Below are 72,089 nucleotides of genomic sequence, written 5' to 3' on the forward strand. Positions count from 1 at the left end.
GCATAAAACGTCTTGCAAAAATTATTCATAGGTCTACATTTTTATTTGTCAAGCACATAATATTGCTACTGTCATCTAGAACACTTTATATAGCCAATAGCAAAATAAAATAATGATCACCCCTACTCCCCTTGAATTTTTCATTTCTAATTTTTAGCGTTTTTGTCCAAACTTTGACGAATACTTTCTATAAGAAAACATTGAGAACCATGGATCAATTTTGCATGGTAGACTTGTCATATCTTAGTGAATATGTAAAAAAAAATTCAGTGCAAATTTTCACTGGGGTCATGGGTAACCGGGGTATTAAAAGGACCCCACTTTTTGCTTTTTTTCATTTCGACCCATGTTTCACATTAAATACCTCAAAACCCCTTTAATATTTTGTACTGAAATTTTCTCAGTTCATGGAGAATCCTGTAAACAACATTTCTACTAAATTTCAGCCAAAACCAATTAAAAATAGGGTCTTGGCAAGGTTTTCAAATTTTGGAAAATTTTAGCCGAGAGCTGGAAACGGCCAACTTTGGATGTCTATAACCTTTAACCTTTTAGAGTGACAATGTGAACAATGTTGTTTTTTTAATATTTGGCAGAAGTACTATCACATGTAAAAAATTTGGGTTCTTACCTAATTTAATTTAGCAGTAATAAGGCCTCAAACATGGCCAAAAATAAAAAAAAATGTGCCCCCTCGGCAGACCCCCCCAAACTAAATGCTTCATAACTCTCGTGTTTCTCAATAAATTTCACTCAAATTTTGCAGGTGTTCATCATATAGGATAGCGAAAAGGTATGTAAAATTTAAGAAAAATCGAAGAGGTTGATTTTCTTGACTGTGTGAATTGACACGGAATGGCTCTTCAGGAAATGTCAAAAGCTTTGTTTTTATTCTGGTTTTATTGAGGACACATAATGGAAAAGCGGCAACAAAACGAAAAACAACAGTAACTGCCCAGGAGAGCAATTCTTTGTTAATTGTTACAGTGAAGAATGTTTAAAGCTTCTAAATGCTCGCCAGCTATCTGAGCCGTAATCGCAGTTTTGATGCTGTTAATCCCGCACTCGCGAAGGATCTTTCTGAGGATGCAGAAGTGGCAGGAGTGGCTAAATACTTCCTCTCAAGATCAAACAACAGCGGGAACTTTTCTTAATTTTTGTTCCACCATTCAATTGCATCTCTGTTTTTCACTTTTGCCTAAAGATACGATCGAATTTCTTCGGCAGCTGAAAGCTGTTCGTTGTCGTCATTACTTGATGCTGAAGTATTTGTCACCTCACCGGAGCTCCATAGATCAATCTATATTGGATTGCTACATTGTTGTGGAACTTCCGACGCTAGGTGTAGCGGTAGCCTCACCCAGAGTTGAATGCGTTTCATGTTTAGTACGATGAAAATAGATGCAAATCCACAGCACAACGGTCTTCCGACGTCCACAAACCGCACTGGTTATGGGAGCTGGCTAGCCGTTTTCGCTAGAGCGAATAGCTATCGCTGAGCCGAAAGTAATTGATCGGCAAAAAATCGATAAAAAATTTTGGTAGTTGGAAAAGGGGATAGTTTCATTTCGGTTTGGAAAATTCGATTCGAAATGTGATTTCAATTCGAATAATTAAGATATTCGGATTGCAACTATTCGAAATTCTATATTGCCCATCCCTAGCTGCAGTACAGTATTACAAAATCATTAATTAGCCTACATAAGTAAGTTAAGCATACATTAAGTAGTCAGGCTGCACAGGCATAATGTTTAAGCACTGATATTATTTGCATAAAAAAATTGATAATTGTTGACTATATTTATCCATCCACACCATACTTTGCTGAGGTAAAATATTCATGTTTTTCTGCGTAAATTTATCAGTGATGGGAGAAACTATTATTTATTATCTGTGGAATAGAATTGTAGTCTAAACATTATTACAGAAGGAGATTAAGCTGGCAGAAAAAGCATCTTGGTCTGTTGACATTCAGATTGACTTTCTTTGCTTAGTGTTGACTGCATTAAAACACTTGTCATATGTATACAGAGTAACAGATTCAATGATGGGGTAGGCTATAGTTTAGGCTTCCTGTCAGTTGTAAAACTGGTCTGCCAATACCAGGGATCACAAAACTGTGGCGATGGCCCAGATCTAGTTCATGAGGTTTGTCCACCCGACCCATAAAACTGTGCAAAGAATATGATAAATACATGCCAACGTGAAGGCCTGACTGGAGGCCTTTGTAACTTCCATTTTCAACTCAAGGCTAGATGTACTTTATACCTCTTTGAAATGGTATGGTAGTTTAAAAAATCCAAATTGGCAAAGTGTCTATTGTTTATATGTATAGCAAAATTAACACAAAAGTAGTCAAAAAGCACACAAGCTCTATATTTATATTTAAACTATCAACGTAGCAATTCTGACTGCAAGCATGTGCAGCACAAAGGCCTTCAGTCAAATCTGAAGCTTGCACATTGACATGGCCTGCATACGCCGTACGGTAACTATGGGTTACACATATAATATGTATTTTTCTGTTGTAATTATCAGTGTGTTGATATTTACCTAATGGACAAAAATAAATTTTATTACTTATATATGTATACAGTTAAAAATGCATAAAACGATCTTCATTCAGAAAACAACGTAGAATGACATACGGTAATAATGGTTTTAGTTGTTGCTCATTGTGACAACAGCTAGAAGGCCACAATTAAAAACGAAGTGCAAAAGATAGCTGAAAGTGATGAAAAATCATCACTGAATCAGGTTTGTAAAAAGCATTTATGATACAAGCTGTGTCAAACCAAGATCTTGTTGAAACTCACATGCACACATTACAAATGGACCATGTAATTGTAAGTTGAAATAGAAGACTATGCGTTATGAGGCTTTTAAAGGCAATCTTTCTTCTATGTTAAAGAGTAAATGAAAGAAGAAATCTACTCATAATTAGTCCAAATGGAAACTAATATGTACAAGTTACAACTAACTTATTATATATATTCTATTCTGGTCCTGTACACATGGTACTACAGAGAAAACATTCGAAGTATTAGTCTACAGAGAAAACACCGAAGTATTAGTCTTGTTTGTGTTTTCTTTTTTGATTGTAACTAATTTGGTTAAATTGTTGATTAGTTTCATAATTCAAATTATTCTTTCCAGGGTGGCAACTGACTAGTTGACCGTATGGTCGTTTCGTTGTCTCCCTATCAATAACAAAACCTAAACATTGTATGTATTATTGTTTTATGTCACTTTTGTGTTTTGTTTTTTGATAAATAAACGATTGATTGATTGAACATTAACATATTTGCAAATAACAATTGATATGAAAAGAAAACAAAAATCACAAGGGGCAGAGAAGATAAGACACCACTGTTGCCACTCTCTTGTCATGGAAAAGTACTAGATTTGACTAAAAAAACACTAGCATCATCAATACACGACCATTTACATGCATAATGTACAAAAATGACAGCCAATGGCGTTAGTGAGTGTTAAAAGTCCTTAAAATTTCAAAGTAGAACTGAATTTCCTTGAAAGTGAGAGCCCTGAAGTCATAGCCGTAGTAGAGTAAAACATTTTGGAGGGCAAACAAAACTTTCCTCAAATTTAGCCTTTGCAAATATATTGTCAACAATGCAATTTTACTCACAATCATCTCTTGAGGTAGTGTAGTCTAAGAACTCCACACTCATCAAATGTAAGCGACGAAATGTAAGCCTTCGGTACCATATGGTAGGCTACGCTACCTACTTTAGTCTACTTTGAACACTTTTCACAGTCATTTGTGTGTATTTTTTAAAGTATTTATGCTCAATATCTCAAATTAGGTCATCATTGGGTGTAACTAGACAAAAAACTCGAGTCCACTTTGAAAAGCACTACAAACACATTGATGCAACCAAACAAAAATAGATGGGGCTACTTTGAACACTGTCCAAACTTATGCACACCAACATAGCGGTAAATCGCTAAAAAAACACTAGATAGCAAAAAAAAACACTAGATGCAACCCAAAAACACTAGGAGTGGCACCAGCACCACTGTAAGACACAATCATAAATAGTTCTCATTATGTCCCTTAAATTTTATTAAATGTTTTGTTGATTCACTTTAAAAACTTTCTACTACAGTAGGCTATTCAGCACTGCACTTTGTGTTTTCATAATAAATAAAACTATGCGATACTATATAGTATATCATACATCAATTTTGATTAATAAAATCACCCAATTAAAAAATCCACCTTCGTACTTGGGCCCTTTTCAAAATACAAACTTCTCTGCGGTGGAAGACAATGAAAGTTATAGGCTACTGTACTTGTATTAGCGTCTATCCAACTCTGTAAGACATTTGAACAACAGTGAAACAGAAAAACTGCTTTCTTTTGAGATTAGTTCAGTCACTTTTCAAGCAGTGGATGCAACTTTTCAGTTTTCAAACAGTGGATGCATTTAGTCATGTGTGTACTGTGACTGCGGTGACTGCGCATTGTTAATATGTCAATGTCATGCACTCATGCAAGTCGCAAGATTGCAAGCATGAGCAGGTAAAAACTTTAACATGAACATAGATTTAACAAAAAGATAATAAGCGGTAAAGAAAAAAAGAGTGTGGTTTACAAAAATGAGAGAATAAATAGCGAGACTAAAATTTAATAAAGCGGTTTTCTTATTCTTTCCTTTTCGTAAACTACACTCGTTTTTTTCTTCATGTTTATGCTTCGTTTCTTAAATCTATGACCATGTTAAAGTTTTTACTACATGATGTGTTGTGTTGCAATAAAGTGTTGCCAGACTGTTTAGTTCAGTTCAGTTTATTTTTGTTTTGTTGGCGAAAAAGAAAGACACAAAAAGCAAAAACACAATAAACACAAATAATTCGCACAACAAGGATGGCAGCGAAAGACCAAAAAGTCACCAAAGTCAGCTGCCACCCAAACATTTAAACAAAAGACCCAGTTTACAAAAGACCCATTCATAAAAGGAAACAAACAATCAATCAATCATTTTATTTTTCGTCATTAACGCGTCCGGGACGAAAAAGATACTAACTACAAAAATCGATATAAACCTACCAGCACGTTAACGAACGGGAAAAGGTGGCAAAACCTTGAAAGGTTTAAAACGTGCCTGAATGAAAAATTATGTAGTAGGCTATATATCAGTAGTTAGCACGGCTCACGAATGTCTGTGTAGGCTAAGTAACAGTAGGCTAGAAGCTGGGGCTAGTCAAAACGAACTTTCTGCAAGCAAAACCTTCACAATTTCGGAAATATATTTGTGTTGAACGCCCTCATTCCTTCACATAGTGAATCTTTCAAGAAAATTAACCAAGATGAAGCTTTCTAATTGTTAACAATATTACACTTTCTAGGCAACTTATTGTTACCACTGCTCTCCTTTGACAACCCGTTCTTGCTGTTACAGCCTTTGTTCCAGATTATGTTTATTTTCTGTGTTCCTTAATACATGATGACCTAGGCTATATTTTAAATTTCCTCAAAATTTTAGGTAGCACTAACTTAGCAGCCTAAACTTTCAGCAACGGGGATAATGATTGAAAAAATTCTGATTCAACAAAATATTCTTGTTGCTTGCCATTCAAGAGTCAATCGCCAAGACGTATTTTTTCTGGCTTTTAAATTAGCCAAAGCAAAAAGGCAGTTTTTCTATGGTGACTTTTTCAAGCAGCAGCCTATAGTCTACATTTTCAATAACGGATTTAGGGGGGGGGGGCACTTTGTCACGTGCTATCCATTAGGGTGGGCCAAAAAAACCGACTTTGGAATTTTGCCATTTTCAATATAATTAGCGATGGTAAAAAAATTTTTAAGGGTCCCGCAAACGCCTCAAAGTGCTCCAGTTTTGTCAAATTTCGCAAAAAAACGACATAAAATGCCAATAAGACCTTCTAAATTACCACCAATCTTCTTCATATTTGATACGCGTATGAAGCAACTGGATGCGCAGCATATTAAAAAAATTTGATGAACATGGCTCAAATACCTTGTGAGATATTCATGTGGAGAAGATGTTTGAATATTGAAAATTTTAACCACATGGTGGCGCTGTAGTTTTATATTTACTTTAGTAACTGGCGACACACTGAAGCTAGCGACACATTCAAGGTATCAATGGAAAGGTAATTAGCAAGGCTAAGCGATCATGTATTAAACTTGGCCAAACTAATATTGATGACGTCACTATGACGTCATACTATTTAAAATTGCCTTTCTGCAATTAATCTCATCATAGTTGTTCCCTCAAGTCGCTAGCCAGAACTTAATTAAGTGTGATTTCTATGTGCATGGTTCAATGATTATTGTAGAACATTCTAGAAGAATCACACCACACCATGACGTCTGATAACGTCACAATGCTAGTTTTTATCGTTGACCCTTTTTAACACGAGTTAGTTTTTTCGGTGCTCGATTAGCATGCTGATCGGACGTATTTGAAGCCTTGGTTAGCAATGGTTTTTGATTCCTATTGACTAAAGATTTCACGGCTCGCCTCGATTAGATAGTCTGGTAAAAGACTAGTCTATTTCTCTGTGCTGTTGCTCCTACGACGTTGGGTGACCTTTCTATTTTCTTTGTGCTGACAATCTGCGTCGAGCTGACGTTTTGAATAAAGTACTGGGACGGTATCCAAGTCGGTTTTAATTTGAGAGTGCGTGAAAGAAACTGCAGGGAAGCGCAGGATTGGCTGCAAGGGAAGCGCAGGCAAGGGAAGCGCAGGATTGGCTGGTTTAATGTGTGGTGTTCCCGGTTATCATTCTGTATATTTCCTTCTGAAATATTCCTCATGGACGTAGTTATCTTCATATTACCTTAAGTTATTGAGAGGATGAGATAGGATAAGGCTCAGCCAACCAAGCTAAAATCCTACAAATGATTAAGAATAAAAAGTATTTTGCAGATACATATGGATATATTAGGCCACTTTTTAGGATCATCAACCTTATGATTTGAAAAGCTATTTTATGAAAAACATAATATGTCTCGATCAACTACAAAACTATGGCTAATTGACGAATCACATTTGCTAAATCTCAACGCTGGTGTCCATAGACTTGGATTTATTGGAAAGTATCCTCCATGTGGGAAAGAAGTCTTGCTTCACTTCCATGGTTATCACACAGTTAAGCAAGAAGAATCTAAAGGTACTTCCCCGAAACGAGAAGCAATAATTTTAGTTGTTGAAGATATTAAACAATGGTGGAAGAAAACAGGAATCTGTCTTAAAACCACAGATGCTATAACTTACATGGTCAAGAAGTTGACAGACGGGTATGAAAATTTGAAAAAATGCAAACACAGAGAAGGAAAACAAAGAGAATACCGTACAGAAAATTTTTTTTAGATGATCTGCAAGATACGCTATGGGTTGTTAAGAAAAACGTAGAAGACGATTTGAGAACGTCTACCAACCCTAACAAAATGGAGGACTGGAATTATCTTGAAGCAATCCGGGGTAAAAATCGAAAAGCCACTTTGGGTTCTTTAGATATTCAAGAGCAAATAAAAATGAAAAGAAAGAAAACGAGACAAGATCAAGGTATAAAACGTAAACTTAAAGATGCTTTAGATACACCACTTCCGCAAGATTTGTTGCAATCCAGTACTTCTTCAGAAGAAAGTGGAGAAGATCTGGATCAAACCTATGTGGGGGATTTGTCGGCAAAAACAAGCAAGACAACGGAAACCAAGAAAAAGCAAGTTCTTACACCCCAAGTTTGCAGTCTGGCAGCCAAATATTCTTTGTCGAACAGGCAAGTGTTTGAAATGGTAGGTGCCGCGACAGCAAAAAATAGTCTTAATAACAAAATTCTCTCTGTAAATACTATACGCCGAAAGCGGATGAAATTTTCTACTGAAGCAGAAAAAAATCTCTTAGCTAATGAACTTGCTGCAGCTACTGATTTTTTGACACTTCACTGGGACGCGAAAATATTCAAAGCTCTCACTCACTGTACTGACAAGGAGGAACGAGTGGCCGTGCTACTAACCATTTCTGAGGGAGACGAGATATTACTCGGAATAATACCTGTGAAAAATGGATCAGCAGCTGAAGAGCACTGCAAAATTCTTAATCTGCTAATAGAAAAGGGCATAGAACTAAACAAAATAATCGCATGCGTATTTGACACTACCGCAGTTAATACTGGTGTAAAATTTGGCATTGTGAAACGCTTGGAAACTTCCTTATCCCATGCACTGTTGGAATTAGCCTGCCGGGATCATGTTTACGAATTGCTTTGTGGTGCAGCAAGTGAATCCGACCTCGGAAAATTGTCTACAACTGGAGATAAGAAGAAGACCACAGCACCTTATGAACCACTTTTTAAGAAGCTGTGTTCTACTTGGAATGATATTAATACAGATACACAAAATCTCGAACTCTTGGATAAGAAGAAACTTTCATGCACTTTATTCCGCCACATTGAAGAAGCTAAACAATTTTTGAAAAGTTGGTTGGAAAATGATACAGTGTTAAGGCATGATTATTTAGAAATGGTCCAACTTTGCTACGTGTATCTTGGTGGTATTCTTCCACGAAAATATATGCCATTCAAGCTGCGGGCACCGTCTGCCTACCATCATGCAAGATGGATGTCTAAAGTTCTCTACGTTATGAAGTTAGTAATGCTTAAGCCATATTTTGCCCATGACATAGACTCCGAAGTTTGACAACATTCTACAGCGTTTACTATGCCAAAGCGTGGCTAACATGCATGTTTGCTTCCAAAGCTCCCTCAAATGACTTGGCTTTCATCAAAGCACTAGAGGAAATCTGCAGCGCTAAAGGAATATTGCCCTATGAGTTTTTAAAGATTGTCCAACCTGCTCTAGATAAGATTCAAGATCACACTTGGTACTTGAGTGAACGGCTGGTAGGTCTTGCTCTTTTTCATCCATCAGTGGATAACTCAACCAAAGAAGCAATGCGCTCAGCTTTGTTGAAATACAAAGGAAAACCTCTTCAAAAAGGTCAGGAGATGCCACAATGCTCTTCATTTTCCAATAAGCAATTGAAAGATTTTGTTGGGGCCGACACATATAGACTTTTTGATTTTCTACATTTCAATGAAGAGTTGCTAAAACTGTCAACGTTTAAATGGCCTGAATCACCAGACTATCAATATACCGTATCTGTTGTCAAGAATCTATCAGTGGTAAATGATTGTGCCGAAAGAGCACTTGGCATGGCAACATCTCTTCATGGTCATACAAAGCCAAAATATGAAAAGCAGCTACAAGCAACATATAAAGTGATTGATGCAGTTAGAAAATTCCAACGATCTGCAGCTACTGCATCTGAACCAGTAACCAAAAAAACTTTGGCTGATTTCTTGACTTATAGTGTTGTGCATTAGTATCAATTACTGTCTGTATAAGTGTATAATTATAAATTACTTCTTATTACTTATTAATTACTTCCGATTACCTGCATCCAAAAGAAAATTTTACTTTAAACTGGGAAGAAAATATCACTAATTAAAAGTTGTACTTTAATAATTCGGTATACCGTTACTGTAAAAGGCAAATGAATCGTTCATATGAACTCAATTTCCAATATATTACGTCATAATGACGTCATCAAACATTATCATGACCAAATTCAATGCACAATCGCTTAGCCGTGCTAATTACCTTTCCATTGATACCTTGTATGTGTCGGTGGCGTCAGTGTGTCACCAGTTATTAAAGGAAATATAAAATTATAGCGCCACCATGTGATTAAAATTTTTAAAACTTTGAACATGAATATCTCACTAAGTATTTGAGCCATGTTAATCAATTTTTTTTTACATGTTGTGTATCAAGTTGCTCCATATATTTGTCAAGCATAAGAACGATTGGCGATAATTTAGATGGTATAATTGGCGTTTTAAGTCGTTTTTTTGAAAAATTTAACAAAATTGGAGCACTTTGGGGCGTTTGCGGGACCCTAAAAACTTTCGTATTCAAAAAAATTTTTGCCATCGTTAACCATATAGAAAATGGCAACTTTTACCAATTTATTGAAGCGATTGAAAGATAAATTTGAAAAAAGCCCAGTTTTGGCCCACCCTACTATCCATCCAAAAAAACGTATTTCATTATCGTTAATTGAGTTGGACCTAACCTAACTGGTAACATAGAGCTCGTCGCATACGTATTTTCAGAGGTGGGCAGTAGCGCGATACTTTTTTGGTAAAAGTAGCGGCAGCGGGAAAGGCGCTACTTTTTTTCATTCGCTACTTTTTTTCAGTCGCACAAATTGAAAAAAATACTTGTTTTTTTGCAATACTGGCGTGGTCAAGCAGCTATATAATCGGTTTGGTTGCAAAGTTTCGGTTTTTTCTAGCTGACGTCAACTTCTTCGGCGAATATCTCCGTGTGATGAAGCCTATCTGCTAGGCCTTAGATATTCTCCAGGGCGAGCCCAAGGCGTATTACGGAGTTTTGCTTTCAACCATCACAATTTGCGGGAAGAAGTTGACCGAGATCAGTGATCTTGTGACCTGTGAGGAGTTGAAAAGGAAAGTCCTTGAAGGGGTGAAGAAACGATTCAACGAGTGCTTCAACGACATGAAATGCGTGATGGCATCATGTCTTCATCCCTCCTTCAAGACGTCGTGGCAACAATTTCTGCGCTACGTTTCCACGGATGATGCTGAAGCACTGCGAGAAAAAGTCAAGACAGATATAATTCGACTGTTGTGGGAGACATCAAGCCAGGTTGATACCGAGAAGAGTGACACCAACACCAGTCATGACTCCGAGGATGTACTGTATTTTTTGGAGTGTTTGCGCCATCCCGTGAAACGTCGGTGCAGAAGGAAGCAGCAATTGTGGACGCCCTTTTTTCGACAAGAGCAAGTCCTTGAGCTTTTCGAATACCGAGTTAAAACATCTGTTCATTAAATACAACACCCCCATTCCTTCCAGCGCTGCGGTGGAGAAACTTTTCTCTGCTGGAAAAGATGTGCTTAAGCGAAAGTGGGAAGGACTTAGTGACTCTCATTTTGAAATGCTCGTGCTTTTAAAAGATGCGTAGGCTAACAATAAATTTTCCTCAGAATGTGTTTTCTATAAGGACGTTAAAATGACAATGTAAACGAATGATAACATTCGTTTTCAAGGTAATTTTTGCGTCACTAGGGACTTGAGTGTTTCCCAGTGTCATTTTAGACAAAAGTAGCCGTAGCGCGCGCTACTTTGGCCCAAGTAGCGCGCTACTTTAAAAGTAGCGGATGCCTACCTCTGCGTATTTTACATCAGAAGCGGTTTTAAGGAGTAGCCTAAGAATTAGGTTAGCCCAGTGGTTCTCAAACTTTTTTTTGTTGCGACGCCTCTGGAAAAGTTTTCTGGACTTGCGACGCACCAGTAAATAAAAGTAAATGAAGAAACTTATGATTAAAGTTTTGTTTATTGATACAACAACAAAAAGCGATGCATATTATTTAATGTGACGTGTGGGCTTGTTTGTTTTCACAAAGTTCATTGAATCTTGGGAAAAATTTTCAAATTGCAACCCGCATTTTTCTTTCACTGTTTATTCGTGATCGATATTTGGTTTTATCACAGCCAAGGCAGAAAATTTTGCTTCACATAAATACGACGTAGCGAATGGAATAATAATTCGTAGTGCTTTCTTCACCAAACCTGGATAATCGTCATTCATTGAATCCAAAAATTTGCCGGATTTGCTACTATGAAAGGATCACGAATCCATTCGTAGTTTGAAAAATTTTCCGGGAAGTATTTTGCAAATTTCGACTCGAGCTTGGACAAATGTAAATAAATATGCTTTGCAAACTTGAAGGGAAAAAACGCACTTGTAACCTCAACTCTTCACTGTCTTCAAACTGAAATAACACCAAGAAAAATGATTCAGAGTTTCCAATTTTTTTTTGGAAGGATAAACATCCAATACTAGGTATTAGGGGGTTAGCAGTGGGGGTATTAGCAGTGGCAAATTTTTTAGTTAATTGCGGTGTAATCGGTTAAGTGCATGGGACACATGTGGTCCAATCCTAGCGGTCCTCAAAGGGTTAACCTCATTTTTATAATCTTAAACTGAGTTCAGCCGAGAAACGGAACTATTCTGCGACACCCTTGGAAAAGTGAAACGACGCACCAGGGCGTCGCGACGCACAGTTTGAGAAGTACTGGGTTAGCCTATTGGCTTAACCAAAAGTGAGAAAAAATGCAAAAGGTTTATTGAAAACAATTTTTTGTTGTATTCGGGGTTCGCCTACGCGCCCTGGTTTGACATCGCTCAAGAATATGTGGCGGCATCTTTGGCAAGACACTCAAAAGCATGCTGTCGATTGCGGAGTGGCGCCCTTGATTACTTGTAAACCTCTTGATTATGAACAGTAGGTAGGCTACACTGCTCTGGAGATAGAAATGCCCACGACCGTTTTATGGCTATGGCCTGCTGAACTGAATATACCGACACTGAGGATTTAGACCCAAAATCTTTTCTTGACAACTGAGGTACGCAACTGTATTTAAATGATTTATTTTTGACAGTTTTAAACAACTCAACCTTCTTTAAATAGAGAAAGGCGGTGACAGTTTACACAAAGACTTTAAAGATTTCTATTCTGTTGGTTTGGTTGGTTTTTGAATCTTTATCCTCGGACTGACAAAGCCTTGATAGGTTATTCCTGGTACTTGTTCGCATACTTGTAGAGGCTCTTGACGCAGGGCCGGTTACCGAGATTGGCAGAGTGAAGTTTTCCGATTGTTGAAGTGTTGTTGCCGAGAAATTATTCCATTCACTAGGTGCCGCTGAATGGAGAGCAGTCCTGAAATGCGTTGCTCAAGCGCACACCCCGAGAGTCGAACCAGCGCCGCGTGATCTTGAGCCCGACGCGTAACCACTGAGCTAACGGGGCGGGGGCTGTTCTTGGGGGGAAGGGGCACGAGACCAAGCGCCCACCTGGATCCGCTACTGACTTAGGCTACTTTATTGTCCATTTTGGACACGTCACCGTCATTGTTCATTTTGGACACGTCACCGACGATAAAATAGGCTTTGACAGAAACAAAAGCGGAGGCTCTTGTGGTAGTGCGGTTAAGCTGGCGTTTGAATATTCAACCATCACTGCAAAGTTAAAATAGTAATCTGGTCACTGGCCTACAGCTTTCAGGCTAATAACTTTTGAAAGTACGTAAGTGTAAACTACCTGTATCAACAAACAGTTGCAACTCTTGCACACATTTCTCTATGAAACTGATTAAAATACGTTGCAAACAAGAGTGAAGCTTATTTTCCGTTAAAAGTGATAAAATAACTCTCTTTAAAAAGTTTCAATTAGTAGCAACAACTTACACCTCGATTGAAATGACATGCTTTGGCTTGACGTTAGAATAGGGAAGAATACAGGGACGACATGGGGTTGGTGCAAAGTCGGGCGAGTTTAAAAAACTGAACGAATGTGGCGATAACGACTGGTCGTCAACAAACGATCGAACGTCAACAGAATCACATGAAATGCCGTCACTGTCTACAATGCGATTGTGAACGCCTTTATGGGTCGTGTCCACAGCTAACCTGCTGTCGATTATATTATATTGCTCACTGATGAGATCTAAAGGTCCTAAGAAATAAGTGCAGATTCTGCAAAAGTTCATCAACATCATGGTTGGAAAGTAGCGTTCAACTAAGTTGTGCTTCAACCTGGAAACCCACTCAAACGATTTGTCAGTGGTTGATAGTTTGACGTCATCCGTCAAGCCTTGTGTCTTCCAGGTACGAGTTGTCTTAAGAATGGCGCGTTGAGACGGAATGGTTCGAACACTCAAATGAACAGAGCCTCCCTCCTCACGGAGACGGTCTTTGGCTGAAAAAAAGACAGAGCAAGGTGAACGCGAATGGCTGCTTGAAGAATGCGATTGACAAATTTACAGCTGTTTAAACAGGACTGCTAATCAGCAAAAATTCGTCTGAACAGATGTCTTTCTTTTCTAAAACGAGCATAATTCGTAATTCTACTGCACTCACAAAAAAAACAAAAAACGGTATAATTGCAAAAACTTTTCAAAAAGGCTACAAGATTATAAATATAGTTAATCTGCCGACGATATTGTTAACTTTTTTATACTATAATAGGCTATTGCATAAAAATATTTCTTTCGAGGACGCAAATATCTAATATTTCACTGGCAATTTTAAGATTCAGCTTGTGAGTACAAACTGCCAGCGTCAAGCATTCACAGCACTCATTGGTCAGGTTAGTGCAAGAAACATCCAAACTCTCTAACGGTTGCAAGTCGAAGCTACGAAAGCAACCAAGACATTCTCTCACCTTCTTTTTCAAGCATTCTTAGCTTGGATAGTTTTTGACGCTTCAAATATCCGATCCACGCCTTTTGCAAAACGCACACCGCCTTTCTGCGTTCCATGATTTTCTCCTTGCGTAGTTTCGTGCATTTCCTGCTCGGAAATAAATTAGTCAGTTTGTTATCGCAAAACAACAACGATCACGTTCGGCGATAAGCTTGCTAAAAAAATACCACTATTTATAAGAAACGTATAAACAAACACATACACAACTGATACATACGACCAAGCCAAAAAAATGCCGTATTTTTATCGTTTCAACGCCGCCATACGTTGAAACAATGAAAAAATGGCAACTTTTTCCGGCTGAAGAGCGTTGTTGTCAATTTTCGGCTGACCTAAGATATAATTTAGTTCTCCATGATCTTTGCAGCAACGTTGCTGCACCATGGCGCTCTGCCACTATTTTCTTAAGCAGCTGAATGCATCGTTTCTTATGGCAATGCGAAAGCCAAACTAATTGAATCTTTGTGGCGCTTCTTGTCATTTCCTTGGATCGTTCCTTCTCTAAAAGCTCGAACTGAAACAAAACAAAATAGTTTTAGGCTCTTCAAGGTGATAATTAAACTTTGTGTAGTTTTTTTTTATTTTTTATCAGCATTCCGATAACGAAACATAAACACATATTTTTCAAATATCTATCGTTTTGCAATACAAACGATCAATTTCCAGCAGAGTCAGTTTAGCAATACGTTGCAAAAAAAATTACCCTCTATAAAATCACGTTCAGCAATTTAAAAGCAAACAACAGATATCGATACCACAAACGCAAAAACTAAAATGATGTAGTGTTCTGTTTAACGACCACATGTGATCAATCATAAAAAGCAAAGTAAAAACAGACAAGAGATTCATTCTGAGATGCAATATCTTCACATTAACAAATAGTTCAATAATAATAATAATCGTGTTTTTATTTGCGCGCCCATTGCGATAACATACAGTACACTGCGATCACAGATGCGATACAACAGACGACAGAAAGCAGCGAAGTGACATATAGTCTTCGAGTCAGCTGCTCCCCTTACTTAGGCTTTCCATCAAGTGTCTTTGTTGAGACACCGCCGCGTGCTCTGGAGCGATGTGGAGCCCACGTCCTTTCGAACGTCGCGCAGACATTCTTACCACTCGGCTGCGCAGCCGACAAATATTTAATATTAATTTATCAATAGTTCGACATTATTTAACTCTTTACAAACGTACCAACACAGAAGAAAGAAAAACAAAAGTTTTTCCAAACTTCCACGACTTTTCTCCATCTAACTGCGGGTTGTCTAATAAAAATAGACTCAAAATTCTATTGCAGGTTTGTTGTGCATGGTCGTAGTTCTTGAAGAGAGTGCTACGCGATTGCCCTGGAAAATATTTTAGGCCATTTTTAAACGTCCACAGAGTAAAGGAAACTTAAATGTCCATTTCGAATTTTTTCTAGAAAAACGAAAAATGCTTTTGTTGATATCTTTTTGACGAGGTTAAGATATCACGAATGTGAATGGGGACAGTATCACTTGTTTTTTTCTTGCAAGAAAATGACTCTTAGTCTTACAATAAACATTGAAATTGCAAACGTTCTGCAAGTCTACAACTCGGTACACAACACAAGTGTTCATACAGAAAGGTTCACGGTCACCACATGAAGCCAAACTATTCACGGTCACCACATGAAGCCAAACTATCCTGAAAACGATCAAGCTTAAGAAAAACGAGAAGCTTTAACTTACTATGGACGTTATGCCTTTGACGAAGAACAAACTTGAAATGAGATATGAATTGACCGTAAGCCATCCTGTGTGGATGGAGGCGGCCGCATATCTGCACAGTCTCCACGATGCCGCTGGAACGTAGTTGATCAACGACCTGTTGAAACATGAACCGACGACTCAGACTTTACACCACAGTGTTGTTTGAATATAACTGAGGTTGTTCGCAGGTGCAAACTACAATGCCGCACAATGAAAGCCGGCGTATCAACAGTGAAACTACCCAGAAAACAATATATCATTTCCCATGTTTGCTACAGCAGCAATTCATAGGCACAATGGCACATGCTTGTTAAAGCATCTCCGTTATTTTAATGAGTGTGTACCAGACGACTGCTACTAAAAGATACCTAAATCAGCGCTTAATTTCTCCGTTAATTCATTACTTTCATGTGCAATTGTGCATACACAACATGTACAATTATACATTTAAGCCAAATGTTTACCCGGTGGAAACAAGAAAGCAAATAAACATTAACTAACGTGGAATGAATCAAACATCGACGGCTTGGAGTGACGGTTCGGTTTGATGCAGCGGATGTAATGACAGTTTGTGGACGACAACGTGTTCAATAGATCATCCAAAGATTTCTGAACATAGGCACATTGCACAGGTTAGTGCTGTGTAAAGTTGAGACAAAGTGTGATCATTCATTCACGTCTACTACAGCACGCACTAACCTGCCTTCCTAGTTATGGATTTTATCATTATAAGGGTTCTCTTAATGGTAAAATCAAATTGATGAAATATGGATTATTATTTATTGAATTTTCACATGTTGTAATCTCTCAAGTGTCGGGCAAATCTTCTAATTCACCTTGAACTCAGTGAGCACAGTTTCATGGCATTTTCCTCGAGCTCCAGCGTGGTGCATCATTAGGTTTCGCACTTTGTCGGAGATGAGCTGCCGAACGAACTCACTCTTGCTCTCCACCAGAAGATGCGCTACTTCTAGGGGAAGCTCATCCTGTTAACAAAATTATTTCAACAAATATCAACAGTAGTTTTATCAAGCCATTGCTTATCCCAGACAGCAAAGCAATCGATTTTTACATTGATTCAACGTCTACAGACGTTAAATCAATAAAAAAAAGATTGATTTGCTGTCTGGGATGTCATTCAGCGTAGAGGCTTGAATAATGAAACAAAGACGTTGCAAAAATATACTGTGATAATCCGATTTCGCTACAAACCTGGCCGTTTCCATTGCTACACTTTCGAAAAGATCTTACCTTGTTCTTCGCGATGAGAGAATCGGTTTCGTACAAGACAGAACCAGCGTAGTGGACAACGGCAAAGCAGGGCACATCAGAGGAAATGCGAGGTGGGGAAATGCAAGAATTCTCCGAAAATTTTTCTGCGATGCGATCTTTCAATTGCGAAGGGTTGCTGCTGCGATTCAACCTGCATTCCTTCGATAACAGTGCGCAACGTGAAATTAAAGCATTCAATCGATCTTAAGATATTTTTAGAGCAATGCAGTGACAAAATATTTGAAATATTAAGAAAGTATTCGCTGGAAAGCCAAAAAAAAAAAAAATTAAACACGCTATGCATTTGACAACAACAAAACATTACAAGCAAGGCAATTAAAACAACTGAAGCATTTTGAGTAAGTCTACACGACCTACAAGCTGGGTTTCGGAAACAGAGGAGGCATTTTACTTTACACTTAGTGTCGGGAAAAACACCAGCAGCGGACTTGTATCAATGATCGGATAAAAAATACATGTACAATTGTACAATGTACATATGCATTAGAGTAGGCCAAAAAAACCGACTTTGGAATTTCGTTCCAATAAATTGGAAAAAGTTGCCATTTTCTATATGTTTAGCGATGGTAAAAACATTTTTTTGATTAAAAAACTTTTAAGGGTCCCGCAAACGCCCCAAAGTGTCCCAATTTTGTCAAATTTCGCAAAAAAAAAACGACATAAAACGCCAATAAGACCTTTTAAATTACCACCAATCTTTCTCATATTTGATACGCGTATGAAGCAACTGGATGCGCAGCATATTAAAAAAATTTGATGAATATGGCTCAAGTACCTTGTGAGATATTCATGTGAAGAAAATGTTTGAATATTGAAAATTTTAACCACATGGTGGCGCTGTAGTTTTATATTTACTTTAGTAACTGGCGACACACTGAAGCTAGCGACACATTCAAGGTATCTATGGAAAGGTAATTAGCAAGGCTAAGCGATCATGTATTAAACTTGGCCAAACCAATATTTGATGACGTCACTATGACGTCATACTATTTAAAATTGCCTTTCTGCAATTAATCAAATAAAATGTAGGCTATTCAAAAAAAACTATGGCTAATTGACGAATCACCTTTGCTAAATCTCAACGCTGGTGTCCATAGACTTGGATTTATTGGAAAGTATCATCCATGTGGGAAAGAAGTCTTGCTTCAGTTCCATGGTTATCACACAATTAAGCAAGAAGAATCTAAAGGTACTTCCCCGAAACGAGAAGCAATAATTCTAGTTGTCGAAGATATTAAACAATGACGGAAGAAAACAGGAATCGGTCTTAAAACCACAGATGCTATAACTTACATGGTCAAAAAGTTGACAGACGGGTATGAAAATTTGAAAAAATGCAAACACAGAGAAGGAAAACAAAGAGAAACAGAAAGAAATTTTTAGATGATCTGCAAGATACGCTATGGGTTGTTAAGAAAACGTAGAAGACGATTTGAAAACGTCTACCAACCCTAACAAAATGGAGGACTGGAATTATCTTAAAGCAATTCGGGGTTAAAATCGAAAAGCCACTTTGGGTTCTTTAGATATTCAAGAGCAAATAAAAATGAAAAGAAAGAAAACGAGACAAGATCAAGGTATAAAACGTAAACTTAAAGATGCTTTAGATACACCACTTCCGCAAGATTTGTTGCAATCCAGTACTTCTTCAGAAGAAAGTGGAGAAGATCTGGATCAAACCTATGTGGGGGATTTGTCGGCAAAACAAGCAAGACAACGGAAACCAAGAAAAAGAAAGTTCTTACACCCCAAGTTTGCAGCCTGGCAGCCAAATATTCCTTGTCGAACAGGCAAGTGTTTGAAATGGTAGGTGCCGTGACTACAGAAAATAGTCTTAATAACAAAATTCTCTCTGTAAATACTGTAGGCCTACGCCGAAAGCGGATAAAATTTTCTATTGAAGCAGAAAGAAATCTTTTAGCTAATGAACTTGCTGCAGCTACTGATTTTTTCACACTTCACTGGGACGGGAAAATATTCAAAGCTCTCACTCACTGTGCTGACAAGGAGGAGCGAGTGGCCGAGCTACCAACCATTTCTGAGGGAGACGAGATATTACTCGGAATAATACCTGTGAAAAATGGATCTGCAGCTGAAGAGCACTCCAAATTCCTAATCTGCTAATAGAAAAGGGCATAGAACTAAACAAAATAATCGCATGCGTAAGTTATTTGACACTACCGCAGTTAATACTGGTGTAAAATTTGGCATTGTGAAACGCTTGGAAACTTCCTTATCCCATCCCATGCACTGTTGGAATTGGTAAGCACTTTAACAGCAAAGTTTCAGTAACTGTCAAGAAACCTCGAGCCAATCAGAAGCTACGGTTTAAGTGACGTAAAAAATGGTGAAAAGAAGATGATAGAAAGCAAATTAAGTGATGAATTTTTTGTCAGCTGGTTGGCTTAGGGGTTAGGGTTAGGGCTAGAAAGTAGTCATTTCATTCACGCGGGTTCGATTCCCACCACTGCTATTGATCTTTTTCTTCTGTAATTACCAAATAAAGTTCAAAACAAGCATGAACTCTCTGGATGAGTGCTAGCAATTGGACGGTAGACTCTTATAATATGTTCTGATTGGTTGGCGGTTCACGGACAACGTAGCTTCTGATTGGCTCGAGGTTTCTTGACAGTTACTGAAACTTTGCTGTTAAAGTGCTTACCGTTGGAATTAGCTGCCGGCATCATGTTTACGAATTGCTTTGTGGTACAGCAAGTGAATCCGACCTCGGAAAATTGTCTACAACTGGAAATAAGAAGAAGACCACAGCACCTTATGAACCACTTTTTAAGAAGCTGTGTTCTGCTTGGAATGATATTAATACAGATACACAAAATCTCGAACTCTTGAATAAGAAGAAACTTTCACGCACTTTATTCCGCCACATTGAAGAAGCTAAACAATTTTTGAATAGTTGGTTGGAAAATGATACAGTGTTAAGGCATAATTATTCAGAAATGGCCCAACTTTGCTACGTGTATCTTGGTGGTATTCTTCCACGAAAATATATGCCATTTAAGCTGCGGGCACCGTCTGCCTACGGTACCATCATGCAAGATGAATGTCTAAAGTTCTCTACGTTATGAAGTTAGCAATGCTTAAGCCATATTTTGCCCATGACATAGACTCCGAAGTTTGACAACATTCTACAGCGTTTACTATGCCAAAGCGTGGCTAACATGCATGTTTGCTTCCAAAGCTCCCTCAAATGACTTGGCTTTCATCAAAGCACTAGAGGAAATCTGCAGTGCTAAAGGAATATTGCCCTATGAGTTTTTAAAGATTGTCCAACCTGCTCTAGATAAGATTTAAGATCACACTAATTGGTACTTGAGTGAACGGCTGGTAGGTCTTGCTCTTTTCGATACATCAGTGGATAACTCAACCAAAGAAGCAATGCGCTCAGCTTTGTTGAAATACAAAGGAAAACCTCTTCAAAAAAGTCAGGAGATGCCACAATGCTCTTCATTTTCCAATAAGCAATTGAAAGATTTTGTTGGGGCCGACACATTAAGACTTTTTGATCTTCTACATTTCAATGAAGAGTTGCTAAAACTGTCAGCGTTTAAATGGCCTGAATCACCAGACTATCAATATACCATATCTGTTGTCAAGAATCTGTCAGTGGTAAATGATTGTGCCGAAAGAGCACTTGGCATGGCAACATCTCTTCATGGTCATAAAAAGCCAAAAAATGAAAAGCAGCTACAAGCAATATATAAAGTGATTGATGCAGTTAGAAAATTCCAACGATCTGCAGCTACTGCATCTGAACCAGTAACCAAAAAAACTTTGGCTGATTTCTTGACTTATAGTGTTGTGCATTAGTATCACTTACTGTCTGTATAAGTGTATAATTACAAACCACGTACTTCCGATTACCTGTATCCAAAAGAAAATGTTACTTTAAACTAAAGTGAGAGTTGGATCAAGAACAAAAGTGAGAGTTGGATCAAGAACAAAAGTGAGAGTTGGATCAAATCATTCAAACGAGTTTTCTGTGAAGGTTGGTGTACACCAAGGATCAGTTTTGTCACCTCTGATATTTGCTATTGTGGTTGACGTTGTAACTGAAAGAGTGAGGGAGGGCTTATTGAGTGAAATTTTGTATGCAGACGACCTGGTCTTGACAAGTAATAGTATGGAGGGACTGGAGAGAAAGTTTGAGAAATGGAAAGAAGCATTTGAAACCAAGGGTATGAAGGTGGATCTTGAAAAAACAAAAGTGATTGTGAGTGGAGCAGAAGGAACAGTTGTTGAGAACAAAGTAGATCCCTGTGGAATATGTGGCAAGAGAGTGATGAGAAATTCAATGCAATGCAAGGAATGTGGAAAGTGGGTACATGCAAGATGTGCTAATGTCAAGAGAGCCGCAACAAGATTGGCGAAGTGTTTTGTTTGTGGGAAATGCAGTAAAGGAAGGAATGAAGTGGAAGGCCATGATGATGAGTTCTGCCATGGCATCGAAACAGTGACAGACTTCTGTTATCTGGGTGATCGGATAGATGGAAGTGGTGGATGTGAAGCAGCGGTGACAGCAAGGGCAAGATTGGGCTGGGCAAAGTTCAGGGAATGTGGGGAAATGTTGTATGGCAGAAAATTTTCACTAAGGATGAAAGGAAAAGTATATCGGAGCTGTGTGCGGCCTGCAATGCTATATGGTAGCGAGACATGGGTATTGAGAGAGAGTGAACTGGCAATCCTGAGAAGAACGGAAAGGTCAATGGTGAGAGCAATGTGTGGGGTGAAAACAAGAAGGGAAAAAAGGACTGAAGAATTGTTGGATATGCTAGAGATGAGAGAGACCATAGACCAACTGGCAAGGGCAAATGGAGTAAGATGGTATGGACAATTGGACATGTGATAAGGAGGGAGGAAGGAAGTTTTCTTAGAAAGGCACTAGATCTAAAGGTGGATGGGAAGAGGAAACGCAGTCGTCCAAGAAGAACGTGGAAACAACAAGTGAAGGATGAATTTAAAAAAGTCGGACTGAAGGAGGAAGATGCAAGGGACAGGGTGAAATGGAGAAAAGGGATTAAAACAATTGCTGCGCGGAAACAATCGGCCACCCCCACTAGTGGGGAACAAACCGACGATGGATTATGATGATGAAACTGGGAAGAAAATATCACTAATTAAAAGTTGTACTTGCACTAATTCGATATACTGTAAAAGGCAAATGAATCGTTCATATGAACTCAATTTCCAATATATTACGTCATGATGACGTCATCAAACATTATTATGACCAAGTTCAATACACAATCGTTAGCCGCGCTAATTACCTTTCCATTGACACCTTGTATATGTCGGTGACTTCAGTGTGTCACCAGTTATCAAAGGAAATATAAAATTATAGCGCCACCATGTGGCTGAAAATTTAAAAACTTTAAACATGAATATCTCACTAAGTATTTGAGCCATGTTAATCAATTTTTTTTACATGTTGTATATCAAGTTGCTCCATATATTTGTAAAGTATAAGAACGATTGGCGATAATTTAGATGGTATAATTGGCGTTTTAAGTCGTTTTTTTTTTTGCAAAATTTAACAAAATTATAGCACTTTGGGGCGTTTGCGGGACCCTAAAAACTTTTGTATTCAAAAAAAAAATTTTTGCCATTGTTAACCATATAGAAAATGGCAACTTTTACCTATTTATTGAAGCGATTAAAAGATAAATTTGAAAAACGCTCAATTTTGGCCCACCCTAATATGCATTGATTAAGAACTTCATCTATAAAACAGACACATACAATTGTGTATTTAGAAAAAAAATGACTTTACAATTCTTAAAGATCTTACTTCGTTCAATAATGCAAATAGACTGCTATGAGAAGATTCCAGAACATCTAAGCATCCTGCTTTGTCACTCATTTCCAAACCCTCCCACATCACACCATCCATAGCTAGTTCCTCCTGAACATTGTAATGTTGCGATAAATCGAACGTTTAATGATTATATTTTCTTCGAGTTACAAGCAATGTGTAAACAACTAAACATGCTGACCATTCATAGATCATACATCTTACAATTTATACATAATTTATTAATTACATATACTGTATACTATAGTGTATACAATGAAAGCCGTATAACGTAAAAAAAAGAAACAGAGACAAGAAAGAGATTCAATTCCAAGCATTTCAAACCTCACAAAAATGTAAAACTTTTTAGAGCAGGCTTGTAAAGATTCCTAGGTTTACGTGCATCAACGGTAGATTATTCACTGATCACCGTATTGATTCGACTCTAAGACGCAGAGTTTTGTCCCAAATGTTTACTCACAAAATCGAGAGGCGAGTTATAGCCGAATAATTTCAAATTGCGAGTTACCATTTTAACAGGCCTGAAAAGTATATAGCAAGCAAAAATAAGTATATTCAACAAACCACTCTTTTTCTTCATGGACCACCCGTAATCTATTATTAAAATCCCCGATTACTGAAACACCGATGAACTTCAAACAATTTGATTCCCGATTAACTAATGAGACAGTTGGTTTAATCGGTCTCAAAAGATTCACTGTTAGTGCATCCACCCCTTAGGCTTAGCGGAATAACAAAAAATCAATACTTTTGTCAATGAAACGCACAACTCTCAAGAAAATACAATGTAGTCACAGACCTAAAACTTTCTTTTATGTGATATCTATTCGACTGGTAAAGTTTAGGGTAACACTAACACGAAAGGTAAGCGCTAAGATAGTTGTTTGATAAACAACAGTTTACATATGTGATTTCGTTGTCCAAATGTTACTTAAGGTTAATACTTGCTGTAACTTGAGAAAGTTGTTGACATAATATTGCTGAAGCTTTTCGTTCGCGTAATTGATGCAGAGCTGTTCCAATCCATTGTGTTGGAAACTTTCAAACCCGTAAACGTCCAATAGTCCTATAGAGAAACAAGTGTCTCAAAACTTCTTCGGATAAGCAAAAAAAATAGTTCGGCCTTTAAAAACTGTCACTAATATGCGAAACGGCAGCCAACGAATAGAAGAAGCGTTTTTAGCTTCTGTTAACAAAAACAATCAACCAGACCAATAGAACGAGGTTGAGCGAAGTTCAACGCAATTCGGTGACTTTACAAAACCGCTTTGCACTCCAGCCAGGCCCAATGTTGCTGTGAAGCTTAACAGATGTCAAGAGTAATGAGTGCCAATGCAAGTGTATGTATAGATTTATTGCTTGCTGCAAGACTTGTTTTTTCGCAGCCTGCACTGGCAAAAATATATGCATAGCGAATAGCGCAGTAAGTTAAAGCTTCACATTTTTCTTCAGTCCGGTCGTTTGCTCACATACCTATAGTACTGAACGAACAGAGGAGCTATTGTTTCATTTATTATTTAGCCCGGGGGGGTAACCATTGAATGTTGATGCAACTGTTACAGTGCGTGAAAGATAAAAGGCTGCTCAATGATGTTAGTTTCACATGCAGAAAATAAATCTGCTTTAGCTCAGCAAAAGATGCATTGAGTACTCCACAGGAAACACACACTTATCACTACGACATGGACAAAAATATATCTCTTACCAATAAAACTACAAGCTTGATCAGGCATAACGGAAAGGTCGTTTCCAATGCGGTCGACAAGCCAAAGAAATGTTTGCTCGTACAAATATTTCATCAAAGCGTCTCGTCTTGAGGAGCACTCGTCTCGGGTGCACGACCGTTTGAAGACGCTGCGTCTGCGGTCAGATGATCGTCCTGCTTGTATCTCGCGCACTGTTACAGCCTGGGAATGTAGGAAAGTATTGAGTTGTGAGTTAGCCTGCCATTAAGGGAGCGCGGTCTTTAAATGCAAACGGCACAGACTGCCCTTAAAGTTAAGTGAATTGTTATTCCTTAACAAAGCCTGGCTTTGTTAAAGTCATTTGGATTAGTGAACTGCTATCGAGTCAGACAAAGCAAAATCGCTGACAATATATTCTTCATGCATTACGCGTAAGCTCAACCTAGCACATACTATCGATACAAACTCTGATTAATTGTCGATGACATTGAACAACGTACAAACCTGGACGAGGTGGTTGATCGGTACTGACAGCAAAATCGAAGCATTGTTCGCGTTTGAGTGGCACGACGCGGCCAATGTACAAGGTGTGCTTAAATCATCGGCTCCTTCAAATGACATCTGTAATACAATACATGGGCATTGGGCAGATGGAAAATTTAAACTATAAAGTAAGTCCAACCAGCTGTGTCTCTATAATTGTGCATTTTTGATTCGTACAAAGCAGAACAGGTTGTTTTCTCAGTCCGAGGATAATGCCTCATTGCCTCCAATAGTGAATCGATCAAACCAAATCACCTTTTCTAAATTTAAAATAGCAGAAAGAATCTCGAATATTTTCGTTTGCAAGCTAGTTGAAATTCCAACGCTCAACATCGCTCTGCAAGTCTTCCGAAACGCGTCGGCATTGTCCATAACATCGCCACTCGTTTCATCTTTGAAGTCACCAGAACCTTCTTCATCAAGCCACTCATCATCACTTGTTAGAGATGAGTTCAAGTTGTTGTTCATATTTGAGTTGGTTTCTGATTGTCCTGCGTAAAACAAACATGACACTATCTATAATAAACAAGGGAAACTTCTACACTACTTTTCTGCAGCGTGATAAACAATGTTGGAAATGTTCCTGAATGAAGCTTGAAAGAAAAACAACAAATGTACACTGTACAGCGGCAGCTTCAGGCCAACCTCGCCACAAGCTTACATCTTGGGAAAAAATAAAACATTCGATTTCAACTCATTTAATAACTTTACGACGTATTAAAAACAGAGAGAGACTGTTCACCAGGCATTTGATAATAAAAGTAATTTGCGTTCTTCTGGTGACTATTTACTAGGTTACCTCCTGACTGTTAAAGATGATAACTAGCTTTTGTATTTCCGACGTTTCGTCAGTCAGCACGACTGACTTTATCAAGGTGGCTAAAACAGGTTGTGTTAACCTGTTTTAGCCACCTTGATAAAGTCAGTCGTGCTGACTGACAAAACGTCGGAAATACAAAAGCTAGTTATCATCTTTAACATCAGGAGGTAACCTAGGAAATAGTCACCAGAAGAACGCAAATTACTTTTATTTGCGACGTATTGCAATGTAATGCCTATGGCATAGCTTATTAATGAAACATACTATGTAGCATGTAACCAAAGCTTTGGAGCTGAAGACGGAGATGTATATAAAATTCAAGTGGAGCTGGAACCAGTTGTTTGATCGACAGCTCCAGCTCCAACTAATTTCACCAGATACTATTGGCTGATTTCACATACTTTAACAGTAATCAATCACAAAGTTGGTAATTGTTGGCTGGTATTTTTAATTGTTGGATAATTGCCGTGCGTATGCTATTTCGTAAGACTTTAAATTTGGGGTGATTACTGATCGAGGGCGACTGTTATTGAAGTCGTGTATTATTCGAGAAAATACGGTGATGGTGCTGGAGCAGTGGTATGAAAGAGCTCAGGGCTGGAGTAGTTTTACTTTTATGCCGGCTCCAAAGGCCTAGATGTAACCACACTACCTGAAAGTGGTAAAGTCTCCATCTATACTGAATTAGTTAAGTTTTTATTGAGTCATTGAACAAATGACTTTTACTGAACAGAAAACTCTATGCATTCAAAAGCAAAATGTGTAAACCTTCGGGTTGAGATTGAGCGTTATCAGGCAACAGCCACTGCTTCTTTTGGTCGGATGAACTTCCATGAAGCATTTGTGGGAAAATGTGATATGGTCTTTCGTTGTTTCCGTGATTTGTGACTCTCGTCTTTTCGAGAAGATAAACTTGAAGAAGAGCTCCAACGATGTTGCCGCACCTACAGATATGAAGGTGAATGCTATTTGCGCCGTCTTAAACAAATGCTCGTTCCATCATATTGGCTCATATGATGATCAGTTTTCATACAAGATTTAGTTTTTATCTGATGATGCCAATGTGAAAAGCCGGACACAAGTCACACAATTAAAACCCGGATAGCCCAGCATGTAGAAATTACGTCACATACTTTCCGTGAGAGTTGTTGAAAAGATTTTTATTGCGAACAAAAGTGGTTTAAAATGAGTGATTGAACTCAAAGTGCGTGCGATGGTGTTTCAAAACAAAAAAAGTAAAACAAAATTAACACGAACAACGATTATACGATTGTAATCTCATGAAGAAACTTCATGTAGGATCTGCGGTGCAAGATGAAGTCAACTATTACAAAAAGTGATTACAAATGTCCGAACATAGATTAACATTATCAATACGACAAAAAAATGAACAAGCTCAAATACCCAAAATAAATTCCACAACGCTTATGCCAGTAGGCGCAATATAAAAATCGAATGGAAGGCATATGAATCGCTCCTGATGCTTTATAAAGAGTAAAATCTAATTAAAATCAATTTTTTTTGTCTTTTTAACAGCATTCATCCCTGAATGGAAACTTAATATACTTTCCAAGACAAATATACTTTCCACTGGTTATCAAGCTCATACATACAGTATTCGGCATTTTCAGCATTTTTACATAAAAGTTCAAGTAACTCTGTATGGTAATCTGGAGATGAAGTGACACTGAAAAAAAAACACCTCAGCATTGAAAAACATAAAAGTGCTCCTCTATGAACATATGAGTAAAACTGAATGCGATCAATCAATCGTGAATAGTTACCGATCATACTGCAGTTGAATGTATTTCCCAAATCGACTGCTGTTATGATTGCGCGGTGTGGCCGCGTTACCAAATGCTTCAAGAATGGGATTGGAACTTAAGATTCGGTGCTCAATTTGATCACCAACTAAAGAATCAGATAGTTGCATGCCGATGCCTTGCACCGAGTCACCTGATTCCAATTGGTTTGCTGTCGTTTCCATTCCGACAAGAGCCAAATAACGCATCAGACAACGAACAGTCCAAGTCTGAAACGGAGGTAAATTTAAAGACACAACCAGGGCGTGAATACTTGAAAAGTGAAGAACTTATGTATCTGCTGCATGAAGATGGGAGTTGACTTTCATTTATTCAAATCTACAAGGCTTCATCAGTGCGTCACGTGACTTAATAGTCAACCATGAATACTACTCTATTGTTGCTTTTGCGTAAAAAACAAAAAAACGTTTTGAAGAATATCACTGTTATTCATATTGCTTGAAACTCGTAAAAGTATAGCATCTGGAACCATACTCCATAACAAAAACCATAGCATTATACCTAGATCATGTTCTTACAAAATGCAGTCCATGTTCGGTTGGATAATGCTCTTACAGCGGTAGCAACCGCAGTACTGGTTACAGTTATGTTTAAATGGAAAGAAGAACAAATTTATCAGTGGCAATGCCAATTATGTGCATTACCAACGTGCAGCCGTGCACGCCCAAATGACTAAATTTCTTGATGATTGTTACTGCTACAGAAAGACCGAAGTCACCAGACAATCAAAACCTTTCATAGCAAAAATAGCAAATATACTTTTCCTGCTCCGCTTTCTCCGCTGATAATTATAGATTGCGGGTAGCGTTCCATGTTATCATTCATGTGACGAAGAGCTCTTTCCGCAACCGAAAATACATGAGCAGGCATGGCTGAAAGATCAGCAAATGATGCCAAATGGTACTGGTGAACCATCTGCAGAAATATACAATATATTTAACGCTTATCAATGCTATTTTGGAAAGGGTTAATGGTCATACCTTGCCTATAAATACAATCTTACGTCAAACTTTATTTAAAACAAATAAAGTGACACCAGTCTAAAACGTTCATATTTTTCAGTTTATCAACAGATACAGATCTAACAGCTCATAAGCCGTACTACAGCACAAAAAAACACACAAGCTAAAGGCAAGAAAATATCACAAGAAAAAAGCTTTACAAGCATGCATTTTGCAGATACGGCTTCAAATGTATTTAGTACCATACCGTACATTAGTCGTGGTACATAAATTTGAATAGATTTATTATATTATTATAACAAATCAAATAGGCCTTTCAAAGCCAAAAGACTCAGAAACATTGCTGTGATGCAGTCTTGTTTAACACTACGATAACGTATATACTCGACATTTTCACCTCAAAACGTCACCACTCAACAATGGTTAAGCACTTAAGCAGGTTACTGTTAAACGTTGTTGTTTACATGTTACTGGTGTATCTCGAAACAAAACAATTCGTTCTGTTGAATCATAATTGATCTCACAGCGAAAGACTTCATTCGTGAATTGGAGATATTATTTATCTGGTTTATTTTTTATTGCAATAAATAGTAGTTGGCGACTATTTATCGGCAGCCAATGGTGATATTACTGTTTTGTGCTTGTGGTTCATCGGCTGTTAGTAACACTGTGTTGGTTGGGGCAACGTGAATTGCTCTACTTTGAAATTTCCTCACTATTGTTAATGCCAATACTTACATCAACCACCGAATGGCAGTGCCAGGAATAAGCTAGTCGACTTTTAAACGAGAGAATAAAAAGGTCACCAATTTTCAGGAAAAAGTAGGGGTTGACCTATATATGAGATCGGCCTATACTCGAGTATATACGTTAGAAAAAAAGAAGAAATTCTTAGTAAAAGAATTGTTGGTAGAAAACCTTTAATCACGAAACAAACACTAAGCTACAAACTTTATCAGCAAAAAGTCCATCCACACTTTGAAAAGGATTTACAGCTAGAATGGTTCCCGCACCTAATGTGCTGTAATAGTTTCCATTACCATATGCATCTCGCAAACAATGGAGAACTGTAACACAATATTAGCATTAAAATGGACATAACACTTACACAAAACCTTAGCAGACCTTTAGGGGCTGTACGTAAAAAACCTCATAAAATTAAAAAAAATGACCCCAAGTTTCATGTTTAGTGTTTTCTTCCACCCTTCTTGCCTTGGATTTCAAAATTTCCTCATCACATTTTCTTGCACCAAACGCCAACGAGCTAGAAGTTTTCCCAATTAGTCACAGAATACTATATCTTAAATTATTTCAAGTCCAAGTCCGCAAAATTTCCGCAGTGTCATAGAAAAATCCACAAATTTCAACCCCCTGACTGCAAACATCTTTTAAGGAAAGCTCATTAGCATGGTTTAGTAGTTTATTATTCTTCTACATTTTACTTTTTTTTAAATGCAGACGTAAAAGCACTTTGTTTTACAGTATTCTTGTTTAAACAGAAAACATATTTGAAAATTACTTAAATACTGCACACACCTGATTCGGTTGACAAGGAACTCATTTTGGACAAATCTTTGCATATAGCCGCATTCTGCATATCTTCACTAAAGCTTCCAATTGATAAAATGGACCAAGATTTCTTCAAAAGTGATATATAATTAAAATGAATAAGTGTTTTTTGTTTGTTGTATCCAGGCTTTCACCCGGTGGTTGAAGGTTTAGATTAAGTGGACGGGAAGGCAAGGAAGCCAATCTTCGTGTCCACCTTCAGGCATGCCTTTAAGTGTCCTGCCACAGACACAGCCGCATGCTCTTGAGCGGTGTCGAACCGGCGCCCTCTCGATTGCCGTTCCAGTGTTCTCACCACTCGGCTATGCAGCCGACGAATAAGTGATTAATGGCAACAAAACTTTTACACACATTTTACCATTCAAGCAACAACAAAGCATATAAAACATTGAACCAATGAACCTGATAAACACATGGTGAATTCGCCAAGCTTTCCGTGTGATTAAGTAATATATATATACATTATGTATCCAACAAGTTGATTTATGTATGCTATATATATGATTAACCGATTCCAACAGTATTTACTCAAATCCAGATTACCTTCTTAGGAATATCAGTTGTGTTTCCTGACAAAAAAGCAACTGTTAAAGTGTTTTTAGAAACTTTAACAATTCTTGCAGGCCTCCAAACATCATCCGAATGATCTGCCCAAATCCACATATCCTGCCAACCCAAAATAAATGCAAAGTTGAAAAATAATTGCAAAATTTTACACACAAAAGTATTACAACACTTTACTATTAAGTATTATGTAGTATTATGATTAACAAAAATACTATCACTTGGTAAAAAAACTGAAATTCCAACTTGATAAACACATGAAAAACTGAATAATTCAAAACTCATGAAAACTTTGGCTTATTATTATAACTATTCCAACAAAATACAAATAATTCTAAAATATTAAGATTTAGGATTTCAGAAACTTTTATACACATCTGTAACTATATATAACGTCACCTACAAACTTAGTAGATTAGTTGTTTATGCACAATGAAAAATTATTGCAATACAAACAAATTCATGATACTCACAACAACTGTACCAACCTCTTCATATATCACCATGATTCACTGCTTAGACTTAGATACAACAATTACAAAATAACAAAAACACAAGCTTCAGCGTCAAAACATTGAATCAAAATATCCACTGGTTCAGTTCAGTTCAGTTGTTTTTTTATTTCTGACCATCATATCAAAACAATACACGTCAACATAGCAAAGGTCGAGAAAAAGGTAGAAGCGACAAAACGCGAACGTTAAAAACGTGCTTGTGACCGAAGTAAGTTATTGAGTTGAGAAAAAATTTGGCACGGTCGCAACACCTTCAGAAAAATTTAAGATATACAAAGAAAATAAAAAAAAAAGAAAATGTTAAAAAAACAAAAACAAATAAATTTAGGCTATAGCTTTATTAGCCCACATGGCTTTAGCTGATATATTTAAGATCAGTATGGACAGTTGCTATGAAGATCGGCCATGGTGCGTTATCAAGAGTGCTGATGGTCTTAAGGGGAACACGTCTTGATGCGTTTAGCTCATAGCAAGAAGAGCAAGGCAGGCAAAGAAAACCCCACAAAGAAATCCTACCACGGGCAAAGCCATTTCAAGCGCAACGCACCATAGGCCTTGCACGACTCACAAAATAGATAGGCTATAACTTGACGACACTGAAAACAATGACAAAAACAAATAAAACAAACTAGCAAAAACAACATCATCATCTTGCGGAAATTCAATTTTACCCAAGGAAGTTATGTCTTGCAGATATCAAGCGTGCTTTGATAAAAGTTGCGTTGATAAAGCGATAATTTTAAACCCCAGTCAGCTAAACTCGTCACTTCCACACTGATCCAACGTTAGCAAACGTTGAATTAATGCAAAAACGTCAGGGATCGCCAGCTGGGATGTAGTAGTGGCATGTCACAGTAATATGATAAATTTGGGTTACCGTGTATATGTTTTACACGTTAAACCATAACAAAAGTGATAAAGAAATCCAATTTGGCATGTTAGAAAAATAGATAAATAATCAGACAATAGCATGACGATCCAGTCCAAGATATTGATATATATAAAAGCAACTGGTTGGAGCACATGGCCACCGCTTCACCGAAAGATGGCGATTGGTCGAAGAGGATGGAAAAACTTCTGAAGACTCTGTAGAACTTCTGTGGACAAAAAACACAAGAACCAGAAGGCCAGTAGGAGTACTTACAACCATACTATTTTGCTAATGAATCTACACACATTGGCCTATCATTTCTGGGCAAAAAAAAATATTAGTATGTTTGGTGCAAGTAATACTTAGATAGGATCATTTTAAGAAAGATTTAACTTGTTCATTTTTGATTTAAAGCCTTTTACAGTTTTACATTCATTTCTTATAGTGGGGGGAAGCTTGTTCCAAACTGTTGGCCCCATGTACCGTATTGATTGTTTGCAAGTGTTAATTCTACAATATATCGGAATATAAGGAGAATTACTTCTTGTTGTTAGGCTACTTGATTGTTTACACATAAGTATATCATTGAATGTTGTGGGAAGTAGCCTTTTTGAATATTTAAACATGAAAGTTGCAATCTCTGTAGTTTTCATGTGGTTAATTGATTTTAAATTATTGAGTTCCATCACACCTTTTACGCTTTCTCTGCGGTCAATGTTAAATACAGTACGAAGAAAGTTATTGCATGTACGTTGTAGCTTTTGCAATGTAGTTTTGTTTTCATGACACCATGTTGAGATACAATATAATATCTGGCTCTCAACTAAGGAATGGTAAATGGAGAGAAGTGCTTGTTTGTTTAGGAAAGGCTTAATTTTTTTTGTCACGCAGAGTGTTGATCTTATTTTTTGAAGCAAGATTTCCATATGAGATTTCCATGACAAATGCTCGTTTACAATTATTCCCAGAAACTTTATTGAGGCAACTTGTTCTATGTTGTTTTTTCGAATATTTAAGGGTGGGTTGTTTGATAGTGTCTTGCTTCCTTGACTTGAAAATAATATATGTTTGGTTTTGGTGACATTTAGAGACAATCGATTTGTTGATAGCCATTGATCTATGGATACAAGCTCTTGATTTGCAATATCATATACAGCAGAAACGGTTTTATTTTTATATATAATGGTGGTGTCATCTGCAAACATAATTGCAGTTCCGTGTTGAAGGCAGTTAGGGAAGTCATTTACATAAATCAGGAATAGAAGAGGGCCTAAGATAGACCCTTGTGGGACACCCAAAGATATGTTGTTAACGTTAGAAGATAGTGTGCCATTGAAAACAACTCTTTGTTTTCTATTACTCAGGTAACTCATGAACCAATCATAGGCCACGCCTCTTATTCCGAAATGATATAATTTAGCTAGCAATATTTTATGGTCGATGGTGTCAAATGCTTTAGATAAATCAAGAAATAGTCAATAAAGATCACTATGTTGTGATAATATACAATCACACTACTTACAATACAATTGTGCTAAAAACAATGGCAGACAGATATCAGTAAAAAACTTTTAAACAGTACTAGGTATAACAGCAGTAAGTTATGTTGATATTTGCACAAATAGGTCAAGAAAGGATCAGTGAATTCCAGGGAGCAAGTCTTTTAGGCGCAGACAGTTAGGCGCCGGTCAAATAGGTGCGCACACTGTGGCGTCTGGATATTTAGGTGCGGAGCACTGTGGCGCCCGTTCATTTAGGTGCTATTCCTAGTAAAGTCTGCAGATTGTATCAGCTTGGCAGGTAGGGCAATGCTTTTCACACAAAATGTTATATTGAATAGAAAAATATGTTACGGCTTCCGTGCATGAAGCTGCTTAAACCGGCAATGCTTTTCACACAAAATGTTATATTTAACACAAAAATATATTGTATTTTAATGCGTGTGTTCGGCATTTATTTGTTGTCCAATTTATTTGTCAATAAATTATTCAAGTTTTCGAACATGACTGAGTTCACTTTTAGTGTGTCAAATAATAACTACACTAAACATCAGTAAAAATATACCATAGCCTATATTCAAGCAGGTGGTAGGCTTGAGTGAAGAGTACGGCAACTTAGTTTTCCGTCAAAACCCTGACTACGTTTAATAACGAGCACAGTTGCACCATTATGCTTGCAACTTGTAGCCAGGGTTCATATGCCCTATAGAAATGTATTCATGTGTAGTATAGCGTTGTCTCATACAAACTCGCCGCACGACCAATCCATTCCGAGTAGAAGTAATTGCGAAAGATAACAGATTTCCATCTGGCTGCAACCTGTGTTCAGGATGCATAGCAAATGTCCTGTGGAGATGCGCTAATATCAAGAGTAGTAGAGCGTTGTCTCGCACCTCATCTCCACACGCGCATTAACAAAACATCATATTTTTTGTTCAATATAACATTTTGTGTGAATAGCATTGCCCTACCTGCCAAGCTGATACAATCTGCAGACTTTACTAGGAATGGCACCTAAATGAACAGGCGCCACAGTGCTCCGCACCTAAATATCCAGACGCCACAGTGTGCGCGCCTATTTGACTTGCGCCTAAAAGACACGGACCCAAATTCCATTTGTAATTTTATCAAATAAGTCGAGATTATGAACTGGCATCTATTTCTATTCTACACGACTAGTACTACATGCTAACATTTGAAGCTTTGCTGGGGGACCATGACTCTTCTAATCGCTGCATCTTTACCATTGTTGCTAACTGTGGTGCACTATGCTAAAAGGTTATTACATTACATAATGAATTTCATGCTGTTTCTATATTGCTCCAACTTTCATGCTCGGCGTTTTCCTCCGCCCTTCTTGCCCGGTGTGGTGCCGTGATGGTCGAGAGTCAAGACTAGAGACTCTAGAACTAGAAGTTATCGGGTCCAAGAGTTACCAGCGTTGCTAAGCCTTTTTTAAATGATTAAATTTTTAACCCATCAAAAAGTCACAGTGACAATTTTAAGCATTGTTTAATCTCAACTAATTTCAACAACTACGCATCAGTATGAGACCAACAAGTAAATTAAATTTAGTTTCAAAATTTTCACTTTTGGATCGCTTGTGGGCACACCTGGCAGCATTTGCTACTTCTGGTTCTGGCACTAACTTCTGGACTGCAACCATGCGGCAGCAGCAGGAAGTAGGAGTGCTGAAGGGGCTGCAGCCCCCCCCCCCCTAGAGCAAATTTATCCCGCCCTGGAATCTTCTATAATTGCTTCAGTTCCCCCTAGAAAATTCTAACAATTAAAGGTAGGCCTACATAACATATTTTCAGACATTTCTTCGAACAATAATTGCTACGATCATAGCTACGATGAACCGAGTTTCTATTATTGATTGATTGATTGAATCTTTATCTTCGGACTGGGAAAGCTGCTTGCAGAACTTAATCCTGGCAGTTTCGCATACTTGTAGAGGCTTTGAATCACTGACGCAGGCCCGGTCACCGAGATTGACAGAGTGAAGTTTCCGATTGTTGAAGTCTTGTTGCTTGGGAACTATTCCATCCATTAGATGCCGCTGAATGGAGAGAAGTCATTAACGTGCGTTGCTTAAGCGCACATCCCGAGAGTACGTGTGGTCGCGCTCATCATTTGCAATAATGAGTCATCAATCACAGGCAGCTATATCTCGCACTCGCAGTAGCGATAGGCTACTAGCCACCCCAGGCCCGTAACTAGCTTGGAGCAGCAGGGGGGGCAAAAAGTATTCTAGAGGGGGCCCAACTTTTACCTTCAGTATCATGTACGAAAACGACGTTTGTACACAATGTGGGTATATATACGCAAGAACATTAATCGTAGGCCTAATACAACGTTTACATTAGGCTAGTTTATCATAGAAACAGTCAGTGGCGTAGCTAGGAATTTTGAAAGGGGGTGGGGGTTGACGGCCGACGGGCAAAGACCGACGGCGTCTTCGCCAAAGGCGACACCCAGCAGCGGGGGGTCTGGGGGGCCTCCCCCAGACAATTTTGAAAAATTGCTTTAAATTTGGTGCATTCTGAAAGCATTTTCAACAAACATGTGGGTATAAATATTCCTGTAAAATGATGCTGTCCGGTGGCATAGCAAAAGGATAAGATCATGTTTTCTAGGGCATTTTTCGGTAATAAAGCTAAGTCTCTATGTTTTCTTGTTGCTAATTCCTGGCTGAGATATTTGAATGCTTGGTATTGGCAAAACTCGCTCTTTTAATGCAGTTTCGTTTAAAATTAGGCAAACTTTGTTTTAGAGACAACATTCTACCACACCCTTAAACACACAATGTTTACAATTAAATAACACAAGAAAATTGAGTATAAAACTGAAAAGTCAGCGAACAGAGCTAATTAACATAATTTTGTCCAGGGGGTGCCAACATTTTTGCAGGGGGGGCTTCGCCCCCCCTGCATCCCCCCTAGTTACGGGCCTGAGCCACCCTCCCTACTTACACGGCGGTCCAAGATCGTTTATTGGACATCATTCTGCAATATTTACATTTCATGCGTATCTTACTGAACATTACAATAATATAGGCCTATGATATTGCTTTGTCCTGTGTGACTGACATGATAGAAGACAGTGCAATGAGAGGAGATGCACGTGCAATTCCAAACATATTCGACTTGGTAAAACAAGCACGCATGATGCGGCTTTATTTTGCGATTATCTGCAGCGGTGAAGTTTTTCAGCATGCAGAAGCCATCGCAAGACAGCTCCAAAACAAGGAAACCTTTGCTTATTCAGCTTTGAAATCAATCACCATTCTCCTCGAACATACCAAAAATCTCAGAAAAGATGAATCCGTTTTAAGCTTGTGGAAGCAGCGAACGTCTTTGCGTCTGTCAATAACCTAAATACGCCCAAGGATCCCCGAGTGAGCAAAACTCCAGCAAGATTTCGAAACACAGAGAAATCGGATGCTTTTTTGTCTGCGGGAGAAGGAGCGTGGAAACGGCAATACAGCAAAGCCCTTGATTTAGTTCAAGCTGAGCTTGATCGAAGATTCGACCAGGTGGATCTGCTTACAGCAGCCAACAGGCAACAGAGAGAAGGCCCTTCTGAGCTGTGCAAATGGTGAGAAAAGATCTGATACTGAGATCAGCTTCCCCGATGCTATCAGAAAAGATCGCCTAAAAACGGAACTTACTTTGCTCAGCAATGTTGTAAGTGCGCAGTGCCGGTCTTTGGGGTGTGCAAACCGTGCGATCGCACAGGGCCCGCAAATTAGGGGGCCCGTAATTTACTCAGAAAATGCAGTAATTTTGTCATTTTCAATAGAAAAATTCAACAAGTGAATTCAACAAAAGAATTAGCAACAAGAAAACATGGAGACTCAACGGGTGCAACCTATTTCGTCCCCTGAAAATATCAAGAAAAAACAACAACAAAGCCGAAGTCACTGATCGGAGTTGCCGCAAACATTTCATACTTTCTCTCGATCTTTTAAGGGGACGAAATAGGTCGAAATTTGATTTTGTTACTCCGATTTCAGGGTACGAAATCGGAGTACGAATTTTTTAGGGGACAAAATAGGTTGCATCCAGACTAAGACATAGCTTTATTTCCGAAAAATGCCAAACAAAGCATGATCCTATCTTTTTGCTATGCCACCGGACAGCACCATTTTACAGTAACATTCATACCCAAATTTTTGTTGAACATGCTCTCAGAATGCCCCAAATTTAAAGTAATTTTTCAACATTTTCTGGGGAGGCCCCCAGACCCCACGTCGCTGGGTCGGCGTCACACGCCGTCAGGCTTCGCCCGCCGACTGTCAAACCATCCCCCTCCCCTTTCAAAATACGCTACTACGCTACGCTAAAAAATAGTTCCCGCGCCACTGGGTAGCAGTCCAGAAGTTACTGCTATTGTAATAGGAAAATGGTTTGAGAAAACTAGCAAATAGGTAGGCAATTATACAGTTAAAACTTCTTTTGCACATTTTAGAATTACAACTAAACCGTAAGTATAGGCTAAACTGCTGACTTTGGTGACATTTTGGTCTTTCGCTGCTATCCTTACTGTGCAAATTATTTTTGTTTATGGTGTTGTGTATATATTTGTTTACTCACCAGCATATAAAATAAGTGAATTGAACTGAAACTATGCAGATGCGTATTCTCCATGCATGCACTGCATGCCTTACAATTCTGATGAAATCAGAAATCTTTCAGGAACAACGAATTTATGCGTAGAAATAGAAAATGTTAATAGCAGAAACCTCCTCGCTCTCTTAACTTCAATATTGGAAACAACTGTTCGTTTTCAAACTTTAGCAACTTTGCTGAACCTGGCAACCCTGCATGCTGAGGAGAGCTCAGCATGCGCTGATATAATAATTAATACACTACACTACACTACTAATTAATAATTAATGCTGGGAGATTGAATGGCTAAGTACATTCCTGGGATGCTAGGAGGGATTTTGATATTCACCAGTGCTACTGCAAAGTTTCACTGAAAAGTATCTTAGTTGCAAAATATAATTAATTATAGGACAACGAAAAGCATGCTTTGCATTTTGGAGGAAATGACTTCTAATTTGAAGTCGAGCACTTTCGAGCTGCATGCAAATGGTGAATTGAAAGTCGTTCATTTATGCCGTGCTTATTGAGAGCAAAAAATGAAAAGCATTTTCGATTGAAATACTGTACATACGGTAGGTTACATTATTTTGACAAAACTGTTTTGGTAACTTCAAACCTATATTGCACAACGTAAATTCGTCAGTCAGGGCTAATGTGCATACATATGTCTCTGAGAAGAAGTTGTGTTATTTACAATGTTTTACTCATTTTAGAACCAAGAAAATGCAACAAAATGATCACGATCGCACAAGCTTCATAACCTTTGAAAATCGCGTGTGCTGCTGCTTTCCCACACTCGTCATAGTTTAAAAGTGCGACTTGCTCTGGATTGAAGGTGGCATGACTTGGTATCAATTTCACCGCTGATGTTAAAAATGAAGAAATAATTTTTTCATTATACGTTGAACAAGAGCAACACATTGAATCTATTTCGTTTTCGGTACGTGCATCAGCGGTTGAGTTGAATCATCATGGAAGAATGGGTGACAATTTGACAACAAAAACAGAAATAACCTGATCGTTCATTACATATATATTATATTATATACTTATATAGTAGGGTGTTTCATTTTTTCACCATTTTTGAAATTCAAAATGCCTGGGGTCCCATCTGGTGGTATTTGGGGTAAAAAGTTTATACCCCAAATTTTTTCAATTATGACGTCATATTGAGGTGGTCCACAAGGTTTGAAATTTTTAAGCCTCAAAATCTCAAAATTTGGCCATATCTCCGGAACCGCTCATCATAGATCGACAAAATTAGTATCAAAATGCGCAGAAGGGTCGGTTTCCTATACCTGATGTAGAGAATATTCAGGTCTATCTGCTTCAGAAAAAAAGTTATTTCAAAAAATCTGATTTTCAGTATATTTTCTCCTGATGAACAGAGATCAGGTGATCAAGGTAACAAGTTTTTCTGTATTTTTCCATCTTGGAAGCTGCTATTGCGTGATAATAGTCCTTGTTCGTTTTGCAAGAGATGAAATGGTAATTTGAAGGTATTGCTATTATAATATTAATGTAACCGTTGAGGAAGAGGTATGCTGCTCACCTGCTTTAGATTAGCCTAAGTGTCATTATGGCATTAAAGTCAGATATTAGTAAGTCGATGCAAAACTTCAAGGAATTGGAGAGAAATGTGCTTCCCCTGAATCAGATAGTCAGTCACTATTTTTACTTAAGGAAGAAAGTAGCCGAAACTAATCCTAAGTTTTTTAAGAACATACCCCATTTCAAAGATTTAAAAGATGAACTGCTGAAAGATGTAGTTGGCATATGGAACAAAGCTGGTCTTCCAGTGCTTAGCAAACAGAGAAACCTAGCACTTCTGGCATACAATCTGCCAAAGCATCGGCACTACTATGTTTGAAACAGAGAAAAAGAAATGAAGTACCGTAGTTAGATGTCTACATAGTAGCGAAAGCGACTCTGATGGTGACATGAATTGGGAAGATGATAAGGAATACGAGCCTCTGAAACCAGCTGTTTGGGGAAAAGTGTACAAGAAAGTACATTCTTTTTCCATACATGATAGAAGTTGTGTACTTGCTGATCGTAGGATAACTGCGGTACGCCAGCAGTCAAATCTTATGAGGTCGGTTCTTGGAAAAGATCAAGTAGCTGCCATGCTGCATCACCTTCGACAGTATACCGCCAACGACGAAAAACGAGAGAAAAATCTCTGATGGAAAGTGAGAACCTTCTCAACTCAGCTTCTGCCATGCAGTTATATTATGATGGGCGCGTTGTCGATAAAATAGATCGATACGTTTTCTTGGGTCAACTTGTTGATGATAATAATGGTTAAATGGTATGGTAATGGTATAAAACACAAAAGTGTGATGGCTGTTAAATCTTTTCCCAAAAGTGTGTCGGTCACTGCAGAACTGATTTTTGGCACCATCTTCCAGTAGGCTTGCAGAGTTCACCTATTCCAAGTATATTCAGTAGGGTGTTTCATTTTTTCACCATTTTTGAAATTCAAAATGCCTGGGGTCCCATCTGGTGGTATTTGGGGAAAAAAGTTTACACCCCAATTTTTTTTCAATTATGACGTCATATTGAGGTGGTCCACGAGGTTTGAAATTTTTGGGCCTCAAAATCTCGAAATTTGGCCGTATCTCCGGAACCACACATCATAGATCGACAAAATTAGTATCAAAATGCGCAGAAGGGTCGGTTTCCTATACCAGATGTAGAGGATATTAAGGTCTATGTGGTTCAGAAAAAAAGTTATTTCAAAAAATCTGATTTTCGGTCAATTTTCTCCTGATGAACAAAGATCAGGTGATCAAGATAAGAAATTTTTCTGTATTTTTCCATTCTTGGAAGTTGCTATTGCGTAATAATAGTCCTTGTTTGTTTTGCGAGAGATGAAATGGTAATTTGAAGGTATTACTATTATAATATTAATGTAACCGTTGAGAAAGAGGTATGCTGCTCACCTGCTTTAGATTAAGTGTCATTATGGCATTAAGGTCAGGTATCAGTATGTCGATGCAAAACTTCAAGGAATTGGAGAGAAATGTGCTTCTCCTTAATTCAGATATAGTCAGTCACTATTTTAACTTGAGGAAGAAAGTAGCCGAAACTAATCCTAAGTTTTTGAAGAAAATACCCCATTTCCAAGATTTGAAAGATGAACTGCTGAAAGATGTAGTTGGCATATGGAACAAAGCTGGTCTTCCAATGCTCAGCAAACAGAGAAACCTAGCACTTCTGGCATACAATCTGCCAAAGCATCGGCACTGGTATGTTTGAAACAGAGAAAAAGAAATGAAGTAGTTAGATGTCTTCTACACAGTAGCGAAAGCGACTCTGATGGGGAAATGAATTGGGAAGATGATAAGGAATACGAGCCTCTGAAACCAACTGTTTGGGGAAAAGTGTACAAGAAAGTACATTCTTTTTCAATAAATGATAGAAGTTGTGTACTTGCTGATCGTAGGATAACTTCGGTACGCCAGCAGTCAGATCTTATGAGGTCGGTTCTTGGAAAAGATCAAGTAGCTGCAATGCTGCATCACCTTCGACAGCATACCGCCAACGACAAAAAACGCGAGAAAAATTTCTGATGGAAAGTGAGAACCTTTTCAACTCAGCTTCTGCCATGCAGTTATGTTATGATGGGCGCGTTGTCGATAAAATAGATCGATACGTTTTCTTGGGTCAACTTGTTGATGATAATGGCATGAAGCACGGAAGTGTGCTTCTTGTTAAATCTTTTCCCAAAAGTGTGTCGGTCACTGCAGAACTGATTTTTGGCACCATCATCCAGGAGGTTTGCAGAGTTCACCTATCCCAAGTATATTCAGTCATGGCTGATACGACTGCTCTCAACACAGGAAAAAAAAGTCCGGAGAATACTCGACTGGTCAATTATCTTAATGATGAAGTTGGTCATGATATTCATACCCTTTAATGCATGTTCCACATAAACGAAATGTATCTTTCCCATGTCATTTCTTTTGTGGACGGCGCCAAGAAGGGTCCCGGAGCAATGCAAGATGGGGCTTTGCTTAACCAGATAGCAAGACTAGACAAGCCCAGTACTGAAACATTAACACCAACTATTATTACGCAATAACAGCTTCCAAGAGTGGAAAAATACAGAAAAACTTTATCTTGATCACCTGATCTTTGTTCATCAAGAGAAAATATACCAAAAATCAGATTTTTTTAAATAACTTTTTTTCTGAACCACATAGACCTTAATATTCTCTACATCAGGTATAGGAAACCGACCCTTCTGCGCATTTTGATACTAATTTTGTCGATCTATGATAAGCGGTTCCAGAGATACGGCCAAATTTCGAGATTTTGAGGCCCAAAAATTTCAAACCTCGTGGACCACCTCAATATGACGTCATAATTGAAAAAAAATTGGGGTGTAAACTTTTTTCCCCAAATACCACCAGATGGGACCCCAGGCATTTTGAATTTCAAAAATGGTGAAAAAATGAAACACCCTAATATTCAGTCATGGCTGATACGACTGCTTTTAACACAGGAAAAAAGTCCGGAGTCAATACTCGACTGGTCAATTATTTTAATGATAAAGTTGGTCATGATATTCATACCCTTTAATGCATGTTCCACATGAACGAAATATATCTTTCCCATGTCATTTCTTTTGTGGACGGCGCCAAGAAGGGTCCCGGAGCAATACAAGATGGGGCTTTGCTTAACCAGATAGCAAGACTAGACAAGCCCAGTACTGAAACCTTAACACCAACTATTATTACGCAATAACAGCTTCCAAGAGTGGAAAAATACAGAAAAACTTTTATCTTGATCACCTGATCTCTGTTCATCAGAAGAAAATAGACTGAAAATCAGATTTTTTGAAATAACTTTTTTTCTGAAGCAGATAGACCTTAATATTCTCTACATCAAGTATAGAAAACCGACCCTTCTGCGCATTTTGATACTAATTTTGTCGATCTATGATAAGCGGTTCCGGAGATACGGCCAAATTTCGAGATTTTGAGGCTCAAAAATTTCAAACCTCGTGGACCACCTCAATATGACGTCATAATTGAAAAAAATTTGGGGTGTAAACTTTTTTCCCCAAATACCACCAGATGGGACCCCAGGCATTTTGAATTTCAAAAATGGTGAAAAAATGAAACACCCTATTATATAGTGTACTACTGTACACTACACAGTACACACACAGGAAGAGCAGTAAAAGCCCAATAATAATAATAATAATAATGGTTCAATAAGTGCATGAATACAGTTTGCGGAAATGTTCACTTCACTTTGCCGTTAAAACGAAACAATGTTTTCCACAATCATATCATTGTATAGCACCATCGGTATGCGTGAAAGCACAGGGAACAATCTATTAGCGACTGGTCGGTAAAAACAAACTTCACTGCAGGTTACAGAAAACAGTATTGCGCATAAAGGGCTCATTAGCCTTGAACGCTTTCAACTGGCAAACAACGAATCACAAGAAGCAGGCTGGCTTTTTCAAGATTTTCTGAAGTTTGTCGATGACTTCGTTACCTCAACTCACGCTGCATCGGTGTAAAAACTGAATAAAAACAGCTGGATAAGTTCTCGAAAATTTATACGTTTTAGAATCAACGTATCACTTTAGTAGATCTGCGGAAAACGATCGAAGACTTGTTTATCTCGTAAATTTGAGTAACTCGAATAATGCATAAAACTATTCGATCTTTTCAATGGTTTTGCCATACTCGGTACAAAAAAGGGCTTATATGATAAAAGGTAATATCTGAATAATATGTTGATATCAACGTAATAAAATCTACAAAAAGCAAAAGAATAACAAGAGAGTTCAATAAGAGAAATCCGCCTGTTGGCCACAATCCATACAAAAACAGCGATCAAAAGCTACTCAGACAGCAATATCCGTCCTTTTAACGTTATGTAAATCATGTGAAAATGCTGGATTTTGCTATCTGGGTATTGCCACTAGGTGACACCCAAAAAAGACAAGTGTCCCTTGTCGCATAACCTCCCACAACCAGAGCTTTGGAGCTGGAGCAGCAGCTAGGAGCCCACGAGCTTTGCATTTTGAAAAGGAGCTGAAGACGGTGCTGTATATAAAATTCAACTGGAGCTGAAGCCAATTGTCCGATAGACAGCTCCAGCTCCAATCAATTTCACGAGGTGCTATTGGCTGATTTCACATACTTTAACAGCAACCCATAACAAAATTGATACTTGTTGGATGGTATTTTTGATTGTCGGATAATTGTTTAGCGTCTGCTATTTCGTAAAACTTTACATTTGAGATCGAGGGCGACTTTTAATGAAGTCGTATATTATTTGAGAAAACACGGTAATGGTGCTGGACATGGGCTCTATCTAAAGGGGGTGATCACCCCCCCCCCCCACACTCATTGGAGTGGTTGGAATGAGTAAAATGACTATGACGATTTTAGCCCACTGTCTAAAAATAAACCCCCCTCCCGGAATTCTAAATGTGGATAGAGCCCCTGGTGCTGGAGCAGTGGTATGAAAGAGCTCCGGAGCTGGATCAGTTTTATTTTCATACCGGCTCCAAAGCCCTATCTATGACGCAATGTAACAGCTGAGTAGTAAGCTGAGTAGTAACTTAACTTGCAGTGAATAATTCCATCTATTCAAAGTGTCTAACTGTCTAATTACCAGAAGGAACAAAGTGAATCATCGCTGCAGAATTAAAATTGAACAACTTAGAGACAAAGAAAGCCGATTTGATAACACAGCCTCGATAATAACAAATTGATATATGGCCTTGTACTGTTTCTCGGCATTAGAACAATCCACAACAGAAAGTAAACAAAGCAATAAAAATAAACATTTTCCGACTATCCAGCATTATCCTCTGCAAACAGTAACAAAAACTAAAAAGTAATAAATAAAATTATCAAGACAAAAATAAAAAAAGCGATTTTTTTAATAATAGCTTTTAAGAACTTGCTGCAGGTCGTTCCAACGGTGCAAAGCTTTTCATTAAAATAAAAACTCGTGTAATGGTTCGTCATCTTCAACGAAAAGCAAGAACGAAATGCTGTGCACGAAGACCAAAGAACTATACAAAGCATTTTTAACAGCAACACACATCGTGGCAAATTGTTTGTAACAAAGTACGTTAACTTGCTCAAGCCTACTCGAACTGTATCGCAGTAAGACAACACGTTTCAGGGTGGTCTCAACTGTCATCCTCTTGGTTGCTGGCCAACTCAAAATCAACACATTCCAAAGCAAAATACAGGAATTCAAAAGAATTAGATTTTTAGCTAGGTTACATAAGTCACCTGCCAGGAAAAGGGTACGTTAAGATAAGTGTTGCCAGATGGGTTTCACATTTCAAGCAGAAATGCTTTTATAAAGTAGTAGCCGTTTAAATTCTGTTCTTCAACACTAGAACAAATTTGAGGTTGCACATAAATATAATCTAAAACAATTTTAATCAACTCATTTTGCAATGATAATAGAAATTTACTTAACTAATTTATATGTTTCAATAAGTATCTGCAACTAAGAAATGTAGGAAAACTTGAAGAAGGCCTACACCAGAGGTTCTTAAACTTTTTGGGCTGCGCCCCCCTTGACATCACTTGTAAAACTTTGTGCCTCCCTTTTCTTGTTTAAGTTGTAAATCAAAAGTCAAACTTACTAATTTTTTTACATGTTTTGGATTTTAAAGGGCGGGGAAACCCAAATTAACTTTTTGCAAGTTTTTTGTTTCAGCGTGATGTCATTGTGTACAACATGCGTTTTAGCAATAAAAAAATCCAAATTTTGTTGCCCTCGTCTCGCTAAGACCGCTTTTGTTTGATACCCGTTTGCGAGGTCTCGCGCGCATCAAGCTGTGACGCTGTTCGCTGTGACGTCACAAGGTACATATAGTTGTGGCCAAAATTTTAAGACCAGATTTGATTTATGACCATTTTTGCATTACTTCAAAATAATGCATCAGATATTGTTTCAGTTGCATCATCTTTATGCATCATCTTATATCTGATGCAGTATTTTGAAGTAATGCAAAAATCGTCATAAATCAAGTGTGGTCTTAAACTTTTGGCCACAACTATATGTACCTTGTAACGTCACAGCGAACAGCATCACAGCTTGATGCGCAATGAGACCTCGCAAACGGGTATCAAACAAAAGCGGCCTTAGCGAGACGAGGGCAACAAAATTTGGATTCTTTTATTGCTAAAACGCATGTTGTACACAATGACATCACGCTGAAACAAAAAACTCGCAAAGTTAATTTGGGTTTCCCCGCCCTTTAATACAAAGTGTAGTTACTATTTTCCGCCATACATAAATCAAACGATTTAAGTGGATCACAATCTTGTGTCTGCACACTTGCAAGTGCAGAAAACAAAAAGCCACTTTCCACAAAATAATTACGTCACAAACAGCCATTGTTACCGAACAATAGACTTAACAACCGCAAGAATTGGTGGGGACTATAGTCAAAACTACATCACATAATAATCAGTCACCAGTCAATTATGATGACTCAAGATGAAGTGTTATCAACATTTCTGATCACGACTTGTACAATACAGTGGCATACTAGTGCAACAGTCTACCATGTTCGCACTCCCTTGTAGAATCCTTATGCCTCCCAAGGGGGGGGGGCACGCCCGCCAGTTTAAAAGCAACAGGCCTAAACCAAATGAATGTAAAGCAACATATGTCAAGTGATAAATCCAACAAGTTCTTAAATCTTATACGTTCTGCAAGTAACTTAAGTTTGCAAAACAGTAGTCTGCTTTGATGAGCTGTTAAAAATCGCTTAGGATTAATTTCGGAATAATTTTAAACGGACATAAGTTGGTCTACCACGAAAGCAAAAACACTCTTGAAGAAAATTTTGAAACAGAACTGGTAACACGTTAATTTAAAACACCATTTTCCTGACAGGTAGTTGGACACCCTGTTCTTTTCAAAATTCCTGGAAAAATTTCACAACAAAATGATGAAATACAAAATAGGGAAATAACATCAATAACTTATAATAACAGAGGATTCAAACGCAATCGTGGTTTCAGTATAAATATAAAGTTGAAAACACAATAAAAATTCCTACACATCGCAGCCCGTAAAATATTGGATGACGCTGAAGGTTAATTTCACGTTTCAGCGGTTGGCGTTTCATGAACGTCACCATTTGCTGTTACCACAACAGGAGACTCATCTGTGTAGCGCTTGTAGTTCGTCAACTGCACTGCTTGCTTTTGGTGGCGTGACTTTTGGATGGTAAGACTTCGGGAAGGGCTTGGTGCTGCGTTTAACTTTTGTTCTTTTCGGTTCTGTTCGTGCTGAACAGCCTGTGCCATCATATGCGGGGTGTTGACACTTACAGTGTTGAGTTTCTGAAAGTATAAACAAAAGTGTACTACCAAGACAGAGACGACTCAGCTGGCTAAATCCACCCACGTCAGCAGACGTTGAAATAATGTGAAAAAGCGGTTATTACCCGCACTGTGTGGACATTAGAAAGATCACTAAGATATTATAATCGGTAAACTAGCTACTTAAGGTATTGAATTATGATGTTGGTCATTGTGGAGCTCTTCCCATGTGGAGTCTGCGGGCGTTGAAGATAAGCCAGCCTAATCAACAATCTTGATACGAGAATCCAATGTCACTGACTAGATTATTGACAGCCAATTACTATTAAACGTCCATGGTGTGACTAAGGGCAGTGGCTTTCGAAGCGGCAGCTACGCCAAGCCTGCTTAGTAACCAGTGGTTTCATCAATAACGGGGATCTTGAACCAAACTGTATACAATATAGGATTTTGCATTTGGCCATGAGCGGTGGTAGTTGTGCGAAGTGTCACACACACACGCTTTACTGTCAACATGTTCATCGTTTCAGGGAAAGGGAGATTTGCGCATTTCTGTAAAGTCAGTTGCATCGAACTACTGAGTTGGTCATCTGTTGAAACGCTCCTTATGGCGCGTTATCGTAGTTGGAAATTTATGTTTTTAGGGTGGCTCCAGGAAATACAAAGGATCACACCTAGCTTCCAAAACCTATGTTAACCTACACATCACGTTGATGTATTTCCATTAAGATGTAAAGAGTGAGCAACTACAAATTTTTTCACTACGGAGTCCCGCTGGTACGTATTTAAAATGTATTGCATGCTCTTTGTTGAGCTTTTCGAAACGGTACGTACTATAATAATACAAATCACAATACTCAAGGAAAAAGTGATTGACTGGTTCAAAAATACGTTTTTGCCAAACCTTTTTAGATTTCAAATTGGATGTGGAGTCAGACCCTCTTTTGTGTGTATGTGTCGGAGTATATCTGTAAACACGTTTGACCAACTTCGTTTGGGGGTTTTGCTTCCTTCCTTTTTTAAATTGACGATAGTGTTCATTTTCTAAATCTTCTTCATTGATTGGTATGTCAGTTATCTAAAAAAAACCTCGGGTCAAATTTCAATGGATGTTCTGCTTTAAAGTAAATCGTTTATTCTTTGTCCAACATTTTTAAAAGTTTCAACAATAGCATCATGAGAAAAGCACTGGTGTCTATCATTGTCAATTCTGGCTGCACTCGGCTGCCGAGAAACAAAAATACGTTTGTTGTAGAATTCCTTTAATTTTAGACATAAATTGAAAAAAAAAATATTATTTCATAGATATAGATGTGTTTCTTTTTCTCGACTCGTATTAGAAAGGCAAATAAACAATCATCTCTCTCTCTCTCCACACTAGCCATTCAGATAAAGTTAACAGAATGTTTCTCGGCAGCCCAGTGAAGCAAGAATTGACCGCTCGACAACAGGCAGGTAAATCAGTGTTTCGACCATCAGGTTGGCCTTTATTTCACTGCAAAAATTTTAACTTTGATTTTGAAAACAGTGTGGCAGCGGTGTTGAGTGATGAGAGATTAGGACCAAGGGTAAAAAACTCAACATAAGTTTTTCAATTAGTTTTTCGAAAAGCGAAAAGTTTTTCAATTTGTGTCCTTTGTAGTCTTTCAAGGAGATTTTAATGGGCAGAAGACAACTGAAAAACGCTGCAGCCGACAACCAATCAAAAAATCATTATCATAAAGTTTTGAGTGACTTAGCTAGACTTACTCGAGTCATCAAATAACTGGGTTGCAAAATCTTGAAGTCGAATTTCTTCAAATATTCTAAGGTTTCATACAACCCTGGTAAGCTTTTCAAGACTCCAGGCTTTCCAAAGCTTTCTTTCAACAGAACGAGGCCACAACGAAATACTACTTTGACACCTGACAAAAAAAAGCAATGACAAACATTTGGTTGGTACAAACTTTGTTAGACTTTAACGTGCTAACCAAAAACAGTTGCTACGTACAGAACAGGTTCTAGCTTTCCACGTAAGTAAATCCACAGCAGTTATAGCACGCACCATACCTTCACAGAAAAACATGTCCCATAATCGTAGCACAGACGGCCAAGGTAAGGTGCGAGAAAATATGCACATGAACCACTCGGTGCAATAAAGCATGGGAGAAGCGTGGTGTTTTTCAAGATGCTTGTAGATGATAGGAGACACTTGCTTCAACAATCCTTGCATTACGTTGCCATCAACTTGAACAGCTTCCTACAACACCAATTTTCAACTATTACTGTCAGCAAACTGTATCTTTCATCATTCCAAAGATGAAAAGCGTCCAGCTTAGTTATTAGAATTAGGTTATTCATGTTCGACACTCAACGGAGCATAGGTACCATATACAACAGTACGTATTTTGAACATATATGATGAGGCAGATAAGCCCAAACAAACTTCTTTATAGTTCATTTCATTCAGTACAATCATGAAAAAAATATTTAGATTTCCATAATTTCATGAACTTTTTAGCACAAACTATAAGGCATACCTTTGTACAATGGCACAAAGGCTTGTAAATACGTGAGTGCAAAATTATTAAAATAAACAAATGCAACAACACAGCAGCTAAATAAAATGAGTTTTACATTACCACACGCAGGTATAAAACGCAAGTTCTCACCAAGCCAGGACTGTAATAGCCAGGAATGTAATAATCGAACATTGCCACCATGCACCAAAAGGCCTCCTAAACAATAAAATATCTTTTGAAAAACATATCCTCAAGATAGGAAAATGCAGCATTCCGACTTGACGTCAGATGGACAACTAAAAAAAGTAACAAAATTCCGGCCACAAACAACTAAGCCTCAGCAGTCAGCATGCATGGTTCAACATAAACCTCGCTATTTAAAATTGCTGACGTAATGTTTCACCTCAGCTGGCATGTGCATGAGAAGAACAGCAGCCACAGGTGCCTGGGCCTGGCAATAACCGTCTTTGGTATTATAGTTAGCGTATGCATACAACACGTCATGGAGGTCTTTCTGTCCCGTTCCACCTCGTTGCGAAAACATCTCGTGGAAAGGAAATTGTCTGTGCAAGTCTTTATTGATATCTTCAACTATCTGAAGAGATGCGCTAGCTTTCAAGAGGTCCTGTGTGAACAAAAAAGTTATTTCAATAAGTAGTGTCACTTCAACAAAAAGGGATTTCAGTCACGTAAAGCTAGCAAGCTACCATTACGCCAATATAGTTTTTATTGAAATATAGAGTATCAAAATGGCTGTAGAAAATTATTTTCTCTACGGTAATAACAACAGAAATAAATATTATGAAAGATCACAAAAACTTGAAAGTCTTGTTTAGCCATTTCGCTCAACATTTCAAATGTATAACTTTTTGCTATGATACTCGTCGTCGTCCAACCCTCGCAATACGGAAAACAGGAGACGTTAAATCGTTAAGTCGTTAAATAGATAGATAGACAAAAGTGAAATACTACTCCAGAATTGCAATTTAGTTTGAACTTGAGGACTCGTTAATTGGCATAAGTGAGTTGACCAAAGATTTTTGAAGAAGAAACCAAGTTGATAAAGATGTAGGGCAAATACGAGGCCATAATAATACTTAACCTGGAAGACGTTTTCATTTTGGGTTAACAGCATTTTACTCCCACAGAGCAACTGCCAAGCTCGACCACGAAGAGAAGATGGTATTCCTTTCCGACAACGCTTTTTTACCTAAAATAAATGCACTTTTTAAAAGCAAATTGTAATACAGAAATAAAATCTAGAGTAATAAAAACCATAACTGATATGATAAGCTGAAAATAGATCATGTCTCCTTGTCATAGTTGTAGTGGATAGCTACACGAGTGGGCTGTTTTTTTTTTTATAATGTGGCTAGATTTACAGAACTAGAGTTGCCAGATGAGGAAATCTGCTCCAATTTAAGAACACTTTAAAGCTTCTCAAGAAACAAACTAATGCCAACACCTGTGACGAAACAAAACTGTTAAAGTGTTATTTTCGACAACTAATCTTTTTTTTTGCTAATTTTTACATGATAAAATCTATTATCGTCCATAAAAGCCAAATTTTTTACCAAAAAGCCCATTTTTTTCTGCCAGAAACTCGGACAGGCTAAGTTTTATTAAAAAAAACAAAAACGTTTTTTACAACCCTGTTCTTGTTAGCAACATAAATTTAAATTTTCTCAATAAATGAAGTATATTTCTAAATGTTTATTTGCCCTGCTAGAGCAATGCATGTCTGGGATTACTCCTGGTGGACGATAAAAAGTACAAACAACTATTCATCTATAAGCAGCAACTTAACACTGTCAAGCTTGAAGAGACCAAGCCTGCATCAGTGGTTCAAAGCTTCATCTACAAGTTTGCAAAACTACAAGGAACTTCGAAAAACATATGCCAATCCGATGATAAAAATTCCTAGCCCATCAATCAAAACACATTGTACAATGTACAACCAAGGTTTTCAAACGTGTTTCATGTAGCTTTCAGCCAAGATCAGCAAATTCAATACACCACTGCTAAATAAGCTAGAAGCTATTCTGGTATGCTTTTATTGTAACCTCATAAAAAGGACTAGCAACATCATTTTTAGGTGTAAGTTCAAGATTAAAAAAGAAACAAAAATCAAAAGTTACACAACCAATACATTTCTCAAAATGCATTTAACTTGAGATAAATGACAGAGTTGTTCTTGTACTTCTGCTTTTGTAAAGCGTAACAGTCACATACATGTCTACACTATTACAGGTTATGACTTAGTAAGCACCCAGATAGACTCAAGCCATTTAAGCACTAGTGTTTGTGATGTAAGGTAGTTTCAACACAATATGTACAAAATTAGAAACTATCTTCATCAATAATGTGTTTAGTTGAGTGGGTGTTGCAACTCAATTAACTAGATTGGCAGTGTAGTTGCAATGGCATAGGAAGTTTTATTAGTTGACTGCTGGTTTTTTTTTTTCGGTCATTTGTCGGTCATTGACCAATTTTTTAGCAAAATGTTCAAAAAAAAATATAGTCAATTCGGTCAAAATGTCCGAAAAAATATATAGTCAATTCTCTTCCCAGATAACACATGACAACCTTTCTCAGCAAAACTTAATGTTGTAGCTAGTCGGGAAGTGCAAATTTTGGTTTGTATCAGCTACTTAAAAGGAAATATTTTCATCAGAAAAAATGACCGAATTTTTTCAAGTCATTTCGGACAAATGACCGAAAAGTTACAGCAAAAAAAAACAACCTAGGTTGACTGGCAACCACTTTTCTGTGTTTTCCATCACTTTGTTGTAAGCTTGTACTGAGTATGGTTCAATTGTTAATTAATGAGTTTAACACATGAAGGGTCATCAAAATCAATCTCGAAAGTGATCTTTTAAAACTTGTTTTCCTGTTTTACAAGCTTTAACCAAATCAGAGGGCTTTGATACGAAATTTACTTTTTTGTTATACAAACATGAGACCTTTTGTTACATTTACTTTAGCAATAATTTTTTGTGTGTGAAATAAAATTTTCTACTTATAGCCTAGTTTAAATTAAATGATTGTACAATTTTTGTCAATAAAACAGATTAATAAATATCATAGGCTACATACTTGGGGAAACCTCTTAGCCATCCACTTATCCCAATTGTCTAACATGTGAAGCCATTTCACCTCTCTTTTTCGTATCTTGTTAACAGATACTTTTTCTGATCTGTATATAAAAACAAAAAAGTATTCTTAATAATATGTAAAACAGACTTCATTAATACAGTGGACCAATTAATAAAAAATTTACAGGTTTGCTATTATTCTAAGCATCACTTCCACAAATAATCGGAATGGCCATTTTGGTGAGTCCGATTTGGTGAGTTCTCTATTAGGTGAGAGCCTTTTCGGAGAGTCCCTATTCAGTGATTTTTTGATTTTTTTTTAAATCATTGGGTACCGTAGCCTAATTATCATTGCCGTTTTAGGGTTGTTAGGGGTTGGGGTTAGGAGTTAGGGTTTTATTTCAACGTTTAGCGACGTTAAAACGATGTCTAATTAGGCTACGGTACCCAATAATTTCAAAAAATCACCGAATAGGGAACTCTCTGAAAAAGGCTCTCACCGAATAAAGAACTCACCGAATCGGACTTACCGAATAGTAGCAGACCCCAAATAATATAGGCTATTCTTAAATACAAGCCATAAATGTTACATTTTGTGAAGCTTGTAAAATATGAAAAATGGAATCTTCCATTAAAGCTTTATTGATATTGTGACATTCAAATGTTTGAAGTTCCATTGTAGTTTCAAATTGGTATGCCTGTATGGAAAAATGTTTAATAGCTGCTGACAGTTCTGAAAGCTTTGTTATTAATACAATAAAAGTTTAACATGATACCCCAATCCATATGCTGTAGGCAGAGGTGGGCAAAGTCACTTTCAAAAATAACTGAGTTACAGTTACAGTTACTTGGCCAAAATAGTAACTGAGTTACCGTTACAGTTACCGATTTCAAAAATGTAACTAGTTACAGTTACTAGTTACAGTTACTAGTTACTTTCAGTTACTCATAAATCTCAACATAAACGCTGTAAACCAAATTTAAACAAACAATTATTTGCGGGAGGCGCATCCATTCTCCTCAACATTTATTAGATGTATCACGCACCCTGTGGTGCAAATTCTTTTCTAGTTACGCAGTTGCCTTTTCCTAATGTAATTTGTTTTCCGTCTGTCTGTTTTCCACACTATTGCTTATAATCGTTGCGTGTTTCTTGATGCTTATAGTCAGTTAGTTATAGTTACTTTCAAAAAGTTTAAATTTATTGTAATTTATACATATTTTCAGATTCCTGATGAGGGCTTAAGTTAAACCGAAAACGTTTGACTGTTAAACTACTTGTAAATATGTAAAATATATTGTTGTCATGCTCAACCCTGTGGTATTGTTGTGTTTTGCCTGTCTTTGGTACAAAAAAGCAAACTCTCTCCAGAAACTATATTCTCTTTAAATGCTCGAAACAAAGGAAATAATTTGTTTTCCCTGCTATGACTCAAGTTACTTAGACATCGACTTCCGATTTTGAATCGAGAAAACAATGATGTAATAAGGTTGCGAATAGTGAACGTAACACCGAGACTTCGGGTCCTAAATACTCCAAAACTACGGCTCCTGTACACCTCTGGCAGCTATACGACAAGCATGAACTGAGCTATCAAGTGTTGCCAAACACTTTTGCTAAACATTGCATAGAAAGTCACATATTGATCAATCACCAAAAGCAATTAATTTAGCCAAATCAGTTCTCAAAAAGCGCTAAAAAAGAGCCAAATCGCCAAACCATAAATATGAAGCCAAACGTCTTAAAAAATCGCCAGATTTCTGGATTTTGGCGATGAATTCGCCAATATGGCAATCCTGCTCCATAAGATCACAAAACAAGAGCGCCGCGCATGGGCAGTGCTGCTCCGAGTCCGATACAGCTGCGAGAAGAATGCATTATTGCGCGCAAACACGCATAAAGCATGACACAAACATGTGCAGAGAAATGGACGGCAATTAGAAACAAAAATTTCAATACAAAAGTAACTTGTAACTGTTGAAAAAGTGCTAAAATAGGAACTAGTTACCGCGTTTCGTTACTTTTGGAAAATAGTAACAAAGTTACCGTTACAGTTACTCGAAAAGTAACTAGTTACTGCCCACCTCTGGCTGTAGGATTGGTGGCTGGCTTGTGTTAAAAAACTACAACAACCAGATGCTAACACAAGTAAACATGAAGTTACTTTTGTTACTATACTGAGCCATTTACAAAACTAGGTATATATCATTTACATCAGATAATGTTTTTTATGAGACTTTCAAGGCATGCAATAGCACATTTGCATTTAATTGTTGAATGCAATCCAGACATATATAACTGTTTTGAAGCTGTATACTAATAGGTCAGAGGTTACTAAAAAGATAGTTGTTTTGCAAAAATTACAGAACCAAAAGATTACTGTGTCAATGGTTTTCCTGCTAGGGTGGTGTGGTATTGACCTGCACCTGAGAGCAGCTAGTCACACCACTTCAATAATTTGGTTGAAAAAATTACAACAAAATATTGATGATTTTATTTCAATATACAAATAGATGTTTTCTCTTACAATAACCTTCATAGTTTCCTGTCTCAGAGTTATATTCTTTGGCTAGCAGTACACTGTGAAGCTTTCAACTGTGTATGACAGTGACACAGTTTGGAAAGCAATGTTATAGATACAGGTGTAGGCTACATACTTACTGAAGCAAAAGTTACATATATAATTGAAAAACCTACTCTGGATCAGTGTATTCTTTGCCACCAAGAAATCCATATTTATCAATTTCTAATTCAGACTTGCTTGTGCTGGCTTTATCTTGGCTTATCGATGATTCTCCATCCGATTTAGAAAAACCATTGGATGTGCTATGTTCAGACATTATTAACAAAGCACTTTATTTTATTTGACGAAGCTAATGAATTACTTTCATAGCAGACTTATTGACTTGTACTCTTTACGAAACTGAGGTAACTTTACATGACACAATAAGAAAAATCTGCAACAAATTTTATGTAACATCTTGCTTATTGTATGATTCATCCAATATACTTTTCTGAATTCACAGTAGTTCTTTGCTTTAGATTTCTTTTGTAGTCTGACAAAAGCAACTTCACTCATCTCGTTGGGTATGATATAAGTCCAGTCATATAAATTTTATTGCATAACTTGTGCTTGTGTTTTAAGCTGATGCTATTTAAAGCTTTTAGAATTTCATGATAAATTTAAAGCTTTTAGAATTTCATCTTCTTGTGCAGATTTATTACACAAACAAACTTCAACATAAAGTAGCAATGATTTAACTTCAGGGGTTTGTGCTTGAGCACACCCCAGCTACAATACAAGGACCATTTTTTATTCCGTGGCACCAAGTAAATGGCACAATTTATCGACAACACCTCGACAATCCGAAACTTCATTCTGCCAATCTCAATGACTGGACCAGTGGACCTGCATGAGTGGTTCAAAGCCTCTGCAAGTATGCGAAATACTCCCAGGAATGACCTATCAGTGACTTTCACAGTCTGAGGATAAATATTGAAATCAACCAACTTTTATCCTTAATACAACTGCTGTGCTGGTTCTACTTTCTTTAAACATGTTTGCTGTTTTACTTTTTTGTGTAACTCTCATGCTTTATAAGATGCTTGTATTTGTTCAATCTCAGTAAAATTACTTAACCTACTGAAATATCTGCCCAATAGCTCAGTTAGTATTATATCTGATTATATGCACAAAAAACACAATAACACTACTGGTTTGGATTGTAAGCTGTGCACTTAAGCCAGGGCTTTTCAAACTGTGGGTTACGACCCCAAACAGGGTTGTAAATCATAATTTTAGGGTCACCAATAAAACGAAGTGAGTCTACCTTGAGTAGTTTACATTTTAAACAGCCCACCAAGGAGTCACATAAGTTGTTTTTTTTTCGAAATTGGGTCACACACAAAGTAGAGCTTGACCGATATATCGGTCAGCTGATATATTGTATATATCGGCTATTTTTCACCGATAAACATCGGCTAGCAAAAGCACACTCAAAACCAGTCATACATGCCTTTAGAAGAAACACAAGTTGCTCAAACGTGCTTGTAAAGAGTGCATTTAAACTCTCCCGTTTACACTCTCCCGTTTTAATTACGTGCAAGCAGCTGCACACAATCCATTTTTGCAGGAATGTCTTGTTTTGTGCACGTGGAAGGGCGCTATTCAAGCTACTTCTGTCCCCCAGCGAACGAGTGTTCAGTACTGTTGTACTGATTTACGATGACAAAAGATGTTCTCTTCTTGGCATGAATGATGAGAAACTATGTTTTTTGAACTACAATTTAAACGGTTGAACTTTGATTAGCCTATTGAATTGCACACAAAACAGTATTGCATTTGGCTGTTGCTTTTTTGTTTGGTGTTTTTTTGTGGTTAGTGTTAAGAACGATTTTTCCATTACAGCAACCAATGCGTAAACTTTCTTGGACTGGTTTGTTGCTTAACAACTTTATTAGTAACAGATTTTTTTCGTAGTTGATATATATCGGACATCGGTATTGGCCTAAAAATTTCATAAATGCCAGCATCGGCCTGAAAAAGTGATATCGGTTGAGCTCTAATAAGGAGAGTATGATCCCCTGGACTAAAACAATGATTTTAAAGAACTGCTTCCCATTCAACTGTACTTAGTGAATAAAATAATTAATAAACAACAAACTTCAACAAGTAGAAACTTCACTAATTGTTAATCTCAAACCTCTGTTAATGGTTTAAAGTGCGAGGATTAAGCACTCAAACAAACCTTTTTAGCCATTCCAGTTTTTATGCACTTGACTTTTCCACAACGGTAGAACATTAAAACTACTCTGAGACACACCATATTAGTTTAGCAAGCAAATTATTATTCTGTTGCCAGAATGTGGCTGTTGGTGTGCAGTGTGCACAGTAGAATGTACATTATCAACTTTGTGGAGCCATGAATGAGACTAAAAGTTAATTAAGAGGACCAATGTTACTATTGCCCTCATGTAAGAAAATGGAAAGAATAGAGGAGCTACTTTTTACACAAACAACTTATATTAGGGGTGGATTAGCAAAGTAAACGAGATTTAGAAGCAAAAGCTGCCCACTTTTATCAAACCAAAGTTTGTAGGCCTAGCTTATACAAAGTATACAATAAGTTACAACCAAGGCAGAGATTTGCATACCAACTTTAAAAAATGATTAGCTTTGAAATCCTATTGGTTCATCTACAAGATATTTGGTTTATTCCTCTTTTCTAGCAACCAAAATTAAAAATGCCTTGGTAAGTCACAAGTAACCTATCCCTATAATATATGTGTAGTTATACACAGTCCACTTTAACCAATTTTTTGCTTAGTACCAGCACATAGGCTAGTGAAAAATAAAAGACAGTGATTGCCCGACTAGCAGGATGCAACCTTATTTCATCTCCTGAACACTTTGTCTCCCGATTTCGTCCCCGAAATTGGAGGATGAAATAGGTTGAGTCCTTATTTAGGGTTATGGTTAGAAATTATAGAAATATTTCTAACCCTAACCCATAGGTTGAATCCTTATTAAGGGTTGGGATTAGAAATAGAAACATTTCTAACCCAACCCTCAATAAGGACAAAATAGGTTGCATCCTTATTGAGGGTTGGGTTCATAGGCGCCTAACTATTTTTTTGGCCGTGGGGGCGAAAGTGTGTTTCATTCAGCCACATAAATTCAGTAAAATATCACGTTGATGGATGACGTAATTATGTCGTCACACTAGGGTTGTTTTTATTGCCACACTCGGACTTAACGCTACGTTCGACCTACCGTCGATTATTATAAACGCTGCACTCCACTGATACGCCCGCTCATGTTGGCGGCACCATCATAGCCTTGCCCCATACAAAAGGACATATTTATCTAGCGGCAATGGCGCTAGAATTCAATACGTTGAAGAGAGTTTCTGCGTCTGTTTTATCAGTTTCAATCAGACCTATCCAGCATTCATGAATAGCGAATCTACATAACCAGTGTTGTACGCGTCAATGAAATAAATTGACGGCGTCAGTGCGAAGTGCCTAAAAACTTTACGGCGTAAAGTACTTCGTAAGCTCTTAAAGAAATTGATGGCGTCAGCACTAATTTCTAGCGCTATTTTAGCGTCAGCGCTAATTTCGTCAGCGCTAATTTCTAGCGTCTAGTGCCAGGGTCTCACAAAACGAAAGTATTCGACTTCTAACGAGTTTGGTTTTTGAGACTGTTTCGAGCTGTGAAAGACGATTTCGTCTTTTCTCGACTCAGATTAACCCAGGATACGATAAACAAACTTGAAGCTGCATTATTGGATAGACGAACAGCTGCCACAAAAAAGATTGTTCATTGCTATCAGTCTGAAAGTCAAAACGTCAAACAAAATTTAACTCTCATTGTGAAACGAGATTTTCCATGAAAACGAAAAACGACACATAGTGCTTGACGCTTAAAATCGGCAAAATAGTTGACGGCGCTATCACTTCCGTCAACGAAAAAATAAACTGACGGCGCTAGCCTCAGCGTCAACGTACAACACTGTATATAACGCACACACAACGATTGCCTACTTGTTCTTCCCTGGAAATATCTGTAGTTTCGTCAGCCATAATATTGAAACATGCAGAATCATTTACCTTATCCACAATTTTACGAACGATGTCATGCGCTAGCATCTTGCGTATTTCATTCTGAATATCATGCCCAAGCCACTTGCCTCTTCTCTCTGTCATCCACGCATTTACATCGGAATTATAACGCCCAAGAATGCCCAAGGCTTGATTGATGTTTGAATTGTTTTCCACATGACCTCGTTTAGCCAACCCCTATCTACTTAAAAATATAAGCGCATCAAAAATGCTTTCTCGAGCAGCTGTTTGGAAGAAGAGCACAATCGATTATGCTCGACGGCCCATAAGCAAACTGAACACCGGACCACATCAATGGATGGTATGTACTTCAACCAATAATGATATTTTTCCCAATCACGTTGATATCTTCTTCCATCACGAACACCAAAACGCAGTTCAGCACCACTGGAAGGACCGCGAACGTCTAATTCTTCTTCCACAACAACATCCCATGGGCTGTCAACCACTAATGCTTCTACCTGTGCACTTTGTGCAGCTGCTACCACCTGCACATCATTGGGACTATATTCTGGAGCGCCATTTGGTACCGCTGGCTGATTTTCTGGGTCAACAGCCCTTGAAAAATAGTTACGAAGAGACGTTTGATTAAGTTTTCGACTTGACATTGCTCCCTCTTCACTACAATATCACAACTTATTACTGACCTGCTTTCAATTCGTTGTAACGCCCGTTTTCGTGATGCAGATAAAACGAAAGCGTTTGCGTAAATTCCTGCCTTTGATCGGGTTTCTATGGCAACGGTTGTGTGCAGTTTGCGCGAGTCCGTTGTTGCGTTGATTGTGCCGCGTGTGCGCAATGCGGTTTGTACCAGCCCTTGTTGCGTTGGTTATCAGGCCGAGACTTATTTTCACAGCGAGCGATTCACTGCCGTGACTATTAACTGCAGGGGGTTTTCACTGCCACGACAATTCATTGCAGAGGTTTCGACTTTCGAAAGTGTTAAACATCGAGATAGAGTCTGTTTGCAAGCGCATCAAGCTAAACGCACGCTGCGTCGACGTAGCAAATTATGTTGTTTTTGAGTGCATTCAACATCTGATGACATTGAATCGACGCAAAATGGTACATTTTTGCTATCTAGGATTGTAGCATCGCTACTCGTTCTAGTGATTATTTATCGTAAAGCTGTTGCGGTTTGCATTTAAAAAATGTTTTCCCGCTGCCGATCGCTAGTTTATCTATTGTTTTATGTATCAATACGGCATAAAAAGTTGCCCCCACTCAGAAATATGCGTGGGGGCCAGGCCCCCACGCCCCCACGGCTTAGGCGCCTATGGTTGGGTTAGAAATGTTTCTATTTCTAATGTTTCTATTTCTAATCCCAACCCTTAATAAGGATTCAACCTATTTCGTCCCCTGAAAAGTGAAATTTTGAAATGTTTGTGGCAACTCTGTTCAGCGACTTCGGCTCTGTTGCATTTTTTCTTGATCTTTTCAGGGGCAATATCGGGGAACGAAGTGTTTAGGGGACGAATTAGGTTGCACCTGACTAGCACATACAAGAATTCAACGAACCCACATTCACAAAGTTCACCGACCCACCATAAAAGTTTCCTAATATCCATTGGGCTGATCTGATTGCATCTTTATCCTCCGACTGGGAAAGCTTTTTGAGAGCTTAATCCTGGCAGTTTTGCATACTTGTAAACTGTAAAGGCTTTGAACCACTGAAACAGGCCCGGTTACCGAGATTGACAGAGTGAACCTGGACTCGGCCTACCGTATATGCACAACAAAAAATAAAGTTAACTCGCTTTTGTTGAATTATTTGCCTATTTTGCATTTTTAAGACAATAAAAATTAGGCAGTGGCTATTTGACCGGCTCCGGTCTTTGAAGCTGAAACACTATTTGACCGGTCATGGCGTCACTACATGGGCACTTTTTTTCTTTTTCTCTTTCAAAGCAAATGACGAGAAGTGCCTATATAAGTTCTAAATTCGACAACTTCATTCAACTCGATGCGTGGCACGTATGATATTTCTCTGGTTGCTATTCCAGAGGGATAGTTCGATATATGAGTTCGATTATGAGTTCGATAGTTCGATTATGAGTTCGATACTACCCCGAAGCGTTCCTTTCTTTTTTTTAACTAAATTTTGATCCGAAGTGCATGTTTTAGTCAATTTTTAATTTGAGTTGCCTACAGCCCAATTTTTTATGTCTTTTCAAATGTGAGTAATAAAGGTAGAGTTTTTTGATTTGTTGAAATTTGAGATTTTCTCTGGGTACGGTAATTTTCGGTTCGTCATAAGAGGATGTGACCGTGTTTGCCGAACGACGCAATACATTTTTGCTCTCAACAAGTTAGTTATATACAAAGAAGTGACTACATTTAAGGCTCCGTAATTGCAGCCGTTCCATGCCTTTTTTTTTAATCTTTACGTCGCTTTTACTGCGCATGCGCGCTGTTGCTGCGTTTGCGCACTTGCTGCATATTTTTTTTCTTTTTTCACCTTCTCTTTCTAAGCGAAACATATGAAAAAAACGTGCATATATAACTTCTGAATTCAACTGTTTTTAACAAGTGAATCTGTAGCGCGTGCGATCTTCGTCTGGCTCGCACTCACAAGATATGAGTTCGATAAAATCAGTGGTGAACTTTTTTAAACTAAATTCTAACCCAAAGTGACTCAATCGTTAGGCTACGCATTTTTATGGCCATATTTAGTTCTGACCATCACAACGAAAAACAGTATATGACAAACATAGCAGAGGTCTAGAAAAAGGTAGAAGCGACAAAATGCGGAGGTTATAAAGTGCATGATACCAAAGTAGGACAATCAGTTTGAAATATGGCACGGTCGTAAGAGAAAAAAGGCTAGTGAGTTTTTTTTCTTTAACAATTAAAATGAGTAAAAAAAAATTCTAAATTTATAAAATTTTTTGGTGTTACGACTGCCATATTATTTTAAACTGATTGTCCTGCTTTGCTAACATACACGCTATAACGTCCGCGCTTTGTCACTTCTACCTTTTTCTACACCTCTGTGATTATTATTATTATTATTTATTTGCGTCAGACAAGTTGTCCATATCCATAGGCGTCATTTCAGGGGTGCAAAGGGTGCTTGAGCACCCCAAAATGAAAATCTGAGGTAACAACATAAATGCGAGAGCACCCCTGGGCCCTGGTTTGCATACAAAATACACCGATTTAAATGGAAATTTGCATTGCTAAATAACGTTTTTTTTTCTTTCTTGAAAGTCGTTTCACCAAAGCGCAATATTTTCAGTGTTTTACATTTGTGGGTGGCACGCAGCGCCACACATATCAAAGGCAGACATGATTGTACTACAGACGAAATCGGTTAATCGAATGTTGAGAAGATGTCTGTGCTGTCTAGGCTGCAACGAACATTACAACTGATACTTCCCACAACTGTTTACAATTCTGGTTAAACTTTAAAGAGTTTACTAGTTCTGTGTTACATAACACAAGGCAGTATGTTCCAGCCAGCAAAACTGGTCCTTTTTACATTGATTTATCGTCTGCAGACGTTGAATGAATGTAAAAAAGACCAACTTTGCTGACTGGGAGAGCATATTGTACGATCAAAGCATTTTTCTGCAAACTGCGGCAATCGGACTTATTTTAATCTCACCGATGTCTGTGACGTCACAAACAGCAACTCAAACATTGGTTCGCTTGTTGCAAACGCGACGGTGATGTTGTGCGTGGACGTCGCTATAATAGCGACGTCCACGTGTTGTGACAGTGAATACGCTACGTCAGAAATTCATTGCACAGCCGTCAATGGTCGATAATAATGCCAAATATATATGCAGCTTTGGTAACTTACATTGTTATGCCGACTTCTTCCTGTGAAGCCGAACGTTCCTTTTCGTTATTACGACGCTTGAAGACCTACCTTCGCAGCACTCAAACGCAACAACGACTGAACAATTTGGCCGTTATAGGTACGGTAGTCATCGCGAATTGGCGGAGAAATTAAACATGGAAGAACTTGTCACGGAGTTTGTTTCCAAGACAACGACCCGCAGAAACAAATTTGGATGTGATTAATTTATAGCAAGCCGCATTATAAGGCAGACGTGAACAAATTAAAGTCGAATATATTTCAATATTCAATGTAAGATCACTTTCGCCTCGCATGTAATACTTGTTTTCATTTCTATCTGATCGTTTGACATACCGCTGCAGTCTATTCGATTGCATTACACATACGACAAAATTATCTTCTTTTATGTTGATTCGACGTGTCATGACGTAGGCTAAACATGGTTGAATTTACTATTAGATTAAGTCATTTGTTTTAACATTTTCCATCGGTCAGGTTTTCAATTGATTAGCCTATATTGACAATTTTCATAAGATAACTTAGAGCACCCCTAATTTCGTCAAATTTTTTAAAAAAATTACGCCAATGTCCATATCCAAAACAAAACAACGAAATAGTACACAAACTGCAAATGCACAAAGGTCACAGAGAGCCACTTTGGATGCCGTCGGTTTAACAGCTCACTAAATGGGCGAGGCTATTTACTGTTACAAATTTACATACAATGAGCGTTGGAAGAATTGAAAGTATTCAAAACGATAAAAACAATCAGATGACATCAGGGCTGACATAAAGCGATTTGAGGAGTGAATGCAACGGTTGATAAATAAAAACATGTTTTTCCTCAATAAAGCATCAAACGTTGTTATATTATTCATTACTTGATATTCACGGGCACTGACATAACGAGGCAAGTTGTGCAATATTCTAAAAAAAATCATTGTAAGCAACACGTAATCGTTTGTGTTTGTCATATATATACTGTTTTTTCGTTGTGATGGTCACAACTAAAAACAAACTAAACTGAACGGCCACAAAAATGCCGGAATGGCCCGTTTCGGTGAGTCCGATCCCTTAATGGGGGATTTTTTCAATTTTTTTTAAATTATGAGCTATCGTAGCCTAATTATCATTGCCGTTTTAGGGTTAGGAATTAGGGGTTAGGGTTAGGGGGTTAGAGGTTAGGAACTCACCGAATCAGACTTACCGAATCGGACTCACCGAATAGTAGCAGGCCCCAAAAATGCGTAGCCTAATGATTGAGTCACTTCGGGTTAGAATTGAGTTTAAAAAAAAATCACCTTCCGGTGGAATCGATCCCTGAATCGAACTCATATCCTTGCGAGTACAAGCTAGACAAAGATCGCACGCGCCTCTGATTCACTTGGCAAAAACAGTTGAATTTAGAAGTTATATATGCACTTTTTTTCCAGCAACAGCGCGCATGCGCAGTAAAAGCGACGTAAAGATTTTAAAAAAGGCATGGAACGGCTGCATTAACGGAGCCGTAAATGCAGCCACTTCCTATATACAATGCTTCTTTTAAAAAAAATGGTAATGGTATGTAATGCGTCGTTCGGCAAACACGGTCACATCCTCTTATGACGAACGGAAAATTACTACCGTACCCAGAGAAAATCTCAAATTCCAGCAAATTAAAAAAACTCTACCTTTATTACTCACATTTGAAAAGACATAAAAAATAGGGCTGTAGGCAACTCAAATTAAAAATTGACTAAAAAAATGCACTTTGGGTCAAAATTTAGTTTAAAAAAAAAAGGAACGCTTCCGGGCAGTATCGAACTCCGGAATGGCCCATTTCGGTGAGTCCGATTCGGTGAGTCTGATCCCTATTCGGTGATTTTTTCAATTTTTTTTTACATTATTGGGTACCGTAGCCTAATTATCATTGCCGTTTTAGGGTTAGGGGTTAGGAACTCACCGAATCGGACTCACCGAATAGTAGCAGACCCATCGCACTCATTCCCTCTGGAATAGCAACCAGAGAAATATCATACGTGCCACAAATCGAGTTGAATAAAGTTGTCAAATTTAGAACTTTTAGAACGAATGTAGGCACTTCTCGTCTTTTGCTTTGAAAGAGAAAAAGAAAAGAAGTGCCTATATAGTGACGTCATGACCGGTCAAATAGTGTTTCAGATTCAAAGACCGGAGCCGGTCAAATAGCCACTGCCTAAAAATTAACACTAGAGTCTAGAAGGGATGCAACCTAGTTCGTACCTTGAAAAGATCGAGAAAAAAAATTTAAAAAAGCCGAAGTCGCTGATTGCAGTTTCCGCAATCATTTTAAAATTTTCCCCCTGAAAAGATCGAGAGAAAAAATAGCTCAAAACCGAAGTCCGCTGATCGCAGTTTCCGCAAACATTTTCCGCTAACTCTAACTGCAAATTTTTTTCCGCAGTTTCCGTTAACCCTTACCCTAATTCTAACCATAGAGTAATCTATGCTCTAACCCTAACTGATCGCAGTTTTCGCAAACATTTTTCCGCAGTTTCCGCAAACATTTTTCCGCTAACCTTTACCCTAACCATAATGTAATCTATGCTCTAACCCTCGCTGATCGCAGTTTCCGCAAACATTTTTCCGCAGTTTCCGCTAACCCTAAGTCCCTAACCCTCGAGTTGTTTGCGGAAACTCCGATCAGCGACTTCGGGTTTGTGCTATTAAACTGCGATCAGCGACTTCGGCTTTTTCTAATTTTTTTTTTTGATCTTTTCAGGGTACGAACTGACTGTACGAATGGTTTAAGGTACGAACTAGGTTGCACTCATCTAGAAGTATAAAGTTCTTGCTGAAAACGTGACAAATACGGCATCGTTAGCTTACCCTCAAAAACTGCATAAATTATAGGAAGTGGCTTTCCGCCCCGTTAGCTCAGTGGTTACGTGCCCGGCTCAAGATCACGCTGCGGAAGTTAGACTCTCGGGGTGTGCGCTTGAGCAACGTAATTTCAGGACTGCTCTCCTTTCAGCTGCACCTAGTGCTGGGGTTTTTTTTTCGGTCATTTATCGGTCATTGACCAATTTTTTAGCAAAAATGTGGGCAACACTAAAAGGCGGAAATGCGGAAGGCGGAAATAAGCCGGACGTGAAATGGTCTATTGTTTGCAGAAGTACCGATTTAATGCCGATTTAGCAAACGCGGAAATACGATCTTGGCGTCCATATTGTTTAACATAGCGATAACTTCATCATGAAAGAATGAAATGTTGCAACATGGAAAAAGGCGGAAATGCGATTTTTAACAACAACTCACCACCGAACTTACTTTTATGTTGAAATATCATTGAAAGATATTGTTTAGAAGCAATTGTGAGGTCATTAAATACTTTGACTGTTTTAATTCCACAGTTATTGGAGTAAATTTCGAAATTTAATGGAATTTATTGAAATAGGAAAAAGGCGGAAATGCGATTTTTAGCCACAACTCAATACCGAACATTTTCTTATGTTGAAATATCATTGAAAGATATTATTTAGAAGCAATTGTAAGATCATTAAATACTATGACTGTTTTAATTCTAAAGTTATTTCGGCTTATTTCCGTGTTTCTGCATTTCCGCCTTTTAGGGCGGAATTCAGATTTGCGTCTCAAAATAAGTCAGTGTTATGCGTAAGTCAGACTTATATAGGCCAGGCTTATACGAGAAGCTTATTTGCGATGCAGAAACTCAACTTACGCGCGACTTATATGAGACCGTATTAAGCCTCTTTGTTTTCGCGCAAAAGAGAAATTGCTATATAGCAACTCTTTGGTTAAGGTAATGAAGCGTGAAACTGAAGGCTGTAAAGCTGAGCTACATTCCTGCTGAAGCACCAAATAAGGCAATGTTGTGCTTTAAACTCACAAGTAGAAAAAAGCACTTTTTTATGATGTTGAAATACGTTATAGTTGCATCAGTAAGTCGTTCGTTAACTAACGTAGATGCCAAGTAATCCATGACGCAACAGATCTAGCACAAAAAGTTCATTCACAAGCAAGGAATACTCATTTAACAATGAAACAACGTTATGCCAATATGCACATGGCTATCGTTTACAATAATTCATAAATTTGAAAGAATCAGGTTACTCAAGTTATTTTTGATGCCTAAAATAGGAAAGTTTTGACTTTGCTTGCACAATCATGGCCAGGATTGACACATGATGCGCGGATTTTTGACAACAGCATCATTCGAGATAAATTTGAGAATGGAGAAATTGATGGAATCCTATTGGGTGACAATGGGTATGCATCGAGAAATACGCGCTACAATTCTGCAAACAGAACTTTGACTAACCCCGGCCAAGTCGCCATCGCTTCTCTGGAAATGGCCAGTTGCAAAAAATCGAAGGCTTATCAATAGCTGCAGTATGGGCGGTATTGCATGCGATCGGACTGTCAACGTTTTGTCATTTTTAAACAATTCAAAGAGTTCCATAGTTGCAGTTTTGCTGAGACGGAAACGTTGACAAAACTGCTTGTCGCTAAGTTGATTAAAAGGATCTGCATGATCGCGAACAGGCCTTTCAATGTGAATATTTGCATACTCTTCATCGAAGAGTTGCCTAAAAGCAATGGTTTGCAAATTTGTGAGAAAACGAAAATACAATTATATGCAATAATATATATACTGTGACCTAAGTATCAAACCAAAACCTGTCAATAACGCCATGTTTCAGATGGACTAACTAACCCTAACTTTTTCAGCTGATCTGTGCCCAGACAGCAAGATTCGTCATTTTTATATTGATTCAACGCCTGCAGACGTTAAATCAATGTAAACATAACGGGTTTTGCTCTCTGGGTGGTCCTTTCAGTAGAGCTGTTCGCGTTAAAAACTTTAGTTAAATCATTCCTCGCTTGATTATTTTGGAAAGGCTTTTTTATTATTTTTTTTACTTATTTTCCACCACTGGAAAGTCTTTGATGAGGTCAATAAGCAGTTGACGTTCAGAATCGTTGTAATTCAATCCTCTTGGTATTTTTATTGAAATAAGAAATGACAATGCAATTTACATTAAAGGGTTACGGGAATTTGTATAAACTATGTTTATCTAAAAGCGCAGTAAACTCGCTCATCAAGTTGCTCACTGAATTTAAAGCAGTAGTTCATATCTTAGCGATAGTTAACTGACGCGAAGAAGTGTTTGCGTATAGCTGAGCTATATTCATACTAAATGAACAAATAATGCAATGTTGTGCTATTTAAACCTACAACTAGAAAAAAGGCGTTTTTTGTGACGTTGAAATAGAAACGTTGTAGTTGCATCAGTAAGTCGTTCGTTAACGTAGATGCCAAGTAATCCATGATGCAACAGATCTGGCACAAAAAATTTCCTTCACAAGCAAGTCATACTCATTAAGCAGTGAAACAACGTTAAGACAACGTTATGCCAATACGCACATGGTTTTCGTTTGCAATAATTCATCAATTTGAAAGAATCAGATAACTCAGGTTATTTTTGATGCCTTGAAAGTTAAAAATAGTGCAATTGTAGGAATACTATTGCCAGTTTATGACTAAAAGGGCAGGCGCATAGACTCCCTTTAGTCTGAAAACTCTCAAATGTAAGATAGTTAATAGACTTGTTTTTTCCTGGCATTGCAGACAAAGGAAAAAGTATGACCAATCACAATTGTATGTTTGCAAAAGTGATGTTACAAGCAGTATTACTAAACTGCGTGTCAGCGTCTGGTTATTCAACAACACAAAATAGGCATTTCAAAATTTACACCACCAGCAATAACACTAGTAACCTACTATTGTAGCGTCTGAAAGAAGTCTAGTTATTCAACAATCAAGCCAACTGTCAGACCGAAACTCTGCCTGCAACCAAGCTAAGATAACAGGCACACCTGCTTCACATTAAAAACTATCAAAAAAGTATCGTGGCCTTTGCACCAGACGGTCTATTTTTTAAAAAATGCTGTAACAAACCTCCTATTTTCAATACCTCCAGTATTAGCCAAACACTTTTTCCTTCAAGAGGCTTAAACCACCTCCGCAAGTGGCTTATATCTTTCGGCTTTTAAGCCAAGTATAAGCCTTGCTAAAGCGTAAGTCTGCTTTCTGAATCGCAAAATCGACGCTTAAAGCAGACTTTTGTCCAGACAGACTTAAGCCGCCTTAAGTCTGGTTTCTAAATTCCGCCCTTAGTGTTGTCCCAAAAATGTCCAATAAAAATATAGCCTAGTCAATTCGGTCAAAATGTCCAAAAAAATATATAGTCAATTGACTAAATATGACCGAAAATTACTAAAAATGATCGAAATAAATAAAAAATAGCCGAATTGTTTCAAGTCATTTCGGACAAATGACCGAAAACTCTCAACGAAAAAAAAACCCAGACCTAGTGAATGGAATAATTCTCCAGCAACAACACTTCAACAATTGGAAAACTTCACCCTGCCAATCTCGGTAACCGGCCCTGTGTCAAGAGCCTCAACAAGTATGCGAAACTACCAGGAATAACCAATCAAGGCTTTGTCAGTCCGAGGATAAAAATTCAACGCCAACCAATAAATGGACATGATATCCCCAGTATGATTAGTATTAATTCTTTTACAATTAGCCTGTTTCAACTGGTTCTAGGAAGAATAGTTTGGTTAATTAGTCTGAAATACTCGTAATGCTCATACCGTACCCACCTACGTCCTACGCTGCCTATTACATACAACAGTTAACCTTCCGCTTCTTTTTAGACTTTTGGCATCAACTATCACACAAATCAATGGAAAAATCTCAAGTTGTTAGCGTTGCCAGATGCAGTCAAATGAAACTTCTTAAAATTTCGTCCAAAAAATCTCAGTTCACCCACCAAAATTTTGAAAACCTAATTAGAAGTATGGACAATCGATCGTTGTGGAGACTCACGGTAGCCGACGCCTTATTCAGGCATGGCCGATGATGATGATGATGATAGTGCAGTGGATCTCCAAAAAAGATCCTCATATCGTTTTACGGTGCTCTCTACCGGTAAGTTTTCAGATGAGCTTTATAAAAATGATTAAATGATGTTCAATTTTGTTTTCAGCTAATCTTTACAAAAAAAGGGATCTTCTTCGTTTGAACCTTCTTTCTTCGCCACTCCAGGGGTCGAGGGGCTCTGCCTTTTACCGCCCTTGAGCAGTGGCGGCAACTCGGTCTAGATGTTTGGGCAGGTGTCGAGCAGCCATTGAATTGATTCGTCATCCAATTCGCGCAGACCACGCACACCACTTGGCGCATGGTAGCTTGCTGTTATGAACACATGGTTTGCGGCACATCCTCGGCGTCGATATACTTGGACAAGTCCTGGTGACCGAGCAAGAAATCAAATTGACTACATTATGATAAATGAAAGATATAGGTCTTCCATTTCTAATGCAAGAGCCTATCCAGGTGCTGATGTAAACAGTGATCATAACCCTGTAATTGCAACAATCAAAATTCGTTTAAACACACTAAAACAACCGAAACGCAAACCGAAATATTTGTTAACTGCTCTAAAAGATCCTGTAATAAGAACAGATTTTTGTCATGCTGTCCTGGACAATCTCCCAGTGAACCAAAAGAAAGAAACAGTAGATAATCAGTGGGACAATCTCAAAACAAGTATCCTAACAGCAGCAGATAAAGTTATACCAAAAGAAACCAGACGAACTAAACAGCCTCACTGGATGACAGAAGAAATAAAAAATCTTATGTCAGAAAGAAGACAGTCAAAAACAAACCGCGAAAAATATAACAAAATTCATCAATCTATTCAAGAAAAGTGCAAATCTGCAAAAGAACGATGGTTAGAAGAAAAGTGTGAAAAAATTGAAAGGCTCAAAGACATCAGCCCGAAGGAACTGTTCAAGGAAATACGCTTAATATCCAACACCGGTCCTGTATTAACATCGAAGTGCATTCGATCTTCTGATGGCAAAATTCTCTATGAACCGAAAGATGTGAAGAAACGTTGGGAAGAATATATTAGGCCTACTACCCTTTTTCAAGATGACAGAGAAGATATTGATAATAATATGATTAATTGTGAAACAGGACCACCAATATTAAAGAAAGAAGTACAGTG

At 37.9% G+C, this 72,089-nt stretch overlaps 2 protein-coding genes across 2 annotated transcripts; both read right to left on the reverse strand.

Annotated features, from left to right (window-relative positions):
- Window positions 1-12,527: 12,527 nt before the first annotated feature.
- Window positions 12,528-34,058, reverse strand: LOC145777354 (unconventional myosin-XIX-like). The gene is made up of 20 exons (XM_082588718.1): window positions 31,662-34,058; window positions 31,153-31,275; window positions 30,577-30,679; window positions 29,992-30,107; window positions 28,838-28,993; window positions 28,040-28,287; window positions 27,024-27,199; window positions 25,691-25,926; window positions 25,397-25,513; window positions 24,913-25,114; window positions 24,152-24,273; window positions 23,184-23,297; window positions 17,336-17,515; window positions 16,921-17,070; window positions 16,586-16,693; window positions 16,064-16,199; window positions 15,546-15,697; window positions 14,681-14,862; window positions 14,308-14,435; window positions 12,528-13,842 (listed from the first exon to the last, which is right to left on the reverse strand). The coding sequence occupies exons 1-20, from the start codon at window positions 31,677-31,679 to the stop codon at window positions 13,328-13,330; spliced, it is 3,282 nt and encodes a 1,093-aa protein (XP_082444844.1). The 5' UTR covers window positions 31,680-34,058; the 3' UTR covers window positions 12,528-13,327.
- A 13,283-nt stretch (window positions 34,059-47,341) lies between these two features.
- LOC145779290 (TBC1 domain family member whacked-like) lies at window positions 47,342-56,502 on the reverse strand. The gene is made up of 9 exons (XM_082590836.1): window positions 56,298-56,502; window positions 53,601-53,700; window positions 51,607-51,714; window positions 50,908-51,129; window positions 50,655-50,720; window positions 50,053-50,242; window positions 49,753-49,907; window positions 48,908-49,081; window positions 47,342-48,024 (listed from the first exon to the last, which is right to left on the reverse strand). The coding sequence occupies exons 1-9, from the start codon at window positions 56,438-56,440 to the stop codon at window positions 47,782-47,784; spliced, it is 1,401 nt and encodes a 466-aa protein (XP_082446962.1). The 5' UTR covers window positions 56,441-56,502; the 3' UTR covers window positions 47,342-47,781.
- Window positions 56,503-72,089: the final 15,587 nt, after the last annotated feature.

Source organism: Aplidium turbinatum, chromosome 1 (assembly GCF_918807975.1).
Source record: "Aplidium turbinatum chromosome 1, kaAplTurb1.1, whole genome shotgun sequence".
Classification (NCBI taxonomy): Eukaryota; Metazoa; Chordata; class Ascidiacea; order Aplousobranchia; family Polyclinidae; genus Aplidium; species Aplidium turbinatum.

Excerpts from the sequence above, each read along its gene's own strand:
- LOC145779290 (XM_082590836.1), bottom strand. The coding sequence starts at position 56,440 with ATGTCTGAACATAGCACATCCAATGGTTTTTCTAAATCGGATGGAGAA. Across the intron at positions 53,701-56,297 it reads AAAGAATACACTGATCCAGA|ATCAGAAAAAGTATCTGTTA; the intron begins GTAGGTTTTTCA and ends TTTTATATACAG. Across the intron at positions 48,025-48,907 it reads CCAATTTGAAATCTAAAAAG|AAACTCAACACTGTAAGTGT; the intron begins GTTTGGCAAAAA and ends TTATACTTTCAG.
- LOC145777354 (XM_082588718.1), bottom strand. Across the intron at positions 27,200-28,039 it reads ATTCAACTGCAGTATGATCG|GTGCGGCAACATCGTTGGAG; the intron begins GTAACTATTCAC and ends TCATATCTGTAG. Across the intron at positions 13,843-14,307 it reads AAGAATGCTTGAAAAAGAAG|CCAAAGACCGTCTCCGTGAG; the intron begins GTGAGAGAATGT and ends TCTTTTTTTCAG.